The 72,089-nt window shown below is 39.9% G+C and overlaps 1 protein-coding gene across 1 annotated transcript; it reads left to right on the forward strand.

Annotated features, from left to right (window-relative positions):
- The first annotated feature begins 10,206 nt into the window (after positions 1-10,206).
- On the forward strand, positions 10,207-48,099 carry tshz3b (teashirt zinc finger homeobox 3b). Its single transcript, XM_051115681.1, has 3 exons — positions 10,207-10,569; positions 10,937-11,290; positions 43,053-48,099. Exons 2-3 carry the CDS (start codon positions 11,251-11,253, stop codon positions 46,454-46,456), a joined length of 3,444 nt encoding a protein of 1,147 aa, XP_050971638.1. The 5' UTR covers positions 10,207-10,569; positions 10,937-11,250; the 3' UTR covers positions 46,457-48,099.
- Positions 48,100-72,089: the final 23,990 nt, after the last annotated feature.

Below are 72,089 nucleotides of genomic sequence, written 5' to 3' on the forward strand. Positions count from 1 at the left end.
TTTTGGATGTTTTGTTTCCACTACTCTGAAAGAACACTTTATGAAAAACCAAAATCTCACACCAGTTCAGATTATTAAAATGATTTCTGAATCATGTGACACTGAAGACTGGAGTAATGATGCTGAAAATTCTGTGGATAAATTACATTTTAAAATATTATTTAAAATTGTAATAATATTTCACAATATTACAGTTTTACTGTATTTTTAAATTAATGCAGCCTTAGTGAGCATAAGAGACTTCTTTCAAAAACACAAAAAATCATAATTATTTAAAAGGTTTGACCACAAATATATGTGTATTACCTTAAATATGTGGGAAAAAATGCTTTGAACAAATATGAAAGAAATGATGTTTGCCCACATCTAATATATGATTGCACATGTCTTTGTTTCTATCTATATCAGTAACATTAAAACATTCCTTATTGTAAATATATTTATTCGTATCCCCTTCACTTACTTTCTGTCTCTGCTATTAAACTAGCCCAGAGTGTTTCGAGGTGAGGCTTCTGCTTAGGAGGGCTGAAAAATAGATGGAGCAGAGAATGTCAGCGTAAGATAAACACCAGAATAGTGAAGTGGCTCTCACACGCTTGACAAGACAGCAGAAAGAAAGAGGAAAAGAGGAAGAAAGGTTGATCTTTTAGGCCAGATGTGGCTCTGATGCGGCTGAGCTTTTTTTTTTTGAATTTTTTTCTCCAGCACTCTTATTTTGTAAACCCTTGTAATTTGGTTTCAGAACTTTTAATCTCCCCCTCCCCGTTTCGTCAGAGTCATGTCTTTTATTGCAGTTTCCAGGGTCTGATTTCCAGGGTGGGGTCTTTTGACAGGTGGCTGATGGGAGTTTGTGTGCGTAATGAGGAAGGAAGTCTGACAGAGAGAGGTTGTATCAGCGTTACATCACACCTAATTAATAAAGCGGGCTTTGCACAAATACAAAAAAAAAAAAAAAAGTGTGATTAATGGATTAATGTCATCGCTGGCACACAGCCGTAGCATTAATGGCCGCATGGGGTAAACACACAAACACACTCCGAGGCGCTTTATCTCCCTACATCACTTAATGCATTCGATTCTTTATTATGAATAGAAGAAGGGAAAACAGCCACAATAAAAAAGGATGTAAGAATGTCATACACAAAGGGGAAAAACGGCCAAGCGGAATATAAAAAGACAGCAGCTATATTTAAACGGCAGTATAATGACAGCAAGTTATAAAAAGTTATGAAAACACATTTCGGATTATCCCGCTCCAACTCAGTCACAATCAGTGACTCACCCCGATCCCTGAATCATGACACTCATTCCAATGGATATAGATTGCGCTCTCTAGTAATATCAACCTCATGGGAGCAGAATACTGGGAGGAAACCCAGTCAGGAAGCCAGAATGAGTCAAGCTCCATCTGCTCTATAAAAACACACATATGCCTTGATTGGAACGACTGGATTTTGCTAACGATACGATATACGGTTGCGTCGCACTTCTTACGGCCGAAACGCCTTCTGTCATACTAAAACAACTGGTGAATTCTATTAAGAATCGAACATTTTTGGTCAATTAAACCTCAGCCATGCCTGGGTCTCAAATAACGATGGCCTTGTTTGATGGTCAGATCTGTTGACCTTGTGGGTCTGCATTTCAGAGCTCGCTTGCATCATTATTAGCGCTAAAACAGAGCCGGGGCTATTAGTTATTCCGTTAGGAGCTGTGAGCCGGGCCGGCCGTGTTTGTCTGGTTTTCATTGGGGTAAACATTTGTTCCAGTTGTAGATGTTGTGCGGCAGGAACATGAATCAGGGACGAGAGGCGGAAAGAGCTCTGACAGCTGCAGCTCATTACCACCACCATTACTGCTATAGGGGGCTGCTGGGGGAAATTCCTCCTTCCAGGGAAAACGTTCCTGTTTACCATACAGCGCCGTGGATCAGGTCCCGCACACAGAGATGCAAGGCAATCACATGCAGGCTTACGCACACTCACAAAATGAATAAAAACGTGCCGTTTTGTGCACACACACACACACACACAAGTTCTTATGTCTGCGGTCACGCTCAAATACGCACATGGACGCGTGTACACACAGACACACTCGCTTCCTCTCCCACACTCATCATGTACACTAACAATCAGTCTTTCTTGTGAGCTGATACTAGTACCTCCACCCCAACCGTTCCTTGTCCCTCACACACACACACTCACATGTTCCTTCAATCACGACTGACTCATGCCTGCTTTACGTCATTCCGTCCAATCAGACAGAGTTCCACGGGCCCATTAAACTGAAAGTTGTTTTCTTTTACTTGGTCATTCTTTCACCACTACATCAAAGTCAAACATTCACCCATAATCAAGCTCTTCATCCACATCTGCTCATTCATTGTATAATCACAGTCACCCATCATAGATCTGCAGCACAAACACACATCACAAATCTTTATCTCACTCAGAAGCTTCAATCGCTGTCCGTTTCGACAATGATAATCTGCACAAAATGCTTTCAAGATCAAAACGCTGCATACGGTCAATACCGGCGCTAAGATCAAACTAGGAAACTGTTGAGCTAAACAATGGCGTTTGAACAGATTTCTTTGATACCTAGCCTAATTGTTGTGAATTAAAATAAGAAAAAATAGACTATAATGTCTACTTGTATATCATTTTCTGTTTATTTGAAAATTCATACATGCAATGTGTTTAATACACATCTGTGCATGTTTTAATTTCTGCATTAGTTGTGTAAAGATCAGTAATTCTTTTAAAATATCATCATTTGACTTTGCGTTGCATGCGACTTAATTTATATTTGTGAATAATTCATGATATTTTAAAATAAAATAAAAACAAAATAAAAATACTAATTTTATGTTATGACACTATACAATATACAGTCAAACCAAAATTTGTTCAGACACCTTCAGCATTCACAGTTTAGTCAGTTTCAAAAATGGTAATAAAATATGACACGAATTCAGAGTTTAACTGTGTCAGAACAAATTCATCTTGATAATGTCACATAACTTTGATAGAAAGGTATGTAACAAAACATGGTCAGGACAAAGTGTCAAATCAAGTTTTTGGTCCCAAATTTTACTGTATGAAGATTTTTTGGGTATAATATGGCACAGTTTACTTTATTTTGCTACATAAATGAACAGTAGTGTCCTGCACTCACTAGTTAAAAAATCTTAAAAATTATCTCTGGTGTCTGAATAATTTTTGGCTTGACTGTACATTATATGATACAATATACTTTATTGTTTGAATTTTTCTTGAGCTTAGTATATATTGAAATAATAATATGCAGTCATTAATAATAATAAAAATGAAATATCTATTTATTATAAGAAGAATAAAAATGAAAATACTTTTTACACTAAATCATTCATTTAACAACTTTCTTGGGGAAAAAAAAAAAAAAAAAAAGTTACTTTTTACTTGATTGCACCAGATGTAATTTTTAGAGCCATTAAATTATTATTATTATTTTTAATATTATTATGTGAAAACCAAATGTAACCAACATTCTAGAATTTGTAAAACACATTTTAAATGGATAATTCATCATACAAATTAATATTTTGTTGTCATTTACTCACCCTCGTGTTAATTAAAACCTGCATGGCCAAACCCAAAGATAGTTTTCACAGTATGGAGACATTTGTCAAAATATGAGAATTCTTTTGTGTTCCACAGAAGAAAGAAAGTCAAATGTGTTTAAAATGAGATGAGGGTGAATAAATGATACATTTCATTTTTGGTGAAATATAACTTTAAATTGGATTTTTACAAATGTGACCCTGGACCACAAAACCAGTCATAAGGGTACATTTTTTTTGAAATTTCAAAGAGATTGAAATTTCAAAATTGAATTAAGCTTTCCATTGATTGTATGATTTGAAAATCTGGAATCTGAAGGTGCAAAAAAATGTAAATATCGAGAAAATCGCCTTTAAAGCTGTCCAAACGAAGTTCTTAGCAATGCATATTACTAATCAAAAATTAAGTTTTGATATATTTACGGTGGAAAATGTAAATTATTTTCATGGAACATGATCTTTACTTAATATCCTAATATTTTTTGGCATAAAGAAAAATAGATCATTTTGACCCATACAATGTATTTTTGGCTATTGCTACAAATATGGGTATATTTGTAGCAATAGCCAACAATACACTGCATGGGTCAAAATTGCTACTTACGACAAAAGTGCTACTTACGACTGGTTTTGTGGTCCAGGGTCACAAATATTTCTTTCCTTGATTGTGGACGCTCTTATTAGTCACTAGCCTTAACATCAAACCTCCGAAGTAAAACATTTCTCCCAAACGTTCCTGTTTTTTCAATTTAACCTGCACTTGATTTTACAGTTTTGGCTTTGATGACCACAACATAAGCTTCAACTGATAGAATTAGGTAATGTTTTAATTTTTCTACTGCTCTCCTTGAAAGCATAAATCAAAAGAGATGAAAAAGCACCACGTGTTTTGACTGCTCCCTCCTTCTCTGACCTATGCCAATTTTTATCTCAACCTGCTTTAACTTTGTAGATCAGACTTTAATTTTGAAGCGGGTCTGTGGGACAGTGATGAATTGGATATATCAAGCAGGGCTTAAATTACCCTCTCCCTGGTGGCAGAGGATGGGAAGGTGCCGGAGAAAGAGGTATGAATGCGGGGAGGGGGGCGCTCCATGACCTAGTAACAGGCAGAGAAAGAGGGCTGGTCAGCACTTGCCCTCTCAACCCTGCAAGCTAGCACACCCAGAGAGAGAGAAGGAGTCAGAGAGAGAGAGAGAAACAAAAGAGCAGCCCCCAACACTTAAGGTTCCTCTTCTAAGGAAGAAGGACATACCAGAGTATGAGACACACATCAGCCGTAAGAGGCAGAGGAAATATTGTGCCTCTCTGAAGAGGCCAGCAGTCCTTTTCTTCCTCTGAGAGCACTTTAACTTTCAGGGCTGAACAACAATTGTAAGCCAAAGTAGATGCATGGTGAACCAGTTCTAAATATGGGATAGTCACCACACACACACACACCATGTGTATATCTATATATACATGATGGCCCAGGTGAGACAATATAGTCAGATTATTTTAATTTTTAGCCTACAATGATAATGCAAAATAATTTTTTGCCTATTGTATTTTATGATTGTGGTATATTACGCAATACTTTGTATTAAATTAAAAAATTGTAATAAAAAATCAAAGATGCAAAATTAAATTTTTTAACAAAAAAAATTGCAATATAGAACTACATATATAATTTTAAATATCTCAGTCTGCACTGCATTGCAAGTTACTAACATCACAATTAATTTTCAGTGAGACTGTTGAGCAGAACAGAAAGCAAGTGTAATGTAAAACCGTCACAGATGAGTGATATAGAAAAATCCTGTGTCTGATGTGGGATCTGCCATATCTAGAATAGGCATTTGCTGCCTGCTTCTAAGTAAATGTTTTGCCTCTCTTGAGGAGATCTCTGTCTCTGATGCCTAGCCTCTTTACACACACTACTAGGAACAAGTGTGCCGTGAAGATGCGCGGTGCAGGAGAGCGTGAGCTCCAGAAGCGGGAAATCTCCTCTAGTTCTAATTACGACACATGCTTTTTATAGCTGGCCAGGATCTAGTCCTAGCTATTGTTTTCAGAAGGTAAGGATATGACGGCATAAAGACACTTGCCCTCTTCAAACCACAAAAAAAAATTAGCTGGTGTGGGTCTTGCCTGATCAGACCACGGATCAAACCGACCCCGGCCTATAGCGCAGCTGGGTCTCCTAGTCTCATGGGTGGTGTCACCCGATATTAACCTTTATTCATAAGATATGTTGCTTGAAACAATGAGCGCCTGCTGCTCCCCTGGGCCTAACCTGTGTATGTTGTGCTGTGCTGTATTATAACGGTGCATATTGTATATTGTGTTGATTTTAATGTTGGGAGCAACTCGGGTTAGATCAGTCTTACTTGGCCAATAAAACTCAGCTTTAACTTCACTTCTCCACCTCTGACTGACGACTAATGCTCTCCACTCATATATCGATCACATTCCGACATCCAACTGTGCCTCTGCTCCATATATACCTGCTCTTGTCTGTATTATAACAGTATAAATGATCAAAATTGGCATCAGTAACACAGTAGTAACAAGCATTACCACGGATCATCTTCAAGAATTTATTGACCTATATATATATATATATTTTATATATATAATTATTCATGGCTTAAACAGTTGTTTGAGAAAAAAAAAAAAAAAAAAAAAAAAGATAACAGAGATTAAACCTGTGCACCTGAAACACCCAAATCCTGCTGTTCTACCTTATGTAAAGTGCCTAAAACATAATGACATTACTTATGGGATAACTAATGTTAATTAAATTGCCAGTTAGCCAGTCAAAATAGCTGCAAAGGACTCCGCCTGGATTCCACATAACAAACAGACTAAACTCTTCATTCATTCAGTAGGGCAGGACTAGAAATCATGGTCCTCATATCGTTCGTCACGTTAGTTACTTGGCACTCCTTTATATGATCGTACTGAGATCATCCAGAATTGTGATCCCTTCTGTGTCGTGTCAGTTTGTGTATAGAGAGAGAAATCACAAAATGGAAAACAGGTGTTAAACTGGAAAGGGATTATGAAGAGTCTGGAATTATTTTGAACTTTATGTTTGCATTTAGTAGTATGCTACAACGAGTCGATCAACGTCAAATCAACCAGTGTGATTTTTAATAAATATTTTTTCTTGTAACTTTACGAAAGGGTTGAGTTGATTGAAGGTGTTACACGCTGTTGACGTTTTTATTTCATCTCGCAAAATGTTGCGATGATGAAATGAAACACTGCGTATATAGTCTCCACTATGCATCTTATGTACATGGCAGTGATTACGATTGCTTAGATTAAATTTAATACTTTACTTTTTTATACACGCTTTTTCCCCCTAACAAAAGATGGATGTGTAGACGAATGAGGGAGAATGAAAACGGAGAGATATTCACATGCCTGTAAAATAGTGCGCAATAATAGTGCACAGCACTTTTTTTCCTCATGTTTACTTGCTCTTCTCTAATTTCGTGCTTGCATTTGACACTTTGGAAAGCAGATTGAATGAAATGATACAGCTGAGGCTAAAATCTGGATTAGCATGGAGAAATTAAATTCATTAATCTCCCGTATTTAGACGTCTGTGTAATTAAAATAGGCTGAAACTTTCCAATAAAGTATTAGTTTAGACTATAAAACATATAGGATAAATACACGTGTAAGATTAAAGTCATGTTGGGGTAATGCTGCTCAAGCTTTAATGACTCGTATCCACTGGGGCTATTTCAGACTTTGCTCTCAGTTTAAAGGTAGAAACGAAGTCTCAAATCTCTGCGGTTCGTGAGAGCTGCCCTGATATGCGGAGGCAAAGAAAAAATGCATATTTTAAACTTTATTTATTTTTTTCGTACTACCACGTGGTGCTTTTCTGAATTTCAAAGTTTACTCACTTTTTGGGGAATTAGACTATTTTCACAGCGTGTGTTCTTGCTCAGATTGCACTTCATTTCTTCACATTCGACTGGAAATTTTGCGCAAAGAAAAGTTACTTCTAAACTGAACGAACAGCAGTTTATGAATCAGAAATGTTTAACAAAACCACCATGAGCCATGAAATTGCGGCAAATAAAACACATTAGCGTTCCTGTTTTCTTCAGTGAATGTGGCAATTAAAATGAGCCTCCAAGTGGTACTAAATAACTCATTGTTTACGATACAAATATTCTGTCTCTCTCTTTCTCCGCAAATAGTGGCAGAAATGCCTACTGTAATTATAAAACATAATGAAACAAACATTCACAGAAATTAAGATAAGCATAATTTAATGGAGAAGGATTAATTAAAGCAAAAAGTTTATCTAATGTTTTAAGAATGATGTCTAAGTTCATTTACAGTCTTAGAAACTCTGTTTGATGTCACTCTTTTCACTCAACAAATCACAAGCCTGAATATTCCTACATCTGTGATTTATTATTATTAATAATAATATTAATAATAATTAATAATAATAGTGTTTAAGTAAAAAAAAAACACACTTTAAGATTTTTTTAAGCTGTAAAGATCTGTTAGGCCTATGTTTCAAGTTAAACAGATGTCTCTAATTTTGACATTAAAAACAGTGGTTATTTGATATTTTCACAGTTTAACAGACAAAGGATACAGACCAAACATACTATTAAACGCATGAGGGATATACACATGGAGAAACCCACAGAAAATAAAAGTGAAACAGACTATGACGTACCTTTTCCTCTCTTTGGGTAACTGAGCACAATCACGGTCACTGCTGTAATTTTTTGACAGAAATAACACTGTAAAAGTTCCTAAGTCGATGTAAATTAAAATAGTACATTTTTGGGATTTTAGGATAAGCACATAAAAGGGGGCGGTTACAATGAACTACGCGCTCACGTTCATACACTCATGCAGCTGTTCTCTGTTCCACACACGCGCGCACACACACACTCATGTAGTTATTACATAGATGCAATTTCCTCGTCTCCGTTAATTGTATTTATATACGTTTCAATTTAGATGCATGCATCTATCTACACTTATGAAAAGCAAATATTTGAGAGAGTTTGACCTGTTTAATAACTCTGTTAATAGTCTTCGAGACTTAAACATATCACAGGTATTACTTTGTGCTTATTTTACTTTTACAGACATTACCACTTTAAATAAGTCGAGTTAAATTGTCGGTTCTCAAGAAACTTTGATGATATAATTAAAGTAGTTTCGCTAGTAGTCACATGCTTGTAAACAGAGGCAATCAGTGAAATATGCCCCTTAAAATAAACACTACAGTTCGGAATATTTTTCATATCATTCCCGTGGTGATTTAGGGCAAATTCAAGTAATTCACATCGATACAAGGTAAATACACTCACGTCACTCAGACTTCACAACTGCCAAAAAAGACAAAAATATGATCAAATGAAATAATGAGAGAAATAATAACAAAATAAAGAGCAAAGCGTTCTTTGCATCAACTTGAGTTGAAACGTTTACTTGTTTGAAAACGTTTTACATTTTTAAATAATTACGCGCTGCCATTACTCGTTTGTAGGGTATTGTGAATAAAGTTGTAGCAATAATACAGGCTAACGTTTGAGTAATACAGAAAAAAATATTCGTCCACTAAAGTTTGAAAATGCATACAACGTCATGCACATACTAGGTGCAGCTTTCCAATGCACCATTAGCCTATAGGTATAGCAATTTGATAATTCATTCTGTCTTTTCAGATATAACATCGGAAAGCACCCCCCACTAAACACTCTAATCTTGCTTTATCAGTCGTTTGATGAAGAAGAGAAGCTGCCCGTAGTTAAAGCGACTCCGTGCGGCGTGTGTGTGTCTGTGTGTGTGTGTGACACTGATGGATGCGCCAATGGTTAGACGGACAGATGCTTGGGCGGATCTAACGGCATGCACACACGAGTGAGTGAGATTGGGCAAAAACATCCCGGATCCGTGAAAGACTGCTCTTCCCTTTCAATCTGCCCCGGTGAGCTCGGCGCGCGGACATTCAAGAGATTCTGGACATTGTGGTTTTGTTGAACGCTATACGACTCCCAATTGCCCCCTTCCGAGGGCTCGATGCGATTCCCTTTGCGGTCAGATGTGAGAGGAGACAGCGAGAGCGCAAGGCGAAGACGCGGACTTTAGTGGAGGAGGCAGTGTCTGACAACTCACCCTCAGCTAGTAAACAGAGAGGACACAGTTCCCATCTCCCCCTCTCACCCGATACGGACAACTTCGCCCTTTCTCCACTACAAAGAGTTTACACTTGACTCCAATTTACGCTTGCAAAAACGCAAAGAAAAATCTCCCTCTTTATGTACAGTGTTTTTTTTTAAGTAGGTGCCAAGATGATGGACATATCTGGAAAATGTTGATCTTACCGTCTTAAAAAGTCCATTCTGTGAAGAAAGCGTTTGATAACGGATTTTCGAAAGTGACATTACTGGAGAGAAAGGCGTCTCGCAAGCGAGAGGAAGACGCGTCTGCTTCGCCCGTTGCTGTTTTTAAATACCTGCTACGAGCCCCACAAAGAAGGCTAAAAAGTGCTATTAGCGGCCAAGAAAGTGTTTGGCAATAGCTCAGTGATCCATGCTCTCGCAGCAGCAGCAGCTGAGGCGCAGCCCGAGTCCATCCCCTCCTTCTGATGTGCGTTATTACAAGCAGGAATACCCAATCAAACACCTATCGCATCGATTCTCTCAGCGGATTCCCAACGCGCGCGGACAAAATAAGCAAACGAGGCAGTGCGCGGGCGACAAGTCCGTCCATCTCCTCCTTCAAGCTTTTTGTCTTTACCCCGGTTTGTTTATTATAAAAGAGATGGACGTTTGAAAGGCGGTGGGCACTTGGAGTCTTTGGGATTTTCACAGAAAGCTATCGGCGACAGCTACGCTGATTTATTTTTTATTTTTCGTTTTTTGGCTTTTTCAATTCCATGCGATTACTCGGACCGGATTCCTCATGGATAACGCGTTCATTCAAGCGAACGAGTAAGTAAAAGCTTTGCTTTTTGCTTTCGTAAACCTAAATGAAGGCGACTGCTGCCTGCCTCGCACTCGTTTTTACGCGTTTAAACAAAAAAAGCATTAACTCAGATTGTCGATTTGATATCCACCCATGTTAAGTGTCAATCATTGCATATCTATACTGTTGTGTTTGTGAGCTGCTACTTTTACTATTAGAGTGCATTGGGGTTGGCTGCGGTAGGGAGAGAGACAGAGAGAGAGAGACATATGCCTACCCACATGACATGAGCTAGCTAACCCATTCGAGATGGAAGGAGTTAATATGACAGTGCTTGATGTTTGCCTCTGTTTGCAGACTTTGAGTGACGCGATCATTTCGTTTTCCTTTAAGCTTGCCTGTTGCAGCTTCCAGCGCGGAGTGAGTGAGAATCGCACTGAGGCACGAGCGGTTTTTCTCCCCACTGTAACGGCTCGACTCTCCGTCATATCCAAAAGACGCGCGGGGGGAAAGAGAAAGAGGAAAGAGGGGGAAAATCCCGCTTCGTCTTCATCCTCTTCAGATCTTGCCGTCTGATTTTTTTGGTTTGAAAACTGCCGATACATGTCAGGCGTGTGAAAGCGCCCCAGGTGCCGTGTATCAGAGCAGAAGCGGAGCAGCTCTCGGGATCTCAGGGGCTCCTGAAAAAAAAACCCTGAAAGAGAAACATGCCGCGGAGGAAACAGCAAGCGCCCCGGCGCTCGGCAGGTACGGCTCTTCTTCTTCTTCATTTGCTCTTCTTCACCTCTCTGTATTTTTTAGTTTTTATTTTTTGCGCTATTTTCATAGTAACGCCGAATGTGTGTGTGAGAGTGTGTGTGTGAATGCTCTGGAATTATCCACTGCTCCTTTACTTAGCGAAATGATTAAAACAAAAAACAAAAAAAAGGTTTTTTTTTTTTTTTTTTTTTTTTAATTAAAGTCTTTTTAAATAAATTAGGTTTGTCATGTTAGAGGCCACATAGTGACATTTCCTTTAGGCACAGTAGTCGACTTGCTGAAAAATAACAATGTTTAACTTTATTCCCGAAAATACTGACTATTTTACTCGCGTAGTTTTTGTACTTTGGTCAGTCTCCATGCAGCTGAAGCTGAGTAGACTGTAAGTCTTTTGATTGTTCTCTCTTTTACACCGCTCTCTTTCCTCGTAGGGCGTAGATATTGACTCCATGAATTAGAGATCTATAAAGAAGCGCAGGAAAAAAGGGCTTGGGTGTCAGCTGACTGTCATGACTCTCTTTGATGCTCGCCTTAGTTGTTTTTGGGGGTTTTGCGCGAAAACATTTGATCACAAAAAGCCAACTTATTTTATTATTTATTTATTTTTATCCCTCCTCTCCGTTTCTGGGAAAGACTCAAAGATTATTTTGTAGCCGACGCACGAGGGGTCTGAGAAGAGCCTTTAATGGACAATTGCCATCTTTGATTTGACGGCTGATTGATTGCCTGTCATCCGGCTGCTCTTTGATCTATTCATTCCTGATAAACATCAATAAATCACTCGCCATGGCAACGCCACAACCCCGTGACGTCACGTCTGCTCTGACAACCGCCCATTAAAACATCTTTAATTGCTGCTTTTCGACTTTTTTTCACATAGGCCGGGCACAAGGCCACATTTACTTCCGCTGCTCATAGAGCACTAACACGAGGAACATGGAAAAAATAAAAATAAAAAACAGACCGTTTGAACAAGGATATGCAACATCCTAAACATAGCATGCTATCGGATACCTTATGATATTTTGATTGTTAGTTGACAAATTTGTAACAAGAAAAAATGAAACAAAAATAGTAACTTGTCAGCTAGACTGTTTTTAGGCCAACATTGTGGCCACTTTTTAAGCAGTGACTCTTGTGATTTAAAAAACCTAGAAGACGTACGTCTTGTGATTTTTGAATCCTTGTCTAAACTTTACTTGGAGACACAAGAAGTCTTTGTTTATTCATGGATGAATTACAGACTGTTAGTGTATGATAGACGGCAAAATATTTACAGCTTAAACTTTTTCAGGTGAAGAGCTTATCTAAATAAAAAATAGGCAGACTCAACCAGATTCAACAGTTGCACACAGTCAAGTGTTTCCGAATAGATCCATACTATTTGATCAACGCTGACGCTGTTGCACGCATGGAGTACGATACACTCATGAACGATCCAATAGAGGGCACACCTACAGTCCTACCAAAACACACACACACATACACAAAACTAATAACCTAATCTGGAGACGGAAGAATGGTTTGCTCCATCAGTCTGACCCGTCAAAGCAACTTTGTTTCATATTTGATTTAATTGTCTCTCCTTTGACAGCCACATTCATCAATAGCTCTAATGGTCAATCAGAAGTTGGCAGAGTGAGTGCTCTCATTTTGTCCCCCCTCCCTCCCCTCCTCTCCCAATACGATAGGCTTGTGCTTTACTTTATCAAAATGCTTTTGCCTAATGGACGCGCAGAGGTAGAGGGAAGGAGGGAGGAGGGGAACAAGGGTGACTGAGAGGCTTCTCATTTCAGAGGAGTGAGAGAGAGAGAAAAAAATCAGGCATTTATGCCTTTGATGAGCGGATGAAGACAAATACAAGAGCAGGCTGAGAGCCTTTTTTTCTCTCTTTAGACGAGGCAACTTCCTGTGATATTTTTTTTTTCTTCTTCTTCTTTAACTCCCTCTCTCCTTTCTTCAAACCGATGCCCCTCCCCTCCGTCTCTCTCCCTCTTCTTCTCACTCCATCCCTCCCTCCCTCTCAGCAGCCCTCACAGCTGCAAGTTATAAGGTTGACGACTGCACTGTGGCATACAAAGAGTGATGACAAATTGATTGCGCCGTCGTGATGGAAAGAGCAAAGGAAAGATGGCAGATGATGGGCCTTGATTAGGAACTTTGGGAAATCCAGTCCCCTGCAACCTTGAGCTTTGCATGAGAAAATTTCGCCCTCCCTCACATTTTCTGTCTCTCTTTTTCTCGCTCCCTCGTTCTGTCTCTCCCTACCTCCCTCCTCCCACCAAGTCTGGAAGGCCCGCTCAGCCGTAGAAAAAGAAAAGTTGTTTTGCCAGCTTCATTAGTGTTCACCTAATTAGCTGTAAAGCTGATGGATTCCTGACAGGCCTAATGATTGGAGATGACAAGCTCCGCACACTGTCATCCAGCCCAATTAGGTTTGCAGCTAGTTTGATGTAATCAAGTTGATATTACACAGTCCTCCATGCCTTTAGTTGGTGCACTAACTCAATTTGCTGCTGCAGGTGACAAATGGGCCGGGGTACCTGGGTAATCACGTTGGCTGGAATAGAGCGCTTTTAATGGTCAAGAGACTAAGAGCAATAATAGCGGCCGAGTGACAAAACAGAATCAAAAGGCGCAGAAAAATCGTGTTGTGAAAGAAACCGGGTGGAAGTGCGTCACGGGCCCATGCGCACCTTTGTCGTGATTTTTTTTTCTGTAGCGGGGAAAAATTGCCTGCTCTCCATTTGTTCAGTCTACTTTATCTATCTCTCTTTTTTAACAGACAGACACAGCACTCTCTGTCTAGAGAGGGTGATTCACCCCCCGCCAAAAAAAAAAAAAAAAAAAAAAAAAACCATTCAGACGCGGGCAATGCAGCGTACACACCGTGTTTTTGTTCACAGGCTTCAAAGCTGTGAACAAAAGCTTTTGCCAGACCAAACATATCAATTGTTTTGGGGAGTCGAAGAGAACATCAAACTTTTTTTCTCCCCCCAGCTATCTGTCCGTCTCGTTTTTTAATATCAAAGTTAGCTACTAAAGCACACCGTTGTTGGAAACATCCACGTGCCCTCAATACCTAAGTGTTGAAACTTACGGTCTCCATGTTGACGTGTCAGTCTCAGCTCTCTACGTGTGTTTGATGTATGAAGACAGACGATGTTGATATCGGTCATTATGATAGAGTTCATAGCGTGTTTAAAGTTGGTTTATCTCATCTGCGTTCGAATAAATGCTAACTCTCAGCATTGTGTTTAGAGCAGCTAAATATGATTTATAAAAATATTTGGGTTGTGACGAATGTAACGGAGGCTGCGCTGAGATGGATTGCAGTTGGGGAAAGGAGCTGATTTCTGTGATTTCGTGTGTGTTTGATTGATTGCAGACAGGGAGCAATGATTAATCAAACTCAAAGCCTGTTCCGGCGAGGTTGTGGAGCGTTGGATACGTGAGATCATATGGGGAACACCGGTGGGCTCGTAAATACGGTCACATGCACACAATCACCCACATGTATGCGTATACGGAACACGTATGGGTTGGTTATGGTTCGCGTAGACAAAGTCGGCGTTGAAGTTTTCAAGTTTCGTTCTGTGCATGTGTAATGTCTTTTGACTTTCTTGCAAATTAAGAGTCGTCCACTTTTGTTCAAGGTTTTTTTTTTTTTTTTTTCCTTCCCCTGCTGCAATTTAATTACTTAAATTATAATGAAACATCATGGTGACTTGATTATGTTAATTATCCTTATTAAAACCTAGTCATGATAATCATATGCATTATTAAGAAAAAAGAAAATTATGTCATGTACACCACTGTCCAGAATTACATTCCGCTCTCAAATGAATGGATTTTTCTTTCTTTTTTTTTAGTTTAATATATACAATTATTTAATTCACAAAATTATTAATCAAAAGTGTGCATACTAATGCACATCCAGACGGATAGAATTTTAATCTAAATGTTATGCATGTAATAATCATAAGAGCTAACAAGAGATATAATTAAATATCATATGCAGCTCTTTAATAGGTATTTCTGTATCAGTTTTCCTTATCTGACAGCATTATGAATGAAAGATTTCGTTATAACTAGATGGTCATTTTTACCAGGACAGAAAGCGGCTTGTTACTTTGCCTTGTGGATATATTGTTACACTGAAATTATGAATTGTTGCAGTTGCGAATTTTTCCGTGCTTTTATTTACACAGTGGCTGGACAGAGGACTGCATTTGGCCCTGTGTAGGTGTCCCTTCAGCAGTGTGTGTGTGTGTGTGTGTGGATTATGGGGCCTGAGTCTTCGTCCTCCTCACATTGCTCTGGCCCAAACCCTGCGCTCCCAGGCAGCCAACTGACACTATGATTAGTTATGGCTGTCCTCCGCCTTTTTCACCGCAAGAAGTGAGCAACAATGAGAAGGGTTAAGAGCAGAAGAGGCGGGGAAAAAGCACAGGAACGAAGAGAAAGAGAGAGAAAGAACGAAGGAAAGAAGGATGGGGGTTAAGGGAAAAAGCTGAATAACCTAGCAGCCAAACAGAGTGAGAGAGAGATAGAGAGAGAGAGAAGGGAGGGAGGGCAAGTTCTCCTCCCTGTGGATCCACACCAGGGTTGATGGTTGATAAACAGAATTTTTTTCCCGAATCTTCCGTCATGGCTCCCATTAGCTTGACAGCTGTCAATTAGGGCTCCCTTGGTCTCGCGGGCTGCAGTTTATTGCAGGCGGTTGATGCTGTCATTTCCCTCACAGTTTCGCCTTGAGCGTTATCAGGAGCGTTCACACAGTCAATAGCTGATGCATCAGCACTTATTTCTTAAATTGGCTCACAAGGCTGCATCCTTCCCTCATTTTTCCCCCTTTCTACCCCCTTACTATCTCTCTCTCGCTCTCTCCTTCTCTGTTTCTCTCTCACTCTTCCTTTCTTTTCATCCCTTCTTTTCTAGAGATTGTTTGGTGAAGATATGACGATGAATGGTGACTGCAGCAGGGTTAATGAGAGTGCAGGGTGATTCCATTGTTTGTGTGTGACTCGCTTTTTACACACACTTCAGCGAACAACTATTTTGACAATCGATTTTATCCGTATCTTTTTTTTTTTTTTTTTTGAATCATCGGTTGATAAGACATTGTTGGCCATTCTGTCATTCAACAGTTATGCTACACAATGTGCGTAAAAATGCTACAATATACAGTGATTACAATATAAAGTGATTTCGCAGTTAAAATTGTTTTTATAATTTTTTATGCAGAAACACTTACTCCTCTGACTGTGTTGACCATAATATGAAGATAGTAATGCCATTTTACTTGTAATGAAGTAAAAGGGGCATTCGTTATTTTTCAGTAAATCAGTGAAGTTACTGTTCATGTAAAACTATCATTACATGCATTGTATTTAAGATTTAAGGCCTATAAATGTAGTTTAAATACGAACATTGTTTTGATCCAGAGAATTTCCCTCTGTTACTTTTTCGCTTGAAAAAGATTGTGATTGACCTAAATGCAGACACATTTTAAGTTTTATGCCGACAGTAAACGCTCGCCTGCTGTTTTGCAAAATAGAAAATGCTTTCATTATAAGAATATAATATACACTGTAATGTAAGTTCATTGTTATACATTGTTGTATTTTTTTCAAATGTGTTTTTACTCATTTAAAATATCTTTGTTGATGGAGGTTCTCCGTGCACAACGCAAATCCCTAACTGATAACTAAAGTAGTTGTTTTTTATTATTATTGATTGTGATTTATTTTGTTAGCTAGAATTATTTCAGCCCTACACTAAAACAGAGAAATATATTTTTCATTTGTGATACAATGGATTGTCAATAATATGTGTAATCTTGTATTAAATACTGTTATTTGCGCACTCTAATGTGAAGCACTAAATGGCGTTAAAATATGTGGTTTTGAATTAACTGGCTGTGCGGAATTCAGCGGCCATAAAAAAAAAAAAAATGTAGATTAGCATCAACAGGACTTTGGTGTTTGTTAAATTTGACACATTGTGTAAATTTGCTTCTTGGCTTATGAGCTTATGATGCACTGTCATTTAATTCTGCTTAAATATGAATCTGTTTATCTTTTATATTTAGAATAAAATGAAAAAAAGCGTATCATTCCAGTTTTGACTAGTCAGATTTTTTTCGTTCTCACAGTTGAGAAAGTCACACAAATTGAAAATAAATTAAGCGTTGTTAGTGACATTTAAACTAAACATTTTGAGTAGCTTAACTGCCATTTACACGTCAAAAAGTACAAGAAAAATAAACATGTCTAAATGTTTATGTTCCCCTTCGAGGTTTCTGTGTGTTTTGATTTGATGAAAAGTTTAAATAGTTTTAGTTCAGATGGTTGTGTGCTGTAGTTTGTTGATGTGATTTCCTCTGTTGTTGAGAGAATTGGAGCTACATGCACCGTGATAGCTGAACATGTTTTACAAAGCAGTTCCCACGGAGAGAATGTACCGCAGCAAGTGTTGATCAGATCCTTATGCTCATCTAGCTGATTCTTGTTTATTGTACCGATCAACAATGAACACTGAATCCTGCCGATTATGCTGTGAATACACCTCCCAATCTACTTGTTGTTTCACGCTGGCGATTGGTCAAGATTCTGGGCTGCGCTGCGTGATTTGCTGCTACCATGGCCCACACCTCTTCCGGTGGGGGGGGAATCTGGGAGGAGACAGGAAATGAAGAGGGTTTCTGGGATCTATGTGTCTGGCTGTGGTAGACGGTTATTTTTACCCTGCCCGGTACTGTGAGGGATATTAGCTTAGCCTTGCATAGAGGTGGCACTGAGTATCACAGTACTAATGAATCATCCGGCCCGAGCTCTTTCCGCCTGCTCGAGTTGTCCCGCCTTCCTGCTCTGTCCCACTCAGAGCGATACTGTAGTTCTTTGTGTGTGTATCCATGAGGCCAGTCCACTCTGGCAGCTACACGCAACTGTGAGAGTTCCAGTGTAGTCCGGTGAAATATGGGCACGTGGAAGTAATCCCTGTCATGTCGAAGAGCGATGGGGACGTGCCGAGGGAGGCAGAGAAAATGACACAGAGGCAGAGTTAGTTGGGGGCAGGGACTAGACAGTAAAGATTTTGGCAGGGGGCTGGTAGTTGGTTCGCTTCAGAGTGTCACTTGAGTCTCGGTGTGTGTGTACGACTCCTCCACAGAAATGGCAGGGGTCTTGCCCCGCTCGTCTCGGCACCCTCCTCCTCTTTCACTCCGAGCCTGAAAACTGACAGCCATCAGTCTTGCGCCGCTTTTTTATCACGTTGTGCGTGTGTGTGTGTGTGTGACATGCAGGCTGCTTTTTGATGGCGGTGCCGGTGATGAAAGGCAGAGCAGCAGAGAATGAGAGCGAGAGAGGGGCCCTAGTAATCAGGGCCAGCCTGAGCTCTGACATCCTTCTCCGGCCTGACAGGCCTCTTCCTCCTTCTCTCCTCACTACCCCGACGAGAGGAAAGAGAGAGGGGGCGGCCCTCAAACGCTCACAAACTCCTGCTCTCTCATGTCCTGATCAGTCTCAGATGCTGGGAATTATCCCTCCTCCCTCTACGTTGTGTTTTATTTAATGAGGGCAGAGGAAGACGAGGGAACGCACCGCACAGGGGTTGGGGATGTTGTTAACTCTGCCGGAGTCCCTGGAGCGTGCGTGTTTGTCCACGTCTGGGCGCAACCTCGGCTCACATATAGGAGTGTTTATGTACGATGATGTGCATTTTCCTGTGTGTAATGTCGTGCCGGCATTTCCTTCCTGTGCGTTCCTGCGTTTCGTACGCATCGCCCGCTCGGGTTAGTCGCTCCGGTTCTTGGCAGAGGCAGGCAGGTGTGAGGGGCAGAGCGAGGGAGGGAGGCTGAGAGAGAGAGAGCGAGAGAGGAAGTCTGTTTTATTTTATACTGCGGGCCTGTTGCTAATTAATGTTTCTTGGTAGGATTCTGTCTGAGTTGAGTAATGTTTTTGATCTTTATGCCTGATAACTGCATACCTAATGAGATTTCAAAGCTTCTCGAGATGTGTGTGCGCTGCTCCCTGCAATTATTGACAGATGCCTTTTCTCCGCCATTGGGTTCGGCACCATAAATCCTCTGGCTGTAATGAGCTTGAGAAGTGCCACCCTGCCAGTGAGCTAATGAAAGAGAGAGAGAGAGAGAAAGAGAGAGAGAGAGAGAGGGTGGAGGGGGGATCACGCTTCCTTGACACATTTTTTTCTTTAAATGCACTCTGCAGATGTCAGGCCCCCACTGCCAGTGTGTTAAAAAAGAAAAGAGCATGAGATAGAGGAAGGAAAAAGAGAAGACGATTTTTACAGTAAAGGAGGGGTGAGTTGAAGCCTGCCTTTGAGGAGACACGAGAAGGGATGAGTAGAGAGTTTCGCTCGGTCGGTCGGCGAGCCGTTTCGGGTTTCGTTTCTGCGCCGAGGTCGTTTGTCTGCCGTATGTAGTTTTTATTTGAAATAGTAGTCGCGTTGTTGCCGAAGTTGACTTTGATTGATACCCTTGCCCTCTCGCACTACTCGGAGCCAGGTTTTTTTTAGGACTTGTCTGTTTCTTTCTCATACATAGTTTTTTTTCCCCCCTTTCTTTCCTTCGTTGGCCTGTTTCCTCTTCCCTTTTTTTTAAAGGACGGTATGAGAGAAAGAAAGTGAGATGGAGCAATAGAAAGGAAAAGCCAGCCTGTTCTTTGGCTCCCACATACACAGATACAACACTTCGGCCTTTTTGATGCCGTCCTGAACCCGGATAGCGGGACCGAGAGAGTGAAAAGAGAGCAAGAGAGAGAGGCGCTCCATGCCAAACAGTCGATTTCCCCAGCTCCTCAGCACGGTCATACATCATGGACCCACCCTTCTCTCCTGACAGAATGACATGTGTCATTTATCAAACAGGCCCTTGCCAAGGAGCCCAGTGTTAGGGGCTGTCCCCCCCTCGGAGAATTGCCACTGCCTCCACGCCACCGAGGGGTCTGCACAGCCAGGGGAGGGGATGGCGGATGAGGGGGGAAGACATGGCTCCAGTAGGTCCAGTAACAATGCCACTCAAATCCTTCCCCAGAATTCCTGTGTTATTATGTTTGTTCTTTGTGTTTTTTTAAACTGATGTGCTTACAAAAGTTTGTACTTATTGAGGTCAGAGGACGTTGTAGGTTTTATAAGTTAGCCTGCATGCGTCCGAATCGTGAAGATCATGTTCGTGCTCACGTCTGGCTGTCAGGTATCAGTCAGAACCCAAATCCGCCGTCCCCTACCCTCCCTCTTCCCTCCTCCTGTCCCTCCTTCTGCCTCTCCAGGGGCCTGCACGAGTGAATCGGAGCTCTTTCGCTTTCCCATGATTCAAAGGAGCATTACTGAAGATGGATGCTCCTTAAAAAAAGAAATTGATGATGGATACGAGGCTGGCCATGTCATTCATCATTTTGAATATTATTTAGACTGGCCGTGTAAAGCTGTAACCTGAGCAGGGCTCAGAGAGAGAGAGAGGGAACAAGAGAGAGCTCGGAGCAGGACGTGGGCTTCCTCTGATGGATGGGCCGAGCTCTTGCACTGTTCGTTACCAGATACCAGAGGAGCCGCACTCCTTTGCTCACTCATTCACCCACTCACTAGCCGTTTTTTTGCGCCTGAAAGGGCAAAAATAAAACGAGGGGTGGCGGCAGTGCTTGAAAACAAAACTCAAGTGTTTTTGTTTGTCATCACCGTGGCCCTGTAACCTAGGTAACCCTGACTTTTTTGTTTTCCTCCCCCCGCGCAGACACGTTTTTCATCGAGGTCGTAAAGTTTTGTCGACAGCCCCGCAGGAACGAGGTGACCATTGTCGTCACGGACGGCGAAAGGAGCGGGAACAGCTGGGCTTCATTAGCAGGAAATGAAGCCGACCTTTAACGAAAGCAGAGAAAGAAGCGCATATCTGAGCGTTCGAATCGCACGTGATCCTCCCGCGTTAATGAAAACATTTCTGTCATGTTTTCCTCCGTCCCTTTTGTGACCGTAAGATGAGATCTGTCCAAATCGTATTTTCACAGTATCTGTAAGCATCTGATAATTCGGTTAACGGTGCGCTCTCGCTGTGCGCCTGCGGTTCACGGGCTGGTCAGATTCCTGTCGTCTCTGGTGGTGGCAGTTGAGCGCTCAACAATGCTTGATATATTTGTCCATTGTTGCGGTAGGGGACTACTCGAGATGCATCACGCTCTCAGCCGCATTGAAATGGGTTTGATGAATTATTTTGGACGTGGTGGGTGTACTTGGATGCATTGTTCTTGAATTTTCCAGCACCTAGAACGTGTCCCAACTCATGACAGGCCCCACCCTATGACGAACTCCTCGAGCGTTTGGGTTTCAGCAGTCTGCATCTATAAAACCCTTTGGGCTTTCGTTTGCCCCTGCAAACCCCACTTTTGAGCTGCACCCTTCTGAGAGAGGTTGAAAGCTTGGGTCAAACTGTTAAGAGAGCTTCAAACCCATTCCAGCGAGAGAGCGAGCGCACACGAAAAACATAGGGGCGTGAGGGAAAGCAAGAACAGGATGGAGAGAATAGGTTGTTTTGTTTTTGTATGCTCTATTTCTTCCCCTTCCTAGTACCCCTCTCTCCCTCCCTCACTCTCTCTCTCTCTCTCTCTTTTTTTCCAGTTTTATAGCAGGAGACATGATTTATTGTGGCCATCCATCTCTGGGTCTCATCCATCACCTCCTGGTTGCTAGGCAATCATGGCAGCAGCTGTTTGCTTTGACTCAGACAGAGGCACTGTCAATCAAGACGGGCAGGTGAAAAGCATTAGAAACACGCTATTGTCAGACGGAATAATTAATCAAAGGCAAGAAAGATAATTAAAAAGATATGACCCTTGCTAGCACTTGCTCAGGGTTGCCTGAGAAGAGAGTGAAGAGGGAAAAAACGAGGGAAAGGAAGAGAGTGGAGCAGGAGGAAAGCACTGGCGTGTGGCATGTCCTCTCTCTCTCTCCCTCTCCCTCTCTTTAACTCAGTCTCACTCTCTCGACACGGTAAGGGAGTGGAGCAGAGGAAGATAAAGCTTACTCTCTCCGTCACTAGACCAGGTTGTAATTAATTAAAAAGAGATCGGAGGAGAAAGAGAGAGGGGAGAGAAATAATAAAAGGGCTGGCGGAGGAGATGAGAGTGAGTGAGGGGAGAGAGAGAGAGGAACCACATGAAAGGGTTGAGTACCTCGCTCTGATACGAGCAAATGCTACAAACGCGTACTTAAAAGTGTTCCTCTTCAAATCCATGTCGCTCGCTCTCCTGTGTGCCTCTGAGTGTGTGTCTGTGTGTGTGTACGCGCTGCGACTTTCCCACAAAGCCTCGGGCCTACACGGTGTGCCTTCTTTAACTCTAGCTTAAGATGTCTCTGTTGAAATGCGCGTGCACACACACTTATAGTCAGCTAATGTTATTCAGATACAGCCAGAGACAGACAGCCCTGCAGTTCAGAATAATGAGTGACCGCGTGTTGGATACCTCAGGATGGCTTTATCGACACCTACGCAGGGTCAGTCACTCGTATAATGCAGAACTTTGGGTCAATGACATGATGATCATTTTTTTTGTCCTCCATCTATCTATCTATCTATCTATCTATCTATCTATCTATTAGGGCTGTCCAACGATTAATCGCGATTAATCGGATCCAAAATAAAAAGCTATGCTTACATACTATATGTGTGTGTACTGTGTATATTTATTATTTATGTACAAATACTCACACATACATGTATATATTAAGGAAATTTTTTTTAGATGTATATATAAAATATTTAGTTGCACTCTCATTAGGAAAAAATGCCACCTTTAATATATATAATATATGTAATTTTTTAAATAATGTGTGTGTGTGTGTGTGTGTGTGTGTGTGTTTAAATATGCACATAATACATATACGCAGTACAGAAACATATAGTATGTAAACAAACTTTTATTTTGGATGTCTATCTATCTATCTGTCTATCTATTTGTCTTTTATTATTTATAAAAAAAACATTTATATATATATATATATATATATATATATTTTTTTATTAATGACTGATGTGAACGTAATTAAGGTGTATGTAAAATGATATCTTTTTTTAAGTGGTGGTTACACCATGACATTAAATTAAACATTAAATGTAAAGTTTTTCTTTCTTTCTTTCTTTCTTTCTTTCTATATTATTCACCATTTCTCTCTTTCTTTATCACTCGTATCTCAATAACGTCTTAGTCTAATTTTCACATCTTTAATTTGGGTTTTATTACTGTCACAATATTGTGTGTCAATGTTAGGGATGCACCAAAATTTCCGTCGCTGAAAATAGCATTTTTGGTTTTTGTCCGGTTTAAAAACAAAATGGCCAAAAAATGTGAGCCAACATTATTTGTATAATAATAATAATAATTAACAACAACAACAACAACAAAACAAGTATTTCTGATTCTGGTGCACAGAACTGAATAAAAAAATATATTGATATTCAATATTTATATATTTTCTATACAAGAAAGTGTGGTATTCTGTTTTTTTTAAATTGAGTATCATTAAAATTAAAAATCTTACAAAATTACTTTATATTATTTAATAAAACAATACATAATTATTACAAAGCATTTTCACTTTCGGTTTTCAGCCAAGTGCATCCAGAATGTTCAGTTGTGGCGCATCGCTAGTAAATTTCTGTTGTTTATGTGGTGTAAGCTGGTATAATGTGCAGTCAGACAGTCAATTATACAGTTTAGCTGTCATCATCCGAAAATATCTGACCACGGAATGCCTGCATTGACCGATGCGAATCAAGTATTCTGGAGAGCCATGTAATAATTTGCACTAACATGGTGTGTGGAGTGTTTGTGCCTGTGTCTCTGTTCACTTGGTTAGACAGCAGTGTCTCCTGCACCTACATGTCTCTGAGGTAATGTGAGGTCATGTTGCCTCTAGCAGCAGCTCTCCCATGGGCCTGTCTTTTTGTCTCTGTCTGTCTCTCTCTCTCGCTTGCTTTCTCCATCATTTCACTCTACGTACACAGATAAGACCCAGAACAATGCGCTCACCTCCTAAACCAAAGCGTTACGTTCGTATCAAAGTTTACTGTAGATTTTAGAATTGACACAGCGATTGTCCTGCATATCATTTCACCATTTTAGCTCTGAATGGTAATAAAGGGTTTTTAAAACATGAATATGGCGCTTCTCCCGCATGCTCGTTGAAACATGAGGGAGCGTCCATGGCCGTGCTGTATGTTGTGAGTAGTGTTTGGTTAGTCATTATCAGATAAAAGAGTCGCTCTAATCTTCTCACACAGGTGCAGACTGAGAGTCCAGTCAAAACACTGTAAAACGCACTCATAGACGTCACACTGACATGGTTTGCCCTTTGTGTAAATGGAGAAAAAATAGCTTTGCTGCGCCGGCCCGTACCACAAATATGCCTCAGATAGACACGACTACTCTCACACCTCCTCAGCATACCTTTTCTGATAAAATTATAGAGATGGAAATGTCAAGGCTCTTAACTCAGTGTCTGTGAGAGTGTTAGAGTTGTTTTTTTCACAGGATGGTTGCTAAAAAAGGTGTTGTTCAGGCTATGTCTGATTAGTGTTTGATATGTTTGACATGAAACTATTACTCTGCAGGCTAATATGATGAGCCTTGCTTTCGGTATTATGAAAACATGTCAACCACTAGATATTTTGCTGTATCATTTTTACTGCACTGTATTATATGTGTGTCACTTTTAGCTGGCATTCCTCATTATTTACATGAGAGAAACACAAAACGTAATGAGAAGAAACAGAGTCCCAAAAAATTCAAATGAAGGAGAACTTACAGCATGTGACACAAAACAGGGTTTAGTCGAAACAGTACAAAATTGATGACTTGTTTTCAACTCAAGTGTTGCACAATGCAGAGTTGTTGTTTTTTTACTAGTGCGTGACATGTTATTCATTGGTTATGTTATGTTTGGATCCATCTTAAAAGTGAAAATAACAAGAGAAAATAATCCATAATTTCAAGCACCTTTGAGTTGTAATGCATCATCCAAAAATAGCCATTAACCCATTGTGATTTAGACCTTTTTTTTAAAAAAAAAAAAAAAATAAATAAATAAATGATTTCCTGTAAAAATAACTATATTGTGGTATATGTGACCCTGAACCACAAAACCAGTCGTAAGTAGCATGGGTATATTTGTAGCAATAGCCAACAATACATTGTATGGGTCAAAATGATCGATTTTTCATTAGGATATTAAGTATTGTGTTCCATGAAGATAATTTGAACATTCTATACTGTAAATATATCAAAACTTAATTTTTGATTAGTAATATGCATTGCTAAGAACTTAATTTGGACAACTTTAAAGGCGATTTTCTTTATATTTTGATTTTTTTTTTTTTGCACCTTCAGATTCCAGATTTTCAAATAGTTGTATCACAACCAAATATTGTCCTATCCTAACAAACCATACATCAATGGAAAGCTTTTTTATTCAGCTTCCACATGATGTATACATCTCAAAAAAAAAAAAAAAACCCTTATGACTGGTTTTGTGGTCCACGGTCACATAATAAAATACTTGTATTCTTTATACACCTACTTTTTTTTTTTTTTTTTTTTTTTTTAAACCACAGAATGAAATTTGAATGCTGCTTAATGTTAAAGCCCTTCAGAATGCTTAAAATATTTTCCTAGCATCCCTACTCTGCTCTTGGTACATAATCAATCGTAAGTTCAGTCACTGGCTCTCAGTAAATGTGTAGCTAAATGGCTTATCAGCGTAATCTCTCTTCGCAGTTGCACTTGTGTCAAACATGGGTTTAAGTGATTTATTGAGTCTCTGTGAGGTTATATATTGACCTGGTCCTGGGTCAGTCCCTATAGCTGCTAGTTACGCACTGAAGTCAAACATTACGCTAACTCTGACGACTGATTGCTGATGCAAATTTTGTCCGTTCCAATACAGAGCCCTAATTTGACAGGGGCCCGTAAATGTTAAAAACAAATGCTACTGAAACCAAATGGTTAAAATAACCCGAGTGTGGTTAGCCATACAGCTGGATTGTTAATATAATCTTTCCTCAAAAAAAATAAAGGGCTTTGGGGGCTGTGGTACATTTAGTCTTATTGACTTAAATACATTTAGATATGGCCTTGAAGTCCCCTGCCATCACATCTGTTAAAATAATTGTAATTATGTGTCCAAAAGTGGTTTAAAATTAATAGTTAACTAATACTATAAAATATAATAATCTTTTAAATTGTTTAGTTTTGAAATTAGTTTTAGTAGTAGTAGTAGTAGTAGTAGTAGTAGTAGTAGTATTAAACTATTATTTGTTGCATACATTAATTTTATGTAGTTATTTCGAGTTTCTAATTGTATTTATGACAAGATATTTTCATTCTTGCTGTTCTTCTTTCTATTTAAGAAAAAATGAAGAAATTAACGAGTGCAATTCACTCCTCCCTTCTCCCGCGGCTGTCTGTGGCGCTTTTTGATGACACGGAACACATCACGTCTGCTGCGCGCTTGAGAGGATGTCCCTCTCCCGGCTGATAAGGCCCCCACTGTTTATGAATTCCTCTGGCTCGATCCAGTCACCCAACCCTGGAATTCAGTGGGGGAAAAGTTTGTGTGCCAGAGTACGTCTCCGTGCTCCCAGCTGTGCGTATAAAACCACAAATGTTATGACGCTGACCGCTTATCTTTACCGTAACGTGTTAAGTACACACATGCATGTCTGAGCAAGAGGTATTTTACACTGTGTGCGAGTGGATGCGAAACGAAGGCTTTGAATGACTCAAATTAATTTTTGGCTGTGTAATTGAATTGCATACATGCTGCACATGAGTGTAACAGTGGGGTCAGAGTTATGGACGTACAGCTGTCCCACTGTGTGACCACACACACACACATTTCTAGCAGCCATTACAAATCACCATAATAACACATACACTTATATATATATATGAATGTGTGCACTAGTGTTTTATAGAGCATACATTTGGATTCAGGAATAAAGCTGCTCTCATTTTTCACTATTCCTCCGTTAGTAGTGTTTCTATTGTAGGCTGAGGGGGAAAACAATCTGTTATACCTCTGGCTATGTTTTGTGTTTGTGTGTGTGTGGAGTGTTGGGGACTGCTGTGGCTGTGTGTTTGCTTATCTCTCCATCGTGACACAGGGAACTGCGCTACATTAATACCTGCGATAGGGACTGTCTGCCTCGCACCTCTCTACAATGCAGATAAGCTTCAGCTCTGGAGGATTATCAACAGAGCTCGCGCTCACACACACACATACACACATGCTTTATTTATTGTTTGGAGGTGCTGCAAGAAAGGAGAGAGTGTAGAAGTGGTAGTGGAAAAAAAACATGAGACTAGGGAGAAGATGGTATCAAGCAAAAATTGGCAAACTTTAGAGTCTTTTTTTTATCTTCCCTGATACACACACATACTCACACAAAGATTTGTTCAGGAAGAAGGGAGTGTTCATGCTGTCTGTCTTTGTCTCGCAGGTTTTTTATTCCACTGGAGTAAAGGGTGGTGACGTGGTTTGAAAGTTATCATGATAATGATACATTGTATGATCTTGACCAAAATATAAAATTAAATAAATGCAATTAATCCAGACAATCAAAGGATTAAAGGATAGCACACATGTTCTGACATATCAAGCTGTGACGTTCATATGTAGGCGACTCCGCTTTGATTCTGGCATGTGTCATATCCTGAGCCTGCACTTCCTGTCCTTCCTCTGCAGTCATGTACGTAATAAAACAGCTAAATTAAAAATGACTAAAACCCCCTTAATCCTTAAAACTGGCCTTAAGCTTGGCTCAATTCTTATTGTCTTTTTTTTTTTTTTTTGAGTAAGCTCAGCTTCCAAAGCAGGTGTTTCAGAACATCTGTGACATTTAGAGTTTCTCATCCTCTCGGTAGGCGGTGTGTGTATCGTTCTCAGATTATTAAGGGGAGCACGACCATACATGTGCAGTATTCCCAGAATTTATGATTGTTTTTTTTATAAGGCGACACTGGTTCTTCGTAGCCGTTCGTAGTGTGCAGCAGCGTCTGTGCTGCAGGTTATTGCAGGAACGGTGGTTTTTGTTTGTAGCCGTGAGTTGTGTGCAGAGAGTGTGTGTGTGTGTGTGGTATTGATTGTATTGTGGTGTTATTGTGAGGTTCATGGCCATGGCGCGGTTCTCCGAGCTCCCCTGTGGAGTTCCATCCTGCAAACACAATGCTAGGTGGTAACTCTTCCTCATCCTTACTGCATTCACAACAGACACACTGATTAGCTTTTGTGTGTGTGTGTGTGTGTGTGTTGTGCACATTTTTATCCACAGTGTGATTAATTTATAAAACATTCACATCAAGTACACACAGAGGGAACGATGCAATATTTCACACACACATATGGAAGCAAACATTTACTCTTACACACACACTCACTAGCACAGACTCTCACTTTAATTGGGTATGGAGAGGTTAATGATCTTCCCGAGCATAAGCCCTGAGGGTGTGTGTGTGTGTGGTTTAAATGGCAGTTTAAAAGAGCTTGTACATCTAAACATCTAAATACAACCCTTTAGTTCTTTGAGCTTTGACATACTTTCTCAAACACACATTCACACAAGAAGGGGTGTTTTTTTTTTTTTTTTTTTTAAACTTTTCCCTGAAAAGTGTTTCAGGGATCACTCTTTAGCCTGTTTCATTTATGTTCGTTTGTCGTTGTGTGATAATGAGATAATTAAATGTGGCGTCCCTCTTCCTGCTATATTTCATTCCCCCCTTTTTGGAGCCGTGGAACAGGCCAGGCCTTTGAAATGGATACTCTATCAGTTCCCAGCCCAGATCAGTGGCCCTGCGGCCCCTAGGACTCAATGGGAAGGGGAGGAGAGGGCCCTGCGGCACTCGACCAATCAGAGCGCGGCCCCCACTAAGAGGTGTTGATGGCTATGGAGCACTAGCTATCCATCATTCACTGTGATTTTAGGAATAACTTGTCTGTAATGCAATATCAAAGTAAACGAATGCCCTTTTAGAACGAATGCCATTTGAAAAGTTCTAGAGTTGCATTTTAATTTCAGTCGTGCAATAAATCATAGAAAGACAAACAGAATAATCAAAGTTTTATTCCAAATAAGAGCTCAGGTTTTGAAATATCAAATTAAGCAGAAAATATGCAGGATGCAATCTGACACCGAGGGAAACAAACCTCGTTGAAGAGTTCTGTAAATTGATTGATATGCAGCACCTTGGTTATAACCCAGAATTTATTGCAATTTTAAACCTTTAAGTAATAAAAAATGGCAACAACAATTATTATATTTTACTGTAGTTACTATAGTAAATAAATAATGCATATAAATGAATATAGCAAATTGTTAGTGTATTTTTATGAGACCCTCCTTGATTTAAAAGTGAATTTCAGTGAGAGGAATGTCATAATTATTTATTAATGAAAAGCAATAATCTGATTTAAAAGCTGATTTAAATGCTATCATAGTGCAATGGCTATATTATAAAAAAATTATTGTATTACCCTTTAAAAGCATGCAATGTTTTTCTGCTTTGAGTGAAAAATAGACATAACATAATTATACTTTTATACTATATATCACTATTTAAAATAACTTTCTGTATTTCATTAAACATGTTTATCTGTGTGTGTGTGTGTTACGCAGCAGGCCAACTGTCTGGATTGGTGGTGTCTTAATTGCACATCCTGTTTACATCCTATTGTGTTTCATTTCAGCACGTAGCACACAAGCGAGTTTCCTCCACCCTGCGCTTTCTTCTGTACGTGTATAATATAGATTTTCTGTAAATCTGTACGTATATAGAATTGCAACAAATATAAGAGAGAGAAGAGCAGGAGATAAAGAGAGTGAAGTAATGGCTCTGTAGCATCGCAATGACCTGGCGACATTTTTAAACATCTCAAAGCAAAGGTCCGCGGCAGTGCCGGGACAGCTATAACGAGAGCCGTTCTCTCGTTAACAGTGGAAGCCTGTAAAGAGAGCGAACAGGGTCCTCTGCCCTGGGCCCCAGTTTTATGAGCTGAGAGAATGTACTGCCAGAGCCGCGTCTGCTTATCTGGACAAAAAGAAGCCAGTTTTCAAGCCTCACTTTCACACACGCTGAGGAAAATGTGCTATTTACAACATTATAAGTCGTCCATTTAGTGACTCTGTACCTATTAGTATCTTATCTTTGCATTTCTGTTGTGTTCTCTGGCTATTCCCTGAGATTTCTGAGAATTTTGTAGAAATACTTTTCTGGTGGACCACCAACATATTTCCCCACCCTTATTAAGTATGTGATATTAAGATCTTAAATCTGTTGTCGGCTACAGCGGGTGTGTGTATGTGTGTCTGTGTCTGCGGAGGGGCTGTGATGGCTTGTTTTCTTATTGCATCATTAGTTGAGGGGGTTGTGTGTTTACCAGGGCAGGCTGAACATTGTGGACATTAATGTGTCCTCCTGTGGTTTATGAGCCATTCAGAACACGTGCACCCACACACACACATGTGCAATCGACAGTTCACGTGACAATATACTGTACAGTCGAAAGAATCCACGCATGAACTATCCCATACCCTAAAGCCACATCTTTTATTTTCAGCGAAAAGCGGTGGAACGTGTTGTATGGGTTCTTCGCTCTACTTCCACACACAGCTGTGTGAATGCGGCCTCATAGCTATAGGCCTAAAATTAACACGACTCGCAGGGTTAAAGGCTCATTAGGTGGCCCGGTCTGTTGTTGGCACAGTTTTGATATTATTTACGAGACTCCTGAAGAAAAGCATCATTCCTGTCCTCTGCTATTCATTAATAATCACAAATAATATCCAGAGCAGAACATTAGCCCATAGCAGCTGCGACAAGATGACACATACATGCTCAAAATGAACGAATCCAAGACACAATGTCATTTTTCTCTGCCAAAATCCAGAGAGCATCTTTCTCTCCCTCTGAATATGCATTTCTGGTCAACGGGGATAAACAAATAGTGTGTAAACTTCAGAATCAGGCTGCTGATAATTTCCTGTCACGCGCCGGTAGTTGGACAGCCGAACTACGTTAAACTATTTAAGAAAATAGCATTCTGTCCTGGCGCTTCTGATCTCAGATCTGTTTTCTAACTACACCTCCAGAACGATAAACCTGACCCCAGCCCCACAACCAAGGGCGGCGCGGCAGCGAAAGGCTACGAGGCTGTAAGCAGAGTGTCTCTCTCACTGGCTATTTTCACAGGGGGTGGAGGGTGTCGAGGGGGAAAGGAGGGGGGCTGGGTGCACATCACTTTTTATTAGCTTAATAAATCACCTTTGTTGTCAATCAAGGCACAGAGAATAATTGGATATGGTTGAAGCCTTGCGTGATGGATTATAAATCATTCCAGATTAAATTAAAAGATAATGCACAAACTTAATGGTTTGTGTTTTGCAGTCTAAATTGCCTCGGAGCAGTGTTGTTTTCTCGCTTTATTGTGCGCCGTTTTTCTCGCCTCTAAAACCCTGCACGTTCGCCTGCCTTTTACCGTCCTGCCTCTACCGAGGCTGAGCATGTGTGTGCGTCTCCTCGTGCGCCGTTGTGTGTAATTTTCTTCATCTTCTATGATGTGTCCGTGCGCCGGCGTGTTGTTTCTACGTCTGGTTTTGTTTAGATTATGTGTCTGTTTTCACGTCTGCCCCACAGGCCGACCGCGGACTCTCGAACGCGGCACGAGCAATATCATAGCCAATCAGTCCCCTCCCAGCTCATCTACACCCTCTGCCCTGTCTGCCTCCAAATCAGAATAAGGCAAATCTCTTTCTGTTTGCCTCCGCGGCCCGGCTCGATGCTAACAGATTAACCCTGACATCCTCAACAAGCGGGGCTTGCTTCTCAGGTGCCATCCAATGAGAGAGAGAGGGAAAAGTCGACCCAATAAAGAGCGGAGCAGGAACTAAGGCGGCGGAGGCAGAGAGGCTATATCCTGCGCATTAGCGCCGCGGCTGCCCTGTCCGTTTACGTGCTGACAGATCCACTATTATCATAATCGGCCCGAGAACATGACGGGACGCTGAAGCGATGATGTCGTTTTATTTACGGGCGAGGCAGCCCCCTCCCCGCCCCGCGCTCGTCGACCACGTACCCCGGCGGGCCGGCACGAGCGGGCGAGTAGGTCAAATGACATCTTTTGATCAGAGCTGTCCAAAGAGATCAGAGGAGAGTGGCAGGTAATGGATACCCAGTGACACGCTGAATGGAGAGAGCCAGCGACTAGATGACTGCATGTCTCCCATTAGGAGCATCTCGCTCTCTCTATCTCGCTCGGCTTTGCTTTGCAGGCCCACTCGCTCTGTGTGTATCTACGTCCCCCCTCCTTCTCCCTCTCTCTCTCTCTCTTCCAAGGCCTTCAGATTGACGTCTCGACGTAGTACCTAAATCAGTGGACTGCCACCGGCTAACACTCTGCATTATGGGTTGGAAAATGCCTATTATTTTGCTGCCTAACGTATCTGCCAAGTTCAGGGCTTGTGTACGTGGGAGAGACACGGCGACTTTTTTCGTTTCAAATCAGAGATCTTGTCTATTTTCTGTCTTTGTGTGTTTGCGAGAGGGATGGGTCACTATTGTCGCTCGTTGGATGACTTGTCCGCAAGTGAGGTTGAGATTTTTTTTTTTTAATTAGCGTGCTAGGAGCATGTTTTAGCTGACACATTAAAGCTGCACGGCTACTGTTACACATTCGGATGGAATGGTCTTTGGTCGTTGCATCATGTTTTGCACTGAGCGTCCCGTCATGGCATGTCAAATTAAAAGTAGTCAAACTATTAAAAATGCAGGAACATGTATTATGTAAACGCCCTCCAAAAACATGTTCCTTAAAGGGATGGTTCAACCAAAAATGAGAATTATTTCATCATTACTCACCCTCATGTTGTTTTAAACTTGTCTGACTTTCTTCCTTCTGTTGAACATTAAAGATATTTTGAAGAAACCCTTTCGGTTACCCTTGACTTCCATTGTATAAACAAAAAAGTACTCCTAGTACTCAAGACTTTTCTTTTTAGACTGATTAGCCAACTAGTCATTCAAGGAGGGCACAGCTTTTTGAAAATGCATAGTTTTGACATTCGTCACATGCGATTTTTCCGCTCATATATATTTTTCTTCTTTGCGCTCAGATGTAACCGTGTTTATATTGTGGTGTTAATATGTGTTTTGTGTGTGTGTGTGGTAGCCGAGTCGAGTGAGGCCCTGGGGATCACAGCAAGGCAGATCTGTTCTCTCCCATTACCCAGCAACCCTCTCTAATGGGAGACTGACACACTCCTGTGATTCTGAGTGGGACAGAGGGAAGAGAGAGAGGGAGGGAAAGACACATTATGGGAGGGATTACTAAAAGAGGAAGAGGAACAGCACCGAGCAAAACCGAGTTTCTCAGTGAGACACACATGTAAACTCATTGAAAGACAATCGCCCCTCCCTCTCTCCCTCTCTCTTTCGGCCTCTTGGGAGTTCCCAGTGTTTGTGTAGATGTGTCTGACCTCCGGTTGCCCCGTGCTTTAGGAATGTGACTTCTCCAAGTGGAGCGCATCTGAATAACAAAGGCAGGCGGGTGGATCATTTGCTGGAGATCGTCTTCCTTCTGCTTTATAATTGTTTGTGGTGTCTGTTTGAGAGCCGCGTCAGACAACAGAGCCACACACACACTAGACTGATTATGAACTAACTAGAGTACATATCTGGGCACATTTTTAGAATATATTTGACTAGTAAATACATAAAATCAGTAAAGAATTTCTGTATGTGTACACACATACGACAGGATATGCACAAATACAGAATTTTTTCCTCATTCTTCCGCACAGGTGAGCTGTAAGTTCATTCAGCGTCTGTTCGGTACAGGAAACACCTGCTGCAGTCACAGATTTCTGTCTGTCCTCGAGAACATTCGCTCATCGTTCAGACAACAGCCTTAGTCACTGCTGATTTCCAGTGTAACATCCTGAAATACACATCATAGAACTGATGGAGTCAACTTTAGTTACACAAGCTTGGCTTGGTTATATATTTTTTTTTTGTTTTAGTTTTGCTTTTGCTGAAAATCAGCTTTGCCAACACAGGAAAATATTGAACTTTAAAATACAGTATATTAAAATAGAAAGAAGTTCGTTTTAAATTGTAAACACAGAAATTTGGGTTTTTGAATATTAAATGCAGTCTCATTGAGCATAAAAGTATTCTTTCTAAACTATTTAAAAAATCTGACTGACCCCAAACTTTTAAACGGTGTTGTATTACATTTTCTTTGCTTCATTTATTAAACATTTTTTAACAATTTTGTTCATGCTTTCAATCACAAGTCAATTGCAGTACACTATAAAAATGCTTCAAGTAGTAACTTGTAAAATTAACATATTTTATAAATCAAAAATATTATTTAATAGGACTAAATAAAAATGACTACCTTGTGTCAGTTTTTTTTTTTTTGTTTTAAATGACACTGCATTAAAATTCATTTTACAAAATTTCATCGATTTTTTTTTTTTTTTTTTTTTTTTTTTTTTTCCCCTAAAATCACCTGGTATTTTCACAGACTGTTTCTTTACCTCAGTGACAGAACAGAAAGTGATGCTTTAGGGCATTAAACGTAATAAGATTTAAGACCTAAAAATATCACTAAATACACGGTAAAAAGTAGGAACGATAGTTCCTTCAATCCACACACTTTTAGCTCTACATATGATTCTGATACGGAATAGCTGAGGTATGATTAGTATTAAAATCTTATCTAAGTGTTACTTTCATAAAGAGACTGTCTCCTTTTAATATGGTACTATATTTGGGAATATGATACTGGCTGCAGTTTGTTGTAGCACATTGTGCTTTGAAATCCTGGCCTTTTTATGTAAAATCTATTAAAAAAAAAAAATAGCACAGCAATAGCCAACAATATGGGTATGGGTCAAAATGATAGTTTTATCTTTTATGCCAAAAATGATTAGGCTATTAAGTAAAGATCATGTTCCATGAAGATATTTTGTAAATTTCCTACTGTAAATATATTTTGAAACTTGTTGATTAGTAATATGCAATGCTATGAACTTCATTTGGACAACTTTAAAGGTGATTTTCTCAATATTGATTCCAGATTTTCAAATAGTTGTATCTCGGCCCATCTCTGCAGTGTTGTCCTATCCTAACAAACCGTACATCAATGGAAAGCTTATATATTCAGCAGCCAGATGTCTGATGTATAAATCTTAATTTCAAAAAATTGACCCTTATGACTGGTTTTGTGGTCCAGGGTCACATATTGACCAATGTATTTATTGCTCTGATGGGTTTCTAATCCTGGAATATTATTACTTTTTTTATTTTTTTTTTCAGAATATTATTTGTCTCTTTGCTATTTAAGTAAAGGACGTGGAAATGCTCATCTGACAGGACAGATGGCCTGGCGATGTGATCCTTCTTAGGAACAAATGTGGGCAAACCTTCGGCAGACGTGTTGGCCAGAATCGTTGGGGACATTCAGGGCAGTCGCTGGTGTTCATTAGTGACTAATAGCATTTTAAAAGAGGTGGAGCGTGTTTTTCCTCCTGAGAACCTCCGTGCTGTGCTGTTTTAACCTCTTAGTTCAAGAATCTCAAGGAGTAGATCCAAAAAGCACATGTAAGGTTTTTATTGGAGGTGTCTCGCGAGGATGCGGCTCCAGAACGATTTTGTCAACAGAACTGTATTTGGTCACTGAGTGATACATCATTGAAGTCGATGAATAAACAATATTTCAGCTGAGCATTTACTGTAATAATCAGTGCTAAAGCGCTCTCATCAGAGGTTAAAGACCCCCTGTACGTTTCCTTAGCAAGGGGTTTCTAAATGCCTGCATCAGCACCGAGGCTGCTTTTGAATATAAATCAACTTTTTGTTTGTACGTTATTGTGTTGCACACAGGATCATTTGTATGACTGAGCGCTCACGTGTGTGTTCGAGGCTGTCGAATCTTGATGCCGTGTAGGAGTGTTAACTCCAGTGGAGGTGCTATGGCAGCAGGGGGAAGTTCTGTTCTCCAGCGTGGTTACCGGTTGCTGTGCACATGCAGGGAGTCGGGGGGAGGGAGCGGGGGTGTGTAAACATACACACACATACACACACTGTCAGGGGCTCTCCCGCTGAGTGGCATGAGCGGGCGATTAGCCGTGCTAGCGTCTGTGTTTACCAGCTTTCTCTCTCAGTTCTGCCAGCGCCGATGCACCTCCAGCCCTGTTTCTTTTCTTTAATCCACACCAGCTTGCTCTTTCTCTCGCTCGCTCTCACACTCTTCCACCAGCTCATATTTTCACATTATTATAACAAAAGATGAGAGTATTTTGAAAGATTTTAAGTACATGTGATTCTTTTTTTTTTTTTTAGTTTTTTTTTTTTTCAGGGTTTTTGATAACACAGTAGCTGTGATTCTTTTTTTTAAAGTGAACCTGAAATAATTCAAGTGAACCAGAATTTAATTTCTAAATGTTCCTGGTCTTATTGGAAATGATTCATGGTACATGTAAAATTAACATATTTGATAAATCAAAAGTGGTATTTAATATTACTGAATAAAAATGTCTATCTTATATCAACAAAAGAATTTAAGGATTAATTTTATTTTTTTTTTTTTCAATTTTTTACTGTTAACTCTATGCTTACTTTAAAAAAATTACATTACGTTTAAAATGTATCCATTTATTTATTAATTAATTTATTTTAACATTTCATTAATTTTGCACCGAAATCAACTGGTATTTTCACACATGCATTTTCAAAATTTTTAAGACCTAAAAAGTAAGCTGTGATTTTTTTTTTTTTTTTTTTTTTTTTTTTTTTTTTTTTTTTTTATTTTATAAAGTGAGCTATCTTATATCAAAAAAGAATTTAAGGATTAAATAAGATTTGTTTTTTCTGTTTTTTACTTTTTACTCTCAGATTACTAAACAATACCCTTTACGTATTTATGTATGTATGTATTTATTAATTTATTTGCCCCAAAATCAACTTGTATTTTCACACTTGTGTTTTCACAAATTTTAAGACCTAAAAATTTCGCTGTGATTTTTTTTCTTGAAGTGAACCTGAAACATTTAAAATGGACCAGAATTTAATATATATATATATATATATATATATATATATATATATATATATATATATATATCTATCTATCTATCTGTATAATATTTTTTATTTATTTATTTATTGAAACACCTTTCTGTTTTCACTGACAACATTCACATTTATCAAACCCCCATTTAGCCTGGCTACATTACAGTATCTATCTTGCTATCCACAGTCCAGTCAGTTGCTAATAGATAATCAAGTCACACACAATTATTTTATTTTATTTTATTTTATTGTCACAAGATATGGAATTTGGAAATAAAACTGGTTGTAAACGGCAATTCACATTCACTTTGTATTTGGGAAATTTTAATGTGTTAAATCTGTGGCATGTTGTAATTTTGATGAATGCAAAATTCTTACTGGTGTTATAAGCCTAGCAGGCAAGTGTGCAGCATCACAAATAAACATGTAAAATATGCAGCTATCAGCATTGCTATTAAAGTCACAGATGCCACAGATGCTGTCCATAAACATTCAAGTTGTAAAACCCCCAGAATATTCCTTTAATGTTTTCATAAATGAAAATACCTCTGGTCTTCATCTGCTTGCAGAGACAATGCGGGGAAACAAAACTTGTTACAGTTATAGCCATGGTAACCATCACTTGGTAACAGCCACGCATTCTATAAACAAAACACGAACGATTCCATAGGTAGAACCTCTCTTATCTCCGACGGTCATTTTCTTTCTTGTTTTCTCTCTGTTACGCTCCTGCGTCCATCCAATCCATCTCAATGTGCCGTTTGCAGGCAGTGCAGGCCAGGCTGGCGAAAGTGGTCTCAGTGAGCTCTCTCTTTCTCTCCAGCTAGCCTTGGAGCAGGGCCTCCATCAGTCAGTAGGCCTGGTCGATGGGGCGTCTCTCTGGAATCGATGGCACGCCTGTCTGCTTCGTCCATCCTTCTCTCTCTGCCTCCGCTGTCCAGCCGTGCCCTCTCGCCCACCCCGGCGCTGGACACACACACGGACACATCTCCTCTAACGTACACATGCGTACATACACGTCTGGCCTCCCCACCAATTTGTCTGTGCATGTCAAATTGCAATAATTAAGCATTATTGATCTCAAATTCAATTAACTTCATTAACGCGGGTCATGATAGCCGAGGAGAGATGGAGGGGAGGTGAGGAAAGGAGTGAGGGCATAGGACGAGAGGAAAGAGGAGAAGAGAAGTGGATTGGTCCTATCTCATATTCTCCAGCCGCACACAGACAGCCTGTCTGCTTAAGGCTACAAACCATTTTCCTCCTAATGATATCACATTGCAGATAGTGGCATATTAGAGAGAGATACCTCCCATTATAAATGTGGGCTTTAGGGGCTATATATAGCAGCTTTAATTACCAACTACTTACTCTTTCGCTCTCTTCAGCTCATCCGCACACCCAGAAGTATTGGACCGGGCTGCCGACTTCAACCGCTGTCTGTATAAGTGAGGCCGATTGCAAACAAGAACAAATGGCAGCAGCCTGCGGAGTGTTAACTTGGTTCACACGTACTGTATGTAGTTCTACGTTGTCCATGTATAGGAAGAAGCACACACCAAAAAGACAAGACAACTGAAGGCTGAGAAATGTTTCCGCTCTTTTTTTTATGTGTATTAAGGCCCTATGATTTCTGCAAAGGGGAAAACGCAATTGCCAAATAAATCAAAACTAGGTCAGTACACTTAAATCAAAATGAGTGTTTGTGAATATTAAGCCGCTAAAATACTATTTAAATATGAATCCTGAAAGTTGTGTATTTATTTGTGACGCAGACACGCAGTTTCATTTACTACACACGTACTAAAGTGCTTTTGATTATTAAAATTTAAGGAAACCATTAAAATGGAATCCAGAAAATCCATGCAAAACACAAAATTTGGTAAAAATAAAACTGAATTTGAGAAAATATAAAACATACTTCACAAGGCCTTAAAAATGTACAATTGCTGTAAAACTGTGTGTTTCATGATTTCAGTTAATTAGACATGATTTTTTGATTAATTTATTTTTTTAACTTAAAAACAGAAAAAAAAACAATTTGGGAAAAAAAATTAAAAAGCAGATTTAAAACAGATTTAATAGAGCCCTAGTATTTTTAAATGCTGAATTCTCAAAAAAAAAAAAAAAAAATGCAGCGATTGTTTTAAACATGTTTGTTTTTAAGCACCAAATCAACATATTAGAATAATTTCTGAAGGATCGTGTGACACTAATGATTTCTATGAAATATTATGAACAAATGTAACATTTCCAGTCCTACATTTTTGAGCGGTAATGCACACAAAATATTCTTACTATTTATTGAGCATTATATACCTGATACCAGTTATGTTATTAGTATTAGTATTATTAATGTTGTTGTTATATTTAACAGTTTTGAAATCTTCAAACAGCTTTGTCAATGGATACAATTTTAGTGAGCTTGTTATGTATGTTATCCTATTAAATATATTTTTAAAATGTTTTTATACATTTCATTTAACACTTTAAAATCATGTATATATATTATGTAAATATTCAGTAAAGATGGCTTATGGTTGACAGTAGCCACTTTTAAATAAAAAGTGCATCTTGCAGTCATTCAAACAATATAATCACAAATAGTTGAGTCATATTTGCATAACATATTTAACATTCAGTCTTGTTCACTTGATGAAAGGGCTTGAGGATTCGTTTTATCACTCTGATATGTATTAGGGCTTTTATTTATTCTGAAATGTTTGAAGACAGTATGTGCTCTAATAGTCCAGACCCAGACGGCCCTCTAAGTTTGCAAGGTTACGCTCTCCACTGCCTTAGAAAACAGCATTCTCTGCTGGTCGTCTCCCTGGATGTCCGAGTGTAAATTAGATCAAGCTCTTCTTCCAATCTGATGCCAAATCATTGGGAGGTCATTCTCATTTTACCCCCACCCTACCACTCTTGGATCCAAGCATCCTGTTTTCTAATTAAAACAGCACCTGTGTGGTGTGGGTAGGCCTGGACCGGAGCATTGGCTTCAGAAGGTCCAGGGATGAAATCTCAATATTGTTCCCAGCCAGATCACACAGACTCTAGGTACACTGGGGGCTTGGGAACCTGGAATACAGCCAGGACATGCACCAACACTCGGTGCGTGTGAGTGTGTGTGTCGCAGATTGTCGGGTCTCTCTCTCGTTAGCCCCTACCTCTGCCTTCTACTCGTCTTTCTCCACCCCTCTCAGGTTACCTTGGGGCTTACGGCCGATTGTTGTGTTGTCAAGCAGTGCTAATTCCGTGTTTGGTGTCGGAAAATGAATTTTGAACAAAACACACACGTACACAGAAACATGTACGCGCACCTCCCTCAGATTTGCTGTAGGGTGTACGCCTACTCACTGGCAATACTTACTCTGTGCTCTACATACAGTCAAGTTCAGGTCAAGGTTACAGTAAGACAGGTTTGCTTGTACTTCAAGTGATGAGCAAATGCGCTCTTTCTCTCTCTCTCTGGCTCTCTCTTTTGTTTTTTTGCCCATTGGCACCCTCACCCTCCTTTTTAACTTTAATTACCAGCTAATCATTTTGTGTAATTATGTTCAAGGTTGACCTTACATTTTACATGTAGTGGTTTAGCGGAGCTAAAAATTTCATGCTAAAACCTCCACCTTTTTATGTGTGTGTGTGTGTGTGTGTTGTAATCATTGTGAATAATTTTAAAGTGAATGTATTTGAAGGAAACGGGTTTTTACATTGCTATTTGGCCTTGATGTAAAGCTCGGCTTCTCCTGCTTCCTGAACGAAGGCATTGTTCTCTTAAACAGCTGTCGTTTTGGCTGATTCAGAACAGATGGCTGTGTGTGAGCGTGTGCATGTGAGTTTGTGTGTGCTGCACGATCACAGTTGGTTGTGATTTGTGTAGGGGGCGATTCGATTTCACAGACTGGCTGTGATGTGTGTGAGAAGATGGATCCTAATAATAATGCTGTAAAAAAAATCACTATTGAATGGCCTTTTTTTTATTCTTTGTTCTGAGACTTCAGTAGTTGCTTAATTTTGTCCTCTTAATTTCAGTTTGGAACAAACATTCACACACACGTACAGAATTTAGAAAATTAAATAGCTAACTATTTGATATTTACAGTTTAAATGGGAAGGATATAAATCCTAATACTAACAGAATTAATACTTAGTAAATTAACTATAAGTAACAATTTGACTACATTACAAAAAACAATGGAATTCTATCGAGGTTAATGAAACAGCACAGAATGCCTGAAGCCATGAGGTATGCACATTACAACTCCAAACTAAAAAGGGGTTTGTGCCTTTGCCAGTCCCTTGGCATCATTCAGCCAAGGGCTACAAAATGACTGTGCTCATGTTGATGGCTTTCTTTTTACTTTTTTGTTGTTGTTTCACAGCCATTATTTTTGCATCACAGCAGTGCAGTTTTGTTAAGCTTAACTGAAATCTCTAACCTAAAAAGATTGTTTTTAAGGGGCTGATGTAAATTCATAAAATTACAATTCTGTGTAGTCTTTGTTGAGGAAATCCTGGAATGTTTCTTGTATACAAACTGACATATTGTATTTAGAATTAAATGTATATGCTGTGTGTTGAAAGTTGTAGCACGATTAGTTTGACGTTTGTGGTATTTAGACATGATAAAATGTGTTCACAGAAAACCAGTGTGTCCAATGGAGTGTCCTCTCTCTCCATTGTTTACATACCTGGTCAAAAGCGTGATTAACTGACACAGTCAGGAATGCATGGAATTATTTCAATGCATTACATTTCTCTCTGTGTCTCTTTCTGCCTGTCTCTTTTTGCATGACTTCCACTGGAAGTTAAAAAGAATATATTTTGGTTGCTTATTTCTTCAGGCTTGCAGAAACATGACCGTGTTTTTCATGAGAGAGCGTTTGCGTTCTGCAGGCTAAACTGTAAATAATAACTTTCAACTTTCTAATCTTTGGTAATTGACACAAATGTGTTTGGCGCAGGGATTTTTATGTCGGAAATGTACATACAATCATTTTTATTTACAAGCAGGCAAGCCTTTGCTGGGTAATGAGTGAGAATGCTTTCTTAATTTAAATGGCGAGTGTGTCTGTTTGGGAATGCATTAGGGGCTGCTGAAGAAGCGTAAGACATATTAATTGACAGACAGGAACTGCTGTCTCTGAGGTTGATACAAGTAATTTATTACTTCAGAAACGAATGCCACCTCCAGAATGTGCTTCATTAATTTCAAATTTAGTTTTAATTTCAAGCTGTTGCCCCTTGAGAAGAATAAGGTGGCAACTTCGGTTTGAAGAGTCATTTTTTCCGTTCTTTTACCCCCCCCACCCCCTGCCGCACTCTCTTTTCAGAACAAAGGAGGAGAGAAACATAACTTCATTCCATGTGGCAATGTAATGCAATTGGAAAGCAGAGAAGGAATTACTGCAACACTTTATAATATAAAAAAGTCTGACTGATTGTTTTGTTTTTCACTGCTGGAGAAAACACACTGATGCCTGACATTTCTATCAGCTGTCTATCCACCATACAAGGCATTGTAGGAATGCAATGTGTCAAATCTTCATCATTGGACAATGTGATAACATCTTTTTTCTTGTTGTTTCTTTTATCTCTTTTTTTACCTGCAGCATATGTGCCAGAGGAGCTAAAGGAGGCTGCCTTACTAGATGAGGATGTTGAAGGAGAGGATTCAGCTGTGGAGGAGGAACCTGCCATGAAGTATGTGTGCCAGGACAAGGACTTACTCCTTAAGGACAGGCAAGGCTTCCACGACTCTCCACCGGCAGATTTCTCCAGCCACGAGATGGACAGCGAGTCACACCTGAGTGAGTCCAGTGACCGCATGTCAGACTTTGAGAGTGCCTCAGTGAAGAACGAAGAAGATAGTTCGGCCAAGGAGCCCCTCACGTCTCTTTCTTCAACTTCATCGGTGATGATGACGACGACAGCCACGCCAAGCAGTGAGGAGGCAACACAATTAGGCCCAGACAGCCTGGAACAGATGAAAGCTATCTACACTAGCTTCCTAACCAACTCCTACTGGTCATCGCTGAACTTGAACATGTCTCAGCAACCAGCAGAAAAGCCCCCACGTAGTCACAGTAGTAGCAGCAGCAGTAGTAGCAGCAGCAGTAGCTGTGGTAGTGGTGGTTACGACTGGCACCAGACAGCCATGGCTAAGACCTTGCAGAATGTTTCACAGAACCAGAGCAGACTGCTGCACCCAGCATCTGAGCCAAACCTCTTCAGTACTGTGCAGCTTTATCGGCAGAGCACCAAACTGTACGGTTCCATCTTCACCGGTGCAAGCAAGTTCCGCTGCAAAGACTGCAGTGCCGCCTACGACACTCTGGTCGAGCTCACCGTGCACATGAATGAGACGGGCCACTACCGAGACGATAACCACGAGACGGACAGCGAAGGTGCCAAGCGCTGGTCGAAGCCTCGCAAGCGTTCCCTGCTGGAGATGGAAGGAAAAGAGGATGCCCAGAAAGTTCTTAAGTGCATGTACTGTGGCCATTCCTTTGAGTCACTGCAGGACCTTAGTGTTCACATGATAAAGACGAAACACTACCAGAAAGTGCCTCTTAAGGAACCCGTAACTCCTGTGGCAGCCAAGATTATCTCCTCAGCTCGTAAAAGAGCCCCCATCGAGCTAGAACTCCCCAGCTCACCAGATTCCAATGGTGGCACCCCCAAGCCCTCTTTATCTGACCCCAATGATCTACTTCAAAAGACCCCCAATCCCTACATCACACCCAACAATCGGTATGGACACCAGAACGGTGCTAGTTATGCGTGGCAGTTTGAGTCACGGAAATCCCAGATCCTGAAGTGCATGGAGTGCGGAAGCTCGCATGACACGTTACAGGAGCTGACGGCCCATATGATGGTCACAGGACACTTCATCAAGGTCACCAACTCTGCCATCAAGAAAGGCAAACCTATCATGGAGTCGATGACCACAACGGCTCCTAACACCATACCTACTAATGAAGACAAGGTACAGTCAGTGCCACTGGCTGCCACTGCTTTTTCCCCACCACCCCCTGCACCTCCTCCCCCTAGTATCTCCCCTGCCATCACACCCATGGAGATTAAAAAGGAGGAGAAGGAAGTGGAGTGTACCAAGGAGACAAATAATAGCAAAGACAAGAAGGCAGCCGAAAGCGAGACGGACGAGAAGTTTGAAGTCTCATCCAAATATCCATATTTGACAGAGGAAGATCTTGAAGAAAGCCCTAAGGGGGGGTTTGACATTCTGAAGTCTCTCGAGAATACAGTAACATCTGCCATCAACAAAGCACAGAATGGCACACCCAGCTGGGGAGGCTACCCCAGTATTCACGCTGCCTACCAGCTACCAAACATTATGAAACTGTCCCTGCGCAACTCAGGGAAAAGTTCTCCTCTGAAGTATATGTTTTCTGGAGAGGAGATGCTGTCTCCTACCAAAAGCCAACCTCTGATTTCGCCACCTAGTTGCCAAACATCCCCTCTGCCCAAAAACAACTTCCACGCCATGGAGGAGCTAGTCAAAAAAGTGACAGAAAAAGTGGCCAAAGTAGAGGAGAAGATGAGGGATCCTGGAGCAAGATCTTCCCCACTTAGACGGACCACACCCTCCCCATGCAGTAGCGACGCAGGGGAATCTGCCAGAGGGGAGTCCCCCAAGGAAAGGAGGGGAGCCAAAACCCCTGAGACTAATGGGGGCGGAAACACTCACAAAGACTCAAATGGGGATGCTCTTGCAAAAGAGTCTCTGGAGAATGGTACTGACCATGCTGTCAAAACCCCCGTGTCTACCTTATGCAGCAGCACTGCTATTATAACCGACCATCCTCCAGAGCAGCCATTTGTCAACCCTTTAAGTGCGCTTCAGTCTGTCATGAATGTTCACCTAGGAAAAGCTGCCAAACCTGCCCTGCCGTCCCTTGACCCCATGAGCATGCTCTTCAAGATGAGCAACAGCCTGGCAGAGAAGGCAGCTGTAGCTGCCTCCACTCCATCTCAGACCAAAAAAACCAACGAGCATCTAGACCGCTACTTCTACCACATCAACAACGACCAGCCTATTGATCTGACCAAAGGCAAGAGCGATAAAAGCAACTCCCTGGGATCTGCTGCCCTGTCCTCCTCCACCTCCACTCCCACCTCGATTTCACCCTCATCAACCATCACCATGGCAAAAGCCTCATCTGCTGTGGCTTCCTTCATGTCCAACTCACCTCTGCGCGAAAACGCCCTGTCCGACATCTCTGATATGCTACGCAACCTCACGGAGAGCCACGCGTCCAAGTCCTCCACCCCGACGAGTCTCTCAGAGCGCTCAGACATAGACGGATCGACGCCAGAGGAGGCAGAGGAGATCTCTCCCGCTCAGAAACGAAAGGGCCGACAGTCCAACTGGAATCCTCAGCATCTACTCATCTTGCAGGCTCAGTTTGCCTCCAGTTTGCGGCAAACGGGTGATGGCAAGTACATTATGTCGGACCTCAGTCCACAGGAGCGCATGCATATTTCCCGCTTCACCGGCCTCTCAATGACCACCATCAGCCACTGGCTGGCCAACGTCAAATACCAGCTTAGGCGGACAGGTGGCACAAAGTTCTTGAAAAATCTAGACTCTGGCCACCCTGTCTTCTTCTGCAGTGACTGTGCATCACAGATCCGTTCCCCCTCTACCTACGTCAGCCATCTTGAGTCACATCTGGGCTTCCGGCTCAGGGACCTGGCTAAGTTGTCCGGAGAGCATCTTGTTAGTCAGATCTCACGCCATAGCAAGGGGCTTTCTGAGAAACTGCTTTCAACCCAAGCGCATCCTTTGGCCCATTCGATCCCCAACCCCAGCCCTCACTCGCTTTCCCCCTCCCCTTCCCCAGATGAGGAGGCAAATGGCACCTCATATCAGTGTAAACTGTGTAACCGGACTTTTGCCAGCAAGCACGCTGTCAAGCTCCATCTGAGTAAGACCCATGGTAAATCCCCTGAGGACCATCTTATGTATGTTAGTGAACTTGAGAAACCTTAGCGATGGCCAAGGACAAAAAACTGTCTCTCATCTCTTTATTTCCTGTCCTTTTTTCAAGCCTTCTGACTAACATTTCTTAAGGAAAAAAAAAAAAATAAAAGAACTGAAAGTAATTAACGAAGAACTAACTGCACATAGACGCCAGAAAACTACTGTTTAGTTTTGGCACATCATTTGGAGTTTTTCCTCTGGGGAACACTCATTTGGCCCTAGAGACATTAATTTTCTGCATTTTTAGTTCACAATGGAAAACAGAGAAAACAAATGCTTTTCTAACTGTGCAGTGCTGAGTGAAGAGGTCACTGGTAAAATATGAAGGTAAATAAAAAAGACTTAAAATGAAGTTGTATGTATTTGAAAGTTGTGTAAATTGAATTTTTTTGGCATCCTTGAGATGCAGTAAGCTGCATGCATTAATGAAATGGTTTAGTTCAATATTTGATAACTAAATCTGGGCTTTTCTTTATCTCTCTCTTTACTTCTCTCTTATTTTATTTTGTTTCCTTCTTTTTTTTTTTTTTTTTTTTTTTTTTTTTAAATGTGACCTAAGTATGCTGGTGTCAGCAGAAAAATTTAACCCTCTGAGTACGCTTAAATACGTCTATATTTACACCCCCCAAAGTAAACAAAAGTATATATATGAAAAAAAAGAGAGAAATTAAGAGATTGGATATCACCAAGTTTCTATGTATTTGAGTGGGTAAATTCAAGGGTATTTTGATTAGCCGCTAACAAATCACATTGTCTGTTAGATCACCTCTTACACAGCTTGCAGTGCAGAAATATATGTGAATCCAAAATAGCAGTTTTTTAGTTTGCTCAAATCAGGGGCCTTTATGAATTCAGGTCAGTGTAAAAATGTGTACATAAAAACATAAACTAATTTCTGTCTAAATTATGCATCATTTTATATTTTTTAATTTAAGATGAGTATGACTATCTACTGGTGCACAATATATGAAGACATTAATGAAATTGTTTTGCACAATAGTTTTATAAATATGTTATTTAATCAGAAGATATGAAAATGAGAAGAAAAAAAAAAATCACCCTAAAGTTTTATTTCCACCTCGTGCTCAAAGGGTTAAACTTCTTGTACAAGACAGTACTTGTTCCATCATTTCACTTAAATGGTTGTATAAAAAGATGCTACTTTATAATGTAAGGAGGAATTCCACAATGTAACCTTTTATTTATAAACACTCTTGGTTGTTGTTTCATATTGTAGAATGCCTTTTTGATTGGTATCTTTTATTTTGTTGTTCTGTCTAATTATTCCTCCATAAACCACACTGCAGCTTCATCATTTTTGGGGATATGAAAGGTAACCATGGTTACCTTACCTCCAATTGACAGTTCTGCTACGTTTTGGCAGTTAATTTACTGAAGTAACTGACAGCTGCCAGTGAATGGAAATCTTATGTGTAAAATATTGGCATGTTAACAGCACAGGCACTGTTATGCATTCTGTGCCGTGTTTCTTTTTTTGTTGTTGTTGACAATGAAGCACTCATTATATGACTTCATATAACCTTTTTTCTACTGCAGCATTAAATTGAAATTGTTTTGGTTTTTTGCAATAACTTGATGTGTCGTGGCTCACAAGTCTGTCGGGCGCCGGGGGATAAGAAATGAGCAGATTAAAGGGAACTGCTGTCAGTTAAATAGCAGTCGACAAGTGTGTGAAAAAACCTTTGTGTGGCAGTAGGGCTAGACCACCGGACCTCTGACAGGTATGAGCGCATTAAAATCCACCAGGTGGCTCGTGTGTGTGTGTGTGTGTGTGTGTGTGTGTGTGTGTGTGTGTGTGTGTGTGTGTGTGTGTGTGTGTGTGTGTGTGTGTGTGTGTGTGTGTGTGTGTGTGTGTGTGTGTGTGTGTGCGCGCGCATGCTCTAACGTAGACCTCTGCTACTGGTCTCACAAATATTAAGTGTTTATCTCTTATGCGGCAGACTTTAGTGGTGTCATATATTTTTGGCAGATCTATCCCATCACTCCTCTCATCTAATTCCCTGCCTGGTGACACATCGACTCACAACGTCTCCTAATATGGTTTAACTAGGGAAGCATCAGGCGGCGTGAAGAGCGATGCGCCTTTCCCTCTCTACAAAGGAATGCAGCAGATAATTGCTCTGGCATTAACTGTCTCTTTTTCACCATTTTCACTGTTGTAATTAGCTCAGGTTCGCATTTTGCAGGGACAAAATTGTTTGGGCCTCATCCAGGATGACAACAGAATCGCATTTAGAGTATGACTACAAAATTCTGCTTTGGCATAGACTGCACTCAAAGAAAATGTAAATGACATACTGTATATGCTGATTCCCAACTTGCGGTTTGTGTATGCGAGCGAAAAAGAGAGTGAGAGAGAACCTTTGTGAACAGATCAGTAGGGGCACGTATAAGATATACCTCATAATGCTGGGACACTTTCTCAAAATGGTTTACTCTGTTTAGTTACCGAATATGTTTCTCGTCAGATCTGTCAGAGAGCATTCAGCATGTGCACACACACACGCACACACACTAAAAGACGTCAGGAACCAGGTAGAGGGGACATCATGTGTGGTGACAAGGTGCTGCTGTGTGTGAAAATGTCAGCCTTCACAGGCTTCCCTGAAGTCTGGTGCCATATTTAAGGTGCTCATTAGTCGCAAAGAAAATGTGCGTGAAATTGAAGTGTAAGAGCCATTTTCTCTCTCTCCCAGCCACCAAACTTGGGGTTATTAAGGTTGAAAACAACTATACATGCAGACATTTAACTATCAAGAAATGCCTACACACCCAAATAAACAATACCCCACTCTTTTTAAAGCTTTAAATGATATCTGTGCCGTATCGGCGTCGCGTTTGAATTTGACCCACTTCACGACGGGGAGTAAACAAATTGTAAACAGGCGCAGCCGAAGGTATGTTCGTGTAGAAAAGGCCTACATAATTGCTTTGTGCCTAAATACCTCAACAATGAGTATATTTCCCAGGATGTGAGGAGCGTAATTGGTCTGTACACATAATCTGCTCAGAATGAGAGGTTTACGTGTGCGGGAGCGAACCGCACATTGGAGGCTTTATCTCCGTCGTGCTGTTACAAAAGACCAGAGTGTCTAAAGCTCAGCGAAACTCTCGAAGCAGCCCTCTCCAACACAAATGAATGCTGTGTTGTAATGCTATTGAGCTACTGAGGGACTTTATGTATTGCTGGACTTTTCAGATAAACCAAATTGCGGATTACGCACGCCGACGACGGAAGTGTATCTGCGTTTGCGCTATCACAAACAAACACACGCAGAGCGTTTGCAGTAGGCCTTCACAATGAGCGGGCACCGGCACGGCCCGCCATAGCAAATTACAATGATGCAGCCGATGCGCATCCACTCCTCAACAATCGGGCCTGATTGATTCACTGCTGCGCTGACCCAAGGCTTCACTTTGTCGGCGGACGCCTTTGAGGCGAGCTGTCTCTCTTAACCTGTGTAATTTACATGCACTGTAATTCACTCACCATCTGCAGTCTCACCTTGGAAGCACTCCCATTACAAATGCTAATTTAGAGCGGCTTATAAATTCTCTCAATCACACGCTTGTGCGTGGACAATCTACGCACAGAAAAGCTGATATTAGCAGGAAAAAAAATCATGGGTGTGTCCCAATGACCCCAACATTACCCCAAGGAGATAGAACGGGAGGCGTTGTAGCGTTTTGTAATGCGCCGCCGTAGATCTTCAAGCTGTCACGTTCTCAAAGTATCTTAAAATAATGCGTGTGATGAATGTGCGATTTCCCTAATTTACGGGGCCTTGGTGTGCTCCCGGCTACGTGCAGGATAGAAATCTTAAATGGGGCTTGAACGGTTCTATGCACAACAAGAAATCAATACACCACACATCTTAGGAGTTAGAGAGAGTTTAATGCTTACTTAAAAGCTCTAAACGCACACCTGTAGTTTCAGAATCATCACACATACGTGGTTGTGTGTGTGTGTGTGTGTGTTTGTCATTTATACCTCTTGTCTCCGAGAGCCGGTTGGCTGTCAGTGGCTCAGTAAGATGACAAAGGGCATAATGGCGTTGTGCAGCAGTGTGCCATTACAAATGTGATCACCAATCACTCGAGACACAACACACTCCACGCAGGAAGAGGTAATAAGGTCTCGGTGAGCGCACACTCACTCCCTCCCTCCCAACCCGCTTACATTCCCACGTGGGCCTGCGTGTCTATGAGACAAACATACCGGGGGGAAGAATTATCTACAGTGCAAAAGCAGTTAGTTGCTACAATACAGATGCACACATACGCCTCGGTATTCATCACAAACGGCAGACGTTAAAGCCCACCAACACAGATGAATGAAAAAAGCCACTATAAAATGCATATAAAAGACACTCAGGGTGAATCTTTTAGCACATGTAACACAATAAAACCTGTCGGAGATGGTTGGGAGTTGCTGATGCCTGCACGATGGCTTTATTTATATACTAATTCATTTTAATTTGCCTTCAAAACAGCATTACTTCTGTTTGCACTGCACCTATGCCCTAGAGACAAACTAAAATTACGCATGTTAAATGTTGCCATGCTCAATACAGTGTGTTCATGGTATTAGATGCCACATAGCTGTTAGTGAGCTAAATGTGTGAACCAGAAAGTGTCACATACTTTACGTAATACAAATGAAATTATACACCTACGAGAATCTAAATGAAATTAAATTTGGCAAAAGTATAAAAGAAAAAAAAATCTCTCTCTGTCTCTCTATCTATCTGTCTGTCTATCTATCTATCTATCTATCCTTTATTCAAATGGCCAATTTGCATCTGTATGTCTATCATTGTCATTAACATGTTAGTCTTTTTTTTTTTTTTTTTTTACCCTTTCAGTGGTTGAAGAGTTAAATAAACATGGCCCTGACATGGCCCTCTTGTCCTGTCACTCACCTCTGACCTTTGACCTGAGCATGGGGGTGAATGGTAGGCTACAGAAGTTGAATTTATGCACAACCTCTGCTGCTCAGCTTTTCAAAATAAAACTGAGAGCAGAAAATAGTTCACTAAAATAATAGATAATAATAAATTATAAAATTATAAAATAATAGATAAATAATACAATAAAAAAAAGGGAATTTGTTTAAAAACAGATTTATCTGTTTTGTCCGATTGTTACTTCCCTTGTATTGCCTTTTAACATTGTTGAGGATGTTTGATGGTAAAAAATGCTAGGTGAAGTATGGACAACCCCAGCGGTTTGGTTGTTTTGACCCAGCGGTTGGGGTAAATGTTTAACCCAACCTTTGGGGTAGTTTTATTTAACTTAACTATTTTAAAAAATGACTATATGGCTGGCTTAAAATGATCCCAAAATAGATTGTAAATTAAAAATCAGACACAGAATTACTGGAGGCATAAGCAGTAATCACAAGGTGAACATTTACTGATAAGCAAAAAATATACAAAAATATATATATAAAAAAAATAATAATTTTCATTTCCAGCCTATTTTAGGTTCATTTTAAGCAAGAAATAAGGTTGAGTTAGGGTGAGACACTGCAGGTGAAGAGGGTAAAAAAATAACTAAGCCTTACTTACCCAGCTGACTGATTAGACTGATACCTGCAAACATTTTTTGTATTACAAGTTTTCTAAAATGATAGGTTTAAATATGCAAATGATGCATTACACTGTAAAAAAAAAAAAAGTGGTTTCAACTATAAATAATAAATTAATAATAATCAAAATAATTTGTTACCCCGCTACCTTAAAATTTTACATTTAGTCAACACAAATATCAAGTTGTCACATAGTTCAACTTCACATTTCTAGTTGACTAAACTTATTTGAGTTGACTAAACTTAAAATTAAAAGGCAATGAGGCAACAAAATTATTTTAAGACTCAACAATTTTTTTACAGTGTATTTAATTAAAAATGCACTAATTTGCATAGATTTCTAGTACAAAAGTATAAACAGTGGATGAAGTCAGTTTGTTTACTTTTTTTTTTATTATTTATTTATTTATTTATTTATTTATTTATTTTTTTTTTTTTTGAGGTATTAGAGTCAAATGTTTTACAGAGGGAATTTTGGGTATCTCCTTTTTGTCTCTCCATAATTCAGAAAACACTTGGAACAGACAGAAAACTATGCATTTTCACAATATTGGGGGGAATAAAATGTTGTATATAATCAAGCAAATTATATACAAACAAATTCCTCTGTAAAAACCTTCAGGATATAGACAGGAATAAAAATGTAAAGTTTGGTGTTTGTAAGTTCTACCGAAGTGGAGATTTATGGCTCAGTGTAGGAGAAAAAACAAATTTTAAGAAAATGTGCGTTAAAAATATGTATTGTGATTGAAATCTATTGACACAAATAGATATAGTGCTATAAAAGAAACACTTAACAGTGTCATTTGGATGCTTTGTTTCCACTACTCTGAAAAAAAAAATCACTTTATAAAAAAAAAAAAAAAAAAAAAAATCCCAAAATCTCAATATTGACAATTGCATGAAAAAAAGTGTTTTTGCCTGCAGTGTATCCCCTAAATAAAACTACCCAGAAGGTTGGATTAAACATTTAACCTAATCACTGGGATTATTTAAATTTCACCTAATGCAGGGTTGTATTTAACTCGGAGTGTAGTTACATACGTTAAAAATGACAATAACCCTAGTCCTGATTATCTTACCTTTTGTTCAACTAGACATATTAAACCAAGTATAACAACTGTGCTAACCATCTCCTTGCCCACACTGCATTCACCATACAGTTTTCATTAGTGCCACATAGTTGTTGGATGTTGGCCACTATATGTGTGCAGTAGCGTTAGTTTCCTGTCAGCACCGATGCATGACTTTCATCTTCTTTTCCTTTTCACAATGTAACAGTTAACTGACATTTAATATTGTTTATTTATCTTAAAATTTCCCTCCTTTACATTCATTTTTAAATAGCTGTACTCAGTGTTCTTCGGTTTGGCTTGGTTTGGTTTGGCTCGGTTCAGTTTGGAAAGGAAAGGCTATAGACGCTGAATTCATCCACAACCTCTGCTGCTCAGCTCTTCCAAGCAAAATTTAATGCAGAATTTGTTTTCAAATAAACATTTAGGTTTAGTCTGGTTTGCTAAGGAAAGGAAAGGAAAGGAAAGGAAAGGAAAGGAAAGGAAAGGAAAGGAAAGGAAAGGAAAGGATCCCTCTGTGAGTGTCGCTCGAGGGCAGTCAGAGAAGTGATGTGTGCTGATTGTCTCTGTTTGGCTTGCTGATGTCGGAGGGTTTGTTGCCCTAGGGCTCAGACTGAAGAAGACCTCTCAAAAAGGTCAGAGGTGAATCTTCTAAAGCGGGGTGATAAGGGAAAGTGCTTAGCACCATTTAACCTGAACACCCCTCACACCGCTCCATAAACACACAGACATACACACACAAATTCAATTTTACCCCTATCTCTAATAGAATAACAGAATTAAGAGGTCAGCATGACCAAACTATAGCGAGTGTCTTATTTTGTGAAATGGCAAGGGTGGTGATCAGCCCCGGGCTGTTTTTTTTTGTTTTGTTTTTGTTTTGTTTTTTCTCTCTCAGCGTTATCTTCTGGCCAGTAGCTTGAACAAAACACTATGCATGAATATGCATGAATTGTACATTATTTTATATACTCTTGCATGCTTAATGAAAGTATTAATTAGTGAATAAAATGACATGAACGTCATGCAGTGTGTTGCAATAGCATAATATAGTGAGCTGTATTAAACTATTGTATGATTTATATATATATATATATATATATTATACATTTTAATTAAATGAATGTATTTTAGACTGAAATCTGTGTTTGGATTTTAAATGTAAAACTAATTTTAAGAATGGATGACATTTGACTTGATCATATGCACACTAACAGGTGCACACCTAAATCCCCACACAAAAGCTGAGAACAAGTTAACATGAATCTCGCTCATGATTGGTTGATTGTTACCTGTCTGTCAGCGTGGGCTGACAATTGTGGGCGGGGTTTGTTAGACAGCGCCACATGTCAGTGGCTGGACTCCAAAGACAGTTATCTTGTTCGAGTCCCCTCTCAAAACTCATTATCACACTCAAATTATTTCCACCCACAAGCTGCTTAATTAACACGCATGTCCAGACTCACGTCAGCTCACATATATTGATTACAACATCAGGCTCTTGTGTCTGCCAAAGCTTTGAGTCAGACAAAGAGAGAGGAAAGGAAAGGAGGCTAGGAGGTAGTAAGAGAAATGTATGTAACACGCTCGCTACCGCGTTATCGACTCCATTTTGTTCCTTTCCATCCTAATGAATTATGGGTAAGCGAGCTAATGAATGGCGGCCCTGTGAACAATGGGCGTGCGGTAATCTCCCTTCTCGCTCACAGCAGTCGGGTAATTCTGGGTAATTTCAGGCTTGGCCTCAATCAGTGGCATTAGCCATCATCTCAGTCCTGAAGGGGTTAATTAGGGGCCGAGAGAAAAGCCCAAATTAATTGGCTCTCGTCCGGATGAAGGGTAAAATAAAATAAAAAAAGAGAGAGAGAGCGAGAGCGAGAGAGCTGGGCTTTTAATACATTAAGAGCAGCTGACAGCAGTTAATTGCCATGGACATAAATAGAGTAATGACAGAAAAAAAAAAAAAAAATAGTCAGGAAGTAACATCAAAAACCGTCCTTTCCAATGTTTTCTGGTGAAAAAAGAGTGAAGTTTAATCTGTCAGCAGAAAGGTCAGATGTTTGGACAGGGCGCAAAAGGCAAACAGCCAGAGAGACACACAGAAAGGGGTCTAGGGAAGTGTATTTGCGCTTGTGGGATGGGACGGAGGGGAGAGCTGTTTCGAGACGAGCCCTGGGTGTTGTGGGATACGTGTTTTCTTTGGTTTCTCTCTTTCTCTTCTCTCTGTATTTTAAGTGATGGTATGGCGACGGGCATCACGCATCGGTGAGCATGAAACGGAGTCGGCGAAAACGCTGAAGGAGTGCTCTCCTCCTGGAAGCCTCATCAGGACTTGTCATCGCTCTAATGAATATCATTTAAATTGCTTTGTATATGAGAGTGAGTTTGGATGTCGATTTAATTTGCGCATGTGTTTGAGTTCTTCTGCTTGGCTAGGCGAATAGAGACAGATAGAGAACGGGAGGGAGGCTAAGAGAGAGAGAGTGAGGGAGGCAGACTAATGAAAAGCGAGCCGGGGTGACAGCGTGATGAGACTCGACCCGATCAGACGAGTTTGAAAGGAAATTCTGACAGGGCTGGAGAATAAAAAATGCGCACTCATGTGCACATACACACTGAGGCGCGCCGAGACGCCAACTACACACATGCTGCATCTCAGGAAGTGGCTGCAAAGTGGTTTACGTTATCAAGTCTACTGTTGAATCGCGGTTCCGCGGGGGGGAGGGGCGCACCTGTTCTCATTTGCCGATATCCCCTGTCGTAGAGGGATCGCTAATGACGGCTGAGGAAGCGTCCGCAGGCTTTGTGTATATGTAAAATAAATAAACCCGCTCGCCCTCCGTGCGCATGGGAGCCTCCTCGGCTTTTAAGCGTGGCCTTATCAAAATAAAATTACAATATATGCTGATACTGTATTTCAACCCTCCCCCTCGTCCCCCTCCAGCACTCATTCCGAACGCCCGCACAGTACTGAGTCGCACTCTGTGCCGTGCGCCGTGAAATATTACAACCTTTCCTGAAGCAAAAGATATAAATCCGCATTGAGGAATTGCAAAAACAGCACAAAGCATTCCCGGCCCGGCGCTATCTAGTGAGGCGCTGATGATTTAGCATTGCAGGTGCATCAGGACCCCAAGCTCTGCAGACAAAGCCCAACCCTGCAAGCTTTTCGCTTTCTCTCTCTCTCCCTCGCTCTCAAGCGCTTGCTTGCTTTTTTTTATTCCGACGGTAATAAATGCGTCATTTGTAATTCATTTCAATTACTCAGGCTTTTTAATTGAGTCGGATCCAATTATGCCCTGGCAATTAGTATAATCAATTACGCTTTGATTACGCAGGTTTTCATGCTTGTCACTGCAGGATTCGGCACAGATGGGGGAAGTGCGGTGTGATTTCAGCCCATCGTCACCGCTATCTCCGTCCCGGCGGAGGAGACGGGCCAGGTAGATCTCGGTATGTTTTTCAACTGCGCCTCTGATGCGGGATCTGGGGAGACGTGCTGATATGCTTGTCAAAGTCAGCATTCTGACTGCCACAATTCATCTGAAAGTTCCACGCACCTCACTTTAAGCAGCACCTTTCTGCCATTCTTGGGATTTATTGTGAGCGATAAAATTTGAGCTGTGAGAAGATGGGTTTCAGCGTCGTTACGGAGAGCACTTTTAAAGGAAAGTGCGGCAAACGCCTTACACAGAGCCGTGAGGCCTTTAAAAACCTCATATAGCGTCTGGAGGGTGGGCACATTTCAGCCATTATCATGTTATTCCAGCAATATCAACAAAGCATGCTGGGCATTTATATCCTTGATCTCATGAAGGGGGTGAACACACATTCGAAATAGTGAGCTCATCGTGGTGTGGTTTACATATTTGAGATTCGACTTTTGTAATCTGATCTTTTTGCTTGGATATATTCCTTATGGTGTGGTGTTGTCTGCTATACCATGAATGTAAGTCAGGGCTGTACAACACTGAGTCAAGTGCTACGGTATCACTAGTATATATTGTTTCAGTGTTCCAGTAGCTCAACATCGGGAACAGACATACTGAAAAAATGGGACCTGGTTGCACTTGTTGGCTCTGGATAAACGCATCTGCCAAAAGTGTAAATGTAAATGTTGTGTTCCTATAACTAATTATAAAATGAATGCATTACAACATTGCGTTACTCCCTAAAAAGTGACTAACTGACACAAAACTCTTAGCTGTGCTGCCATTCTGGATTGCATGAACAACAGGTCACAGGACAAGAAAGTTTAGCACTCTGCAGCAATAAGGTCAAGGGCAAGGTCAAGGTCAATTTATCTATATAACACATTCAAAAAACAACTAGCTACAGTATCTACAACATGGAGATAAGAACTAAGAAAATAAAAGAGAAAGACAAAAAATACATAAGGATATTATGGTATTGAATACATAAACATATTTGTGTCTCTGGACCTGAAGTAGCACGAGTATATTTGTAGCAATAGCCAACAATACATTGTATGGGTCAAAATGATCGGTTTCTCTTTTATGCCAAAAATCATTAAGATATTAAGTAAAGATCATGTTCCATGAGGACATTTTGTAAATTTCCTATTGTAAATATATCAAAACTTAATTTTTGATTAGCAATATACACTGCTAAGAACTTCATTTGGACAGCTTTAAAGGGTTACTCCACCCCAAAATGAAAATTTTGTAATTAATTACTTACCCCCATGTTGTTCCAAACCCGTAAAAGCTTAGTTCGCCTTCAGAACACAAATTAAGATATTTTTGATGCATTCTGAGAGCTCTCTGACTCTTCCATAGACAGCAATGTAATTAACACGATCAACATCCAGAAACATAGCAAGGAGATCTGTAAAATAATCCATGTGTCATACGAGAATACTTTTTGAATGCAAAGAAAACAAAAATAATTACTTTATTCAACAAATCGTCTCCTCCGCATCACCCTAGTGCCATTTTGAAGCGCATCCATTGAACGCAAACAGCATGTGGGTGAAGTAACCCTTTAATTGGGGTGAAGTAACCCTTTAAAGGCGATTTTCTCAGTATTATTTTTTTTTTTTTTTGCACCCTCAGATTCCAGATTTTTTAAATAGTTGTATCTCGGCCAAATAAAAAAAATCTTTATGACTGGTTTTGTGGTCCAGTCCGAGGTCACATTGAATTATTGCAGTTTTCGTGGTATTGAGCTTTTGTATATAATATTATATATATATATATATATATATATTAGATAGATAGATGGACAGACGGATAGATAGATATTTCATGGAGAGCTGTCAGTGAATAAATGGAAAAACAAAGTAACTGGCGTTACTTATTTGAAAAAGTAACTTAGATATTTTCATTCACATATTTTCAGAAATTAAAAAGTAATGCGTAACTCTACTAGTTACTTGAAAAAAGTTATCTGATTACATAACTCATTACTTGTAATGTGTTACCCCCAACACTGCCTATAACATCAGTATACTACAATGCAAAGTCAACTGGCCATTGTGACTCAAAAAAAAAAAAAAAAAAAAAAAAAAACGTTAAAGATTCTACTTTAAAATCTGCTTTGAAGTTACTTAGCAACTTTAATCATAAAGGATAAAATGTACAAAATATCAACAATTTAAGGTCACCCAAACTAATGTCTAATAATTAGACATTATTTGGACCCATTCTAGTTGTAAAAAGTTTAATGTCCACAAAACATGTCCAACATAGGCTCGATGGAAATACGTACCTCTATATATATATTTCTGCAAAACTGAAAAAAACGTACCTATACAGTATGTACGAATCACTGTCTTTTCCAGTTGAAATGAACACTAGCAGCTGTAAAACTCTGACAAATTTTATTCCTTTTCACACAAAGTATGATTTACAGCTACAGAGTTTTGATTAACAAATCCTCATTTTCACACAATTACTTGCAGAATATTATGTTATGACTTCAAAACAATTTTAACATCCTGCGACATTTAAAAATTTATATTTTTGAACGTTGTCATCACATATACAGCTTCATATGCATGAGTTTTCTAATTCAGTGGGTTTGCTCAGTAGGTTTAGAGTTGGGTTTGGTGTAGGGGATATTTCCAACATGACAGAGCATTAACCTTTAGCGACACTACCCGGATATTTGAATTGTGAACAGCCGCATTACGTACCTCAAGCAGCGTAATAAAAACGCAGCAATACGTGCCTGTACCAACATAATAAAACATGCCACGGTCACGTACTGAACATGCATTTTAGCACCACTCTCTGGAAATTTCACTTTGAAACTGCAGCGAAATGTGCAGTAAGGTAAGTAATTACGGTGTCGCAGAAATGTATATAGAAGCACACATTTTCATGAGCCTGGGTTAAACATGTCCATAAGTAATGTTGTAAACTGTGTGAAGATGAACATAAATTCATTCATCCACTCATGTGTGAGGGGAGGGGGAGGGGATGCTGTCCATTTATATTAAAACATGTTGTTTACTTTTACATTTATTCATTCATTTATTCACACTTTTATCTAACTGAGAATAACACAAACATAAGGATGCAACCCAAGTTCTGAGCTATTTGATTAATAATGTTAAGTGAGAAGTTAATTTAAATAAAGGTGGATTTGCAGTAGTGGAGGGATGCCAAAGGAGTTATGACAGGAGTGAGGTAAGTGATCATTTACGTTCAGTCACTTTGCGTTGCGACTGATAGGATTGGATGAACTGTTTGTGCTCATCCTGAGAACAGTGTCTACAGTGTCTACATGGAAAACTGCATTAATGCACAGATACGCAAAATTTTACTTCAAACTGTTTTTTGTTTTACTTATATATGTAAACAGGAATTGTGTAAATGTTGGACTATAGGAAGATTTTTTGTCCCCAAATGCTAGTTGGCATCTATAATATTCCATGCTCAGCAAGAAGTAACCTTTCTGATAGACACTGAGAGTAAAACAGACACATAATAGGATATTAAACTTTAACTACCTCGCATTCATTCCAGTGATCTGGGAAAGAAATGGCCAAAATTTCATGGTCACAATTTCATTTGTATCACATCAGAAAGGTGGAATTTATTAGTCTTTTTGTTTAAAAGGGTATCTACGGCACACACTAAAAAGTTGTCCCTCTCTCACTTCGGCTTTTCTCCATCTTTCGATCTTTAGCGCTTTCTCATTCTGACTCCATGACATACGTCTTCATTTGAAAGGCTTCAGTTCATGCCAGGCTGGAACTTTTATAGGTTGGGCTCTGTTTCCCCTAGAGGGCTGTAAACTGTTGCACAGAAATAAAAAAAGAAATGCCAAGATCCCTCTTAATACTGAGAGTGATTTTATTACATGAGTGTTGAACAGAATTGGAGTTGTGGAATTGCACGACTTGCCAGCCAAAAATGGCACGGTTAGAAAAGAGTCTGTCAGATGCGTAAGTGTCTCTTGACTTTCATGACTTCGCAGTGCCATTTTTCTGCATTTAGTGCACTTATGTGCATAACACATTGTTATTTTCTGCTTATTTTAGCACGAAAGTATAAACATTCATTATACACACTCTACAATACACTCTTAAAAATAAAGGTTCCAAAAGGGTGTTTTTGAAGCGATGCCATAGAAGAACCATTATTTGGTTCCCCAAAGAACCTTTCAGTGAATGGTTCTTAAAAGAACCAATTTGAAGAACATTTTAAAAATCTAAAGAACCTTTTTTTCCCGACTTTTCTGCATTTGAAAGTTTCCTTCACTGATGCCAATAAATAACCTTTATTTTTAAGAGTGTATGCTATACAAAACAAACAAAAAAGATTATAACATTCCTTACATAAATTAACTGCTTTCTGTATTTTTTCCCCTAATTATTGTACCATTTATTCAACCATATGTCATTCCTAACCTGCATGACTTCCAAGCAACACAAAAAGGTGTATTTTGAGGAAATACCTGGCCACTCTTTTAGATTTAATGAAAGTGAGAGAAGACTGGGGCTGTCAAGCACCATAAAAGTGGTCCACATAAATCATGTGCTGTACTCCATAGCTTTATGCTGTTTAAAGGTTAAAAATTTAGTCTTTATTCACTTAATAACCACCTTAGAGTTAATAAGAAAAGTAGCCTGCCCATTTTGTGAATGAATAATTCTTTGAATCAATAAATTAATTGATCAAGTTCACAGACATCCTGAAATTCTGAAGTTCTGAACTGACTCAATGATTCAAATAGGAAGTTCAGGGTTTGTTCATCATGTAAAGCTATCATATGGCTTCTGAACACTTTAAATATAGTTTGTGAGTTGTTCGGATCTCTTTTACAGTATTGTCCACGGAACGAATAAAGATTTGGAATAACACAAGGGTGAGTCAATGATTGAGTAAAATCAATGTTCATTTTTGGATGAACTACTTCTTTCATCTCACTATGAGTCAAAAAAGATTCACAGTAAGGGCTCCCACCCCACATTCTGTGCACTCCCCCCTGTTTATTCTGCTAACCGTGTAGCAATCAAATGTTCTCCCACTTACGGATCTTCCCACTTCATGACTCCGACCCTGAGCAAGGGGGAAGAAAAAAAAAAAACCTGTCGGCATCAGTGCGGATGAAATTGAATCTCATTTTCGAGGATCTCCCGGGCAGCTGATGTTTTGATGAGACGAGCAGTTGTCACGGCAAGGGCCGGGGCCCGGGCAGCGAGAAGAGATCTCTTCTCTTAACTAACCTGCATCTTGACAAGGCAATCAAGAGGCACGGGAGAGTAATTAAATGATAAGTTCATATTTGAGGGACAATCGAGTGGTGCAGGCTCTCTTGTCACGGCTCCTGGCCGTCGTGATGAATACCCTTATTAGCAGCCGCGCTGCTCCCTGTCACAGGGGCCAGGCCTGACAGCAGGGCCCGTGACAGAGCCCCTCGGCACCCCTGCTGAGATGGCTGCAGATAGCCCTCTGTAAGGACACCTGGAAGTACATAATGTAGGACAGTGACGCACGCAAAGGGCTAAAATGTGGACGTGAAAGTCAACAAGGGAGATGGAGATAAGTCATGAGCGGGAAGTGCCAGGATGAGCATGTTAACAACTGGAGTCTGAGCAGGTATCGAGAGGAAATGGGAAAAAAAGCCACCGCACGACTGACTGTTTTGATGCTCTGTAATTGAAGGTGGCAACCACTTCACTGCTGACTATGAGATAGGGTGTTTGTTTGGATGCGTCTCACTGATCTCCAGTGCACACTTTGGTTCAATCATGAGGTGGGAGGAAAGAACAAGTGCCGCGTACGGTATTTATACAACGCGGCACGCTTCCCTCAAAGCTTTATTCAGCTTAAACATTTGGGTCACCACTAGGAGCGAAGCAAGCATCTCTTGAGCTCCGCTTGCGATGCATCTGGTTGCAGTGGATCCCCCCCGCCCCATCTGCAGTGCTTTAAGTCCCACTTGCTGTAATCCCACGTTGTGTGCCACTGGCTCGGCAGGATGCCATTGTGATCCTCTCCCCATTGTGTCGGCGGCATAAAGCATCCTCTGTTGTCTCGCCAACTTCCTCCCTCAAACACAGCTTGTGTTTTCAATGCTTACATCCCCCGTGCAAAGGAAAATAAACCTGGGCCCTTTGACTGGATCTATAACGGTGTTGTGTGAATATAAAGGGTGGGGAGTGTGTGTGAGAGGGAAAGTGGGAGGGTGTGAGAGGCTGAGGTGAGCGAGCATTTGTAAGCGATACCCTCAGCCAAAGAAAACCCATGGGTGAGAACCTGTAGATATGAGTCACTGCGATGATTGCATTTCAATATATATCGCGAGTACTTTTCCCTTTTAAACTGACGTCGTCGGCACTTACGGCCGCGCTTGAGTTTAGGGATCGGTATAAAGAAATAATGAAATAATAATATGGTAATATCGAGAGCTTGAAATGGCAAAGGCCCCCGTAAGTCCTGCGGCAGAGCACGGGGCAATAAAGTATGCTCCACTTCAGATTTCATGTTAATAAATCTGAACTCCAGAGAGTCTGCTTAAATTGCACCTTTATATAACTTCTAAGTAAAGGTCACTCTTCTTTTTAAGGGAATTTAAAGATCAAAATGGCTTCTGTCAGTGTTTCCATATTATACACCTCCATCTTGCTCGCACCCTTAAGCAGCATGAGGTGATATTTTTTAATAATTTGTGCTCTACGCGAATATATCCAACTGAATAATTGTTCTCCAGACTGGGCTGAATCCAGATCTACATAAAAATGGATGTCATATTTTCCATCTCACCCTTTGTTCTTTTTAGTTTAACAGCAGGACTCAGAGATCAGCTAATCATTGTATGGTTGCTGTATTAAGCACCATACATGGAAATTCTGGATCTCCAAAGGCCTGATGTATATAAAAGCTTTCAGAAGGGAGTGAGATGCTCACAGGGTTACACTGTCGAGAGAGTAAAAAAACAACAACTGCAAGAAAACGGCAGTTTTATTGCAACATCAATAGCATAATCAATAGAATCAATACATAATCAATGGAAATTACCTTTCAGTGAAAGGACAGTGACAAATGTGACCCTGGACTACAAAACCAGTCTTAAGTAGCACAGGTATATTTGTAGCAATAGGCAAAAATACGCTGTATGGGTCAAATTCATTGATTTTTCTTTCATGCCAAAAACCAGGATATTAAGTAAAGATCATGTTCCATGAAGATATTTTGTACATTTCATACCGTAACTATATCAAAACTTAATTTGATGAAACATGATTAGTAACATGCATTGCTAAGAACTTTATTTTGACTTTAGATTTTTTTGCACCCTCAGAATTCAGATTTTCAAATAGTTGTATCTCGGCCAAATATTGGCACATCCTAACAATCCATACTTCAATGGAAAGCTTGTTTATTCATTATAAGTCTCAGTTTCAAAAAAGACCCTTATGACTGGTTTTGTGGTCCAGGGTCACAAATGATGAACATCGTAAGAGGATTAGTTCACTTCCAGAACAAATAAATTTACAGATAGTGTACTCGCCCCCTTGTCATCCAAGATGTTCATGTCTTTCTTTCTTCATTCGTAAAGAAATTATGTTTTTGAGGAAAACATTTCAGCATTTTACTCCGTATAATGGACTAATATGGTGCCCCAGTTTTGAACTTCCAAAATGCAGTTTAAATGCGGCTTCAAACAGCTCTAAACGATCCCAGCCGAGGAAGAAGAGTCTTATCTAGCGAAATGATCGGTTATTATTTTTTTTTAATTACAATTTACATACTTTTTAACCTCAAACGCTTGTCTCGTCTAGCTCTGTGTGAACTGTTTTTTCCAGTCATGACAGTTAGGGTACATCTAAAAACTCCCATCTCATTTTCTTCTCCAACTTTAAAATCATCCTACATCACTGCAAAAGTACCAACCCAGAGTTTACAAAGTGAAACATGCAAAGAGGATCAAACACCCTTTACAAAAAAAAAAAAAAAAAAAGGTAAAATCAGCGATGTAAGGTGATTTTGAAGTTGGAGGAGAAAATGACTGGAAAAACAAACAAACAAAAAAACAGTTTACACAGAGTTAGATGAAATGAGCATTTGAGGTTAAAAAGCATATAAACTGTAATTTTTTTTTTTTTTTTTTAGAAAATAAGTGTTTCACTAGATAAAACCCTTATTCCTCACCTGTGATTGTTTAGAGCCCTTTGAACTGCAAGTTCAAATGTGACCCTGGACTACAAAACCAGTCATAAAGGTCAGTTTTTCGAAATTGAGCTTTATACAAAAACATAATTTCTCAAAAACATAATTTCTTTACGACTGAAGAAAGAAAGACAACATCTTGGATGACAAGGACGTTATCTGTAATTTTTTGTTCTGGAAGTGAACTAATCCTTTAAAGGATAAGTTCACTCAATAATGAAAAGTTATTGGTCAAAGATAGTTCCACTCCAAAACACACGCCATTGACCGATGTTTTGATAGTCAGTGTTGACAGTTTTCACTAGAAACAACCTAGAAATGACTTACTTATATAGGGTCTACTTATAAAACATCTCTGCAAATATATATTTTATATCAAATCTTATCATAAAGTGTTACCAGAGGGTAAGAACCTTGAGCTGCACGTGTTGATCATCTGGATGAGCGTTTGAGAGGTCAACTTGGAAAGAGTTTAAAAATAAAAAGCTTCTTACACAATCTCACATCCTCATCAGTAGGAGCAATACTATAAAAAGGCCTGCTGCTGAAATCCTCCCTTCCTGCTCCTCTCTCTCCCTCCCTGTCTCGCTGCTCTTAGCCCCACGGAGAGAGCCGTCAGATGTAGTTTGTCCTGACGGCTGATGGATCGGCCAAAGACACTCGTCTCTGGGCACTTCTCTATATATCGTTAATTTAATGCATGATGACGTGGCCAATTACAGGGCGGCTGCACGCTCAAATAGCATGTCAAAACCTGTGTATCAATCTATTAGATCCTGTCTCTTCGTGGCATGAGTAGGCACCTTAAAGCAGTGGTGAGACGCAGGGGGAAGAGAGAAAGTGCTGACCTCATGGGGATCCGGCCTCTGATCTCACACAGAATAAAAAACAGCATTAACAAGATATGCTAGCAGGTGAGCTTGCACCTTCCATCTGAATGGAGCTCTCATGTTAATGTGCATGTGATATCTAAGAATAACGACCTAAAAGTAGTGTCTAATATAGGCAAAAGTTTGAGATCAATAAGACTGATTCTTTTATTTTTGAAAGAAACTTTTATTCAACAAGGATGTATTAAATACATCGAAAGTGTCATACATACATTTTTAATGTTACAAAAAATATGTTTCAATTAAAAACCGTACTCTTTAAATAGCTTAAAGTGTATATTTTATCACATATTTATAAATTAAATGAATACTTTAAACACAAAAATATACAATAAATTTAATACAGCTTTTATAAATATTACTCCAAAAACATTCTACCCAGGTGTTTAAAATTTGGCTTGATTCAGCCAAATTTGATATATTTTACTTTTGTGCAACCTACTGCATTATCTTTTCAGAAATGTGACCCTGGACCACAAAACCAGTCATAAGCGTCATTTTTAAAAAAATTGAGATTCATACATCACCTGAAAGCTGTATAAATAAGCTTTCCATTTATGTGTGGTTAGGATAGGATAATATTAAGGTAATAAAGGTCTCAGTAATGCATATTACTACTCAAAAATTAAGTTTTGATATATTTACAGTATAAAATTTACAAAATATCTTCATGGAACATGATCTTTACTTAATATCCTAATGATTTTTTGGCATAAAAGAAAAATCAATAATTTTGACCAGTACAGTGTACTGTTGGCTATTGCCACAAATATACTCGTGCTACTTAAGACTGGTTTTGTGGCCCAGGGTCACATTTCTGAAAATATAATGCAATAGGTTGCACAAAAATAAAATATATCAAATTTGGTTGAATCAAGTGTTCTACCACACCTGTCCTTGGCATAAGGGCACAGGCTCCAGGGCTCTGGCACAGTCATGCCCCCTAAGAAGACTGGCATCTCGCCCCGCTGTCATTCCACACACACCCTATCTGGGAGCGATGCCCCTCTGTCACACTGATGAAAGTTTTTAATAAGTCCAGCTTGGGCTGATGAGATGCTGTTGACTGAGGTTGATCCCACTGGCACATCTTAAGACGGAAGCTCTCAGTGACTAGGATGGAAGGATATTCAACCTTCAATATGTATTTATTTAAATAATATTTTAGACATTACTGTCACACAGGATGAGGGACAGACACGGAGGACAGGATGAGCACTGAGCTTTTTTTGACAAATGTCAGAGGCAAGAACTGAACAGGAGCGCAAACAATGGAGTAAGGTAAGATCTTCCAACTGCAAGGTAACAGTCTTACCTTTGTATTTCACAGGTTGTGGGGCTGAAGAGGATGATGAAGGACCGATGAGGAAGCTCGAGGAGTTAAGGGATCTGGCATGCATAGAACAATTTGTAGTACACTACCAGTCAAATGTTTTTGAACAGTGAGATATTTGTTTATTTATTTATTTCAAAGACATCTCTTCTGCTTACCAAGGCTACATTTATTTGATTCAAAGTACAGCATAAGCAGTGGAATTTTGAAATATTTTTGCTATTTAAAATAACTGTTTTCTATTTGAATATATTTTAAAATGTAATTTATTCCTGTGATTTCAAAGCTGCATTTTTAGCATCATTACTCCAGTCACACTATCCTTCAGAAATCATTCCAATATTCTGATTTGCTGCTCAAAAAACATTTGTTGTTATTATTATCAGCTGAGAAGATGTTTTTAGATTTCTTTGATGAATGGCAGGTTCAGAAGAACAGCATTTATCTGAAATAAAAATCTTTTGTAACATTATAAATGTCTCTATTATCAATTTTGATCAATTTAAAGGATCCTTTCTAAATAAAAGTATTAATTTCTATCATTTTTTTTAATGGTATAGTATATAATGATACAAAATGTGTGTTTGTTTGTTTGTTTGTTTGTTTGTTTGTTTCAGATAAATGCTGATATTTGGATTATTATTATTATAATGTTTCTTGAACAGCAAATAAGTATATTAGAATAAATTCTGAAGGATCACGTGACACTGAAGACTGGTGTAATGATGCTGAAAATTTAGCTTTGATCACGGGAATAAATTACGTTTTAAAATATATTCAAATAGAAAGCAGTTATTTTAAATAGCAAAAATATTTCACAATATTACTGCTTTTGCTGTATTTTGGATCAAATAAATGCAGGCTTGATGAGCAGAAGAGACTTCTTTAAAAAACATTAAACATCTTACTGTTCAAAAACTTCTGACTGGTAGTGTATGTGGGCATATATACACATACAATATATGTATGCAATATATGTATGCCAATTCATATTTGTTCATAAACCTGTCACTTTTGTTAAATATATCAGGTGTCTACATGGGCCTATCTGCATGTGCAAATTAGGGAGTCTATCCCGTAATAACCCTCAAGCTCTTTTCCTGCTCTCTCTCTCTCTCTCTTTGGTCTTCCTTTCCGCCCTCTCTCTTGGGATTTCATATCTGATGGAGAGGCTGTAAAGTTTGTCTGCTTTAGCTCAGTCTTTGATGCTGTCACATTTGATCGGCTCAGAAAGTTCTGGCCCATCAACTGCTTGCAAATTAGAAACCCTTGTACATGGAGTAACAATTGTGCAGCCGACGGCTTCTTGTTTCAAACTCACCACAAAGCAGCAGTAATACCTTGGCTTACCAAACGTCATCCAGGCCCCAGTTCGTTGTAACACTCACCTAGACTAGAACGGACCAAGAAAATGATCTGGAAAAAGTGATAAAGAGAACAAGGTAATCAAGAAAAGTAATTGCAAAAACGACAAATGTGAGTAATCTGTTTTTGGGTGCTGGTCCCCAAAGGATGGTGTTCCAACAAGGTTTCTTGACTAGCTTAACCAACAACAACTAAAGGGGACATCGGACGCAAAATTCACTTTTTCATAGTGTTTGCATATAAATGTGTCTTAGCAGTGTGTGGACACAACCACCCGTCAATGATGATAATCAATTCACTTCTTTTTTTAATCCCCCAAAAACCTAAACAGTCTCAATTGTCAAGCAGTTTTGATTTTCTGAGCAATATGATGTCATACTGCTCAGGCCGCGCCCACGACCACTGACCGACTGTCCTGTATTTGCATGTTTTCACACTGAAACGGGTCATTGTGCACAGAGCTGTTTTGACAAGGTAAAATGGTGTTGTTTTACATGACCATTGAGGAATTTTATGTTTCAGACATTTCATAAAGACCATAAAGAATCAACTGATGGACATCTGATGTCACCTTTAATGTCTTTTAAATTCCAGCTGAATTTGAATACAGGTAGCAAACATGATGTAGAACTGCCATTAAAATTTAAATATAAGGAAGTAAAATTAGAATAAATTCAAATTCATGTAACTGAAAATTTGTCTAGTCAATCTTTGCATATTGGCTTGACAGCTTTCTAAAACATATACAGTTGAGGTCAAAAGTTTACCCCCCCCCCCCTTTTTTTTTTCAGAATAGTTACAAATGCTAACTAGTTTACCAAAATAAGAGTGATCATACAAAATGCATGTTATTGTTTATTTAGTACTGATCTGAATAAGATATTTCACATAAAAGATGTTTACATATAGTCTACAAGAGAAAATAATAGTTGAATTTATAAAAATGACCTGGTTCAAAAGTTTACATCCCCTTGATTCTTAATACTGTGTTGTTACCTGAATGATCTACAGCTGTGTGTTTTTGTTTTGTTCATGAGTCCCTTGTTTGTCCTGAACAGTTAAACTGCCTGCTGTTCTTCAGAAAAATCCTTCAGGTCTCACAAATTCTTTGGTTTTTCAGCATTTTTGTGTATATGAACCCTTTCCAACCATGACTGTATGATTTTGAGATCCATCTTTTCACACTGAGGACAACTGAGGGACTCATATGCAACTATTACAGAAGGTTCAAACACTTACTGATGCTCCAGAAGGAAAAACCATGCATTAAGATCCAGGGGTGAAAACTTTCGACCAGAATGGAGATGGAGAATGGAATGGTGTACATTTTTCTATAGAAGATAGTTACATGTTTCCCAGAAGACAAAATAAGTTACATTTACCCTGATCTTTAAATTCAAAAAGCTTTTACTCCCCCCGGCTCTTAAAGCATCGTGTTTCCTAATCGTGTTTACTATTATTTTCTCTTGTGGACTATATGTAAACATCTTTTATGTGAAATATCTTATTCAGGTCAGTACTAAATAAACAATAACATGCATTTTGTATGATCCCTCTTATTTTGGTAAAATAATTAAAATTTTTAATGATTCTGAAAGGGGGGGTGTAAACTTTTGACCTCAACTGTAAAAATCAAAACACTTGTTTGAATGTCATAAAAACTCTTCTAGTCATTCCTCTGGTGTGACCAGTTCAGTTTCAATTCAGTTTCCAACAAAAAAAGAACTGATTCTGCAATTCTGAATCGAATACTAGCCTGGTTACAAGCTGGTCTAGACATTGAAGAAATGCATTCCCCATGCTAGTTCTTGGAAAAAGTGCTACATATGTAAGAAATGTATGAATGAGAAATGATGCATAACTGGCAGTCTACTCCACGCAAAGATGGCTGAAGGTCTTGTTCTAAATATGTGACATTTGAAAAATCACACGATTGCAGAGCATGAAGCGCAAATTGCAGTCAAGATCCACGAAAGCTTCAAGTCTTCCTAAGCTTCCACTCGTTTTCCATCCACAGCGAGACTTCTGTCTTTTCCTCCAGTCCCAGAAGCCTGCTTGCATACACTGCTTGTAGCAGTGGCTCTTTTCCTCAATCTTGTCGCATTAGCATATGCTCATGACAGCTCTGGACGCCAGTGGGTGGATCTCTGCACCTCTCGTGTGAGGTAGAGGGTATCGCTCAAGTCGCGCCGTGTCTCTTATGTAAACCATAGGCTTTAGATGGGGCACGGCTGAGGATGTGACGTGGCCCTCGCCGTCCTCCAGTGAGGGAGTGGACCCGACAGGCCCTGATCGCCCGAATGACAGAACTAATCTCCAGACCCGGTGCCGTGCTCCGAACTGCGCTCTGATCAGCTCCCATTAGAACTAAACACTTTGAATGATTTGGAATGAAATCAAAATCAATTTGCGCAGCCCTCTATTCCCAGCCGTCCCCCTGGGCAACAGGCCTTGTCACATCCTGTCGTGCCGAAATTGACGTTTTGACACACGCATGCAGGGGAAAAAAGCATGAGAGTAAGCGAGTGGGGGGTAGACGAATGAGTGAAGATGAGAAAAGGCAAAGCCCGATGAAGACGAGGCGCTGGTAGTTTAGGAGTACTCCAACGTGTCACTGCTGAGGAAGGACAATCATGAGCTGTCAGTCAACTCATTTGCAGGACTGGAAGCCTTTAGCTCGGCGGAGAGTATCCCTGACTCGTGGGGTTTGCGTCCACGCTCTTGTCCGACCCGTGCTTTAGCTCTGTAGGCTGAGATTGACAGAGTGACAGGAGACAGGTTACCATATGGACAGGTCTGTGATGCCAGCTTTGAATGACGGGATTTGTCACAAGGTTGGACATGGTGAAATGTGATTGGCAGGCCCGCTTTTGCCTGAGAACACAACTTTTTTTTTTCCTTCCCCCTGCCTGTGACATTGTACATCTGCCAGAGACATGCACGTCTAGGCAACAAGATGGGGAAGAGAGACAGAACGAGAGATTCGACGTGTGTGTCTCTGCGTATCTGCATGAGATGTGCGCCCGTGTTTGTATACGCTCACGTCGGAGCGTATATTTGCGAGCGTGTGCGTGTGTACATCGAATCAGGTCACCGTGAGGTGAGTGCCCTTATCAGGCACGCACAGAAGATGTCGTCCATTTGCAATGACACGGGCTGCGATATCAGGGCTCTGCTTGCAGGGGAGATGTACTGTTTGTCGTTTTGACAGTTTTGGGTGGGCTCAGTGCATTTCACGGCGCACACAGTGTGAACTTTGCTGAAGAACCGTCAGTCTCTCGCTGTCTTGTGGGGATTTCAATCTTAAACAAAACAGGGAGAGCGTAAAAGAGTGTGGATATCACACACAGGATCCTTTAATCAGTCCTAGTACTGCAAAAAGCAGTTGTTGCTTTTTTCTTCCTGTATTGGAGATGCTATTACTACGCAAACGTTCAAAATAACTTCATAGATTGTAGGGAAATTAATTGAAGCCGACACCCACGGGCAGACGTGCGGTTAGCTGCCACCTCCGTTGTTTTGCGAGAACACGAACATACGGATAATAACAATGATGTTGTTTACTTACCCGCGCGCTTGGGTTGAAAATAAGTAGAGTGTCTTGGAAGCACCTTGGTGTAATGAAATTATTTTTGGTTGACTTTACTTAATGATATAATTAGTCTGTGTTGTAATGATAATTAATTACTGCATAATTAAAGGTCCATCAATGGACATTAATTTAA

This window comes from Labeo rohita, chromosome 7 (genome assembly GCF_022985175.1).
Source record: "Labeo rohita strain BAU-BD-2019 chromosome 7, IGBB_LRoh.1.0, whole genome shotgun sequence".
In the NCBI taxonomy this organism is placed as follows: Eukaryota; Metazoa; Chordata; class Actinopteri; order Cypriniformes; family Cyprinidae; genus Labeo; species Labeo rohita.

What these genes read in the sequence shown, in the direction of transcription:
- tshz3b (XM_051115681.1), top strand. Translation starts at nt 11,251, where the DNA reads ATGCCGCGGAGGAAACAGCAAGCGCCCCGGCGCTCGGCAG. An exon ending in AGCGCCCCGGCGCTCGGCAG is followed by an intron (nt 11,291 to 43,052) that starts GTACGGCTCTTC and finishes TTTTACCTGCAG; the next exon opens with CATATGTGCCAGAGGAGCTA.